Source organism: Ochotona curzoniae, unplaced genomic scaffold, assembly GCF_017591425.1.
Source record: "Ochotona curzoniae isolate NIBS_2020 unplaced genomic scaffold, NIBS_Ocur_1.0 contig_3432, whole genome shotgun sequence".
Lineage (NCBI taxonomy): Eukaryota > Metazoa > Chordata > Mammalia > Lagomorpha > Ochotonidae > Ochotona > Ochotona curzoniae.
In genome coordinates, this window is record NW_024465859.1 from 20160456 (window position 1) to 20230704 (window position 70249).

General features: G+C 52.8%; 1 protein-coding gene across 3 annotated transcripts; it reads left to right on the forward strand.

The window, feature by feature from the left end:
• The first annotated feature begins 656 nt into the window (after positions 1–656).
• Positions 657–47289, forward strand: CD82 (CD82 molecule). Of its 3 annotated transcripts, none has more exons than XM_040980145.1 (10): positions 657–755; positions 20596–20657; positions 26599–26681; positions 35283–35355; positions 39056–39180; positions 39275–39349; positions 44883–44984; positions 45600–45800; positions 45961–46044; positions 46411–47289. In XM_040980145.1, the coding sequence occupies exons 3-10, from the start codon at positions 26619–26621 to the stop codon at positions 46486–46488; spliced, it is 801 nt and encodes a 266-aa protein (XP_040836079.1). In that variant the 5' UTR covers positions 657–755; positions 20596–20657; positions 26599–26618; the 3' UTR covers positions 46489–47289. The 3 variants fall into 3 exon arrangements, with proteins under 3 accessions (XP_040836079.1, XP_040836080.1, XP_040836081.1); XM_040980146.1 differs by lacking the exon at positions 657–755 and adding an exon at positions 780–948; XM_040980147.1 differs by lacking the exon at positions 657–755 and adding an exon at positions 15107–15270.
• The last annotated feature ends 22960 nt before the right edge of the window (positions 47290–70249 follow it).

Below are 70249 nucleotides of genomic sequence, written 5' to 3' on the forward strand. Positions count from 1 at the left end.
GTGGGGACGGACCCAGGCCCGGCCGCCTGAGCTGGGGCCGAAGCACTAGGAAGGAGCAGGGACCAGGGCCAGGACTCCAGGGAGGCCCGCGGCGGGGACGCCACGGCGGCTGGCACGGTGGGCGGGGCCGAGGGTGGGCGGGGCCTGGCGAGGGCGGGCAGGAACGAGGGGGCGGGGCCGAGGAGGAGGGGCGGGACCTGGCGAGGATGAGAGGGGCCGAGGAGGGGCGGGGTCTGGAGAGGATTAACTGAACCGGACGGGGAGGGGCGGGGCCGAGGGGGTGGGCGGGGCCTGTAGAAGAGGAGCTGGGCTGGGGAGGGGCGGGGCCGTTGAGGAAGCAGGGCGCTGATAGGCAGAGATAGGGGCGGGGCCCGGGGAGATTGCAGGAGGCGGGCGACGGCTTCTGAGCGACTAGGAGGCGTGGCCGGACGGAAGGGATGTGAGGGCCAAGCGGGACAGAAGGGGGTGTGGCCTCAGGGAAGTGGGTGTGGCCGCAGGAAGGGGTGTAGCCTCTCCACCCTCCGGGCTGGTCCGGTCAGAGTCCACGGGGGGCGAAGCCTGTCCTCGCCGGGGCGGGGCTAGAGGCGGGGCCTCTGGGGGCGGGGCCTGGCCCAGGCAGTTGAGTTTCCCGACCGCTGCCGGGGGGCAGGGGAGTCGCGGCGTCGCCGAGCCGAGGGCTGAGCTGTCTGCAGCTGGCTGGGGCGCGAGCAGGGTCGCCCGGCTTGCATCGGGGAGGAAGAACACAGAGCCGGCAGGTGAGCCTGGGCTGGTGGGAGGAGGTCGGCCGGACGAGCTCAAGCCAAGTTTGCTTTCGGTTGCACTTTGCCAAGCCGGTTCGAGCCACCTTTCCGGGAACAAGTGACAGGTCCCTGCAGCTCAGTCTCCGACCTCTCCGGGCCCCGCCCGGCTCTGCCCCTCTAGGGTTCCAGAAGGGGGAAGTTGGACCAGGTGAGCTACCGGAGTGTTATCATTAAAACCCGGAGAGACGGGAACCGGCCGGGGGGCGGAGGGGAGAGCAGCTCAGCCACAGGTGTGCGATCCTGCTGCCTGACTGCAGTTTCCTCCTTGTGAGACAGGACTCCGGGAGCGGGTGGTTTTAAAGGTCAAAGGGGGTTCTTGAGGAAGGGTTCGAGCCCGGGACGCGCAGTCCAAACAAAGCAGGCGAGAAGTTTCGGTTCTTCCAACTCTTGTGGTCTCCCTTCACTGAGAGCCCCAACTAGCCAGGCCTCCCGAAGTCCGGCCAGAAACTTTAGCAGGGCTTTGCAGGTGAGCCAGCTGGGTGGAGTGGAAGGGTGAGTGGTGCAGAGTAGGGAAAACTCTGCCAGTCTTTGGGCCCAGCGTCAAACCCAAGGCCCCAGGGCTCTTGCGACACGCCCTGGGTATGGTTTCTTGAGCTGGAAGGTTCTGGCCTCAGGGGTGGTGGGTGACCTGTGCTGGACCACAGGAGCTAGAGAGCCTAGACCAGTGGTCAATGGTTTGGGTTTGGGACCAAACCGCCTTGGCTTCCACTTCCCTTGCGAACTCGCGCCTCTTCCTCTGTAGAATGGGGCCAGGGAGAGTGTCCTACAGTGTGAGAATGAAACAGAACACTGTGTACAGTGCTGAGCAAGGCACCAGCCTCCCAGCCGTCCAGCGAGACAGCTGCTCTGATGTGAGCGGGCAGGTGACGGCTGGCCTCAGGCGGAGGGAGGGAGCAAGCCCCGTTTTGAAGGGGTGGGGGAAGAGGGGCAGATCCAGAGGGTGGCTGTAGTTCCTCCTGACCTGTGGGAGCCAAGAAATTGCCACGAGCCACCAATGTCGTTCTGGCAGTTGGGGAGTGTGTCTCCTGGACGAAAGAATGACTGTGTTTTGTGTAATGTCGCTTGAAGCTGTGGCTGTTGTCATACAAGCAGCAAGTTTACTGAGCACCTACTGTGTGCTGGGTAGAGTTACATGCCCAGAGGGGAGCTAGCAGGCCTGGCTCCACCTTCCTCCACGTTGCTGACGACAGGAGTTCCCCCCTCCATCTCACCCTAGGGCCTGTCCAGTCCCTGCTGGAAGATTCTTCATCACTGGGGCTCGGGGCCAGTTGGGATTTCCTGGACCTACACTGGCCCTGCGGTTGGAAGCCAAATGTTCCCCTGCATACTTGGCTTGGAGGTGGTGCTTGCGGGCAGTGTGGGCACCTGTTGCCTGAGGTGGAGTGGTCCTCAAGGGACACGGAGGGTGTGGTGTGTCAGCTCTTATGTCTTCCGGGGAGATGAGCCATGCATTTTGGAAGCAGCTGGAAAGTCCTCGGGGTCAGACTCTGATAGGAAGCTGTGCTAGGAGGGGAAAATTCCATGTATGTGTATGTGTGCATGTGTGTGTGTGTGTTAGAGCCAGGGGAAGGATTCAGAAGAGGTGAGAAACCAAGACAAGAGGTGAGATGGGAGTGGAAGCTTCTGCTTGGCTTTTCAAGTACTACTTGGGCCTGGCTCCGTGTAGGGCTGCAGACACTGGCTTGGGGCTTGGACGTGGCTCTGTGAGGTTAGCGGCTGGGAGGGCAGGTGTGTGGAAAGTGGTGACTCTGGTAGTGGAGCGGAAGTTCATTTCTGACGGTACCTTGCATGCATCCCCAGGAATATGCCCCCATGACCTCCCACATGGCAAAGGCTGGCCAGGTCCCAGGGTTTGTTCTCCAGCCAGCTCACCAACTGGGTGTTGTCCTAGCTGAGGGCGCAAGACTGGAGATGGGTAGGTTAGTGGCATCTTCAGCACCTTGGAGATTAGAGGGCTTTGGCAGCCAGAGCAGAGATGCCCAGGTAGCGGCAGTGGAGTCAGCTTGTTCAGGGAGTTCTGGCACCTCCGGGGTAACAGAGGACTGTGTGGTGAGATCCATTCTTGCAGGGTCTTGAAGGCCGAGGTGAGAAGTTGGGTCTGATTTTTGCAAAGAGCAGGAGGCCACAAAGGCTTTTCAGTTGGGGCTGCCATGATCAAGCAGTGTTTTGGAAAAAGCCCACGTGAGGTGCGCTGCTGTGTGGGAGCCATCAGTCATGGGACAAAGGCTGGGGCGGAGGGCAAGGGCTCCGGGTTGCTTCAGAGATGTCAGCCATTGGGAGCCGTAGGGCTAGAAGTGCAGCAGAGGCGGTGGAAGGGTGCTTTAGCAAGTGCCCTGTATTTCTTTCTAGTCCCACCCCAAGTCTAGCCCCTGATGTGCAGCAGAGCCTCAGGAAGGTGGTGGAATGGGCAAGTGTAGGGAGGGAGCCCCCTCCTCCAAGAAGTCCTCAATTCTTGCCTGTGAAGGTTAGGCACCTGGGCACTGGGCCTGGGAGCAAGGCGAATGGGAAGCAGTGAGAAGAGTTTCCTGGCCACAGGCCAACAGGGCAGAGGTGGGAGGCTGATCACATGGCAGCCGGGTAGTCAGGCAGGGGGGATTGGGTCCTCTCGGGCTCCTTTCTCCTGGGATCTCAGATCTCAGAGGCACAGCCCTGGTCCCCAAGGGTCAGACAGTCCCTTCCCATACACAGAGCTGGGCATACCCAAGCCCATCTGGCGCTGGCTGCCTTTAGTCACCCTCTGCACCCCACCACATGTGCCCCAGCTTGGGCTCAGCCTTGGCCTCTGCTCCGAACCGTTAGACCCACTTCCTCCACCCCACGGGAAGCTGGGGAGGTGGTTGTGATTTAATCAAGAGCATCAAACGGCCAGAAGCTGGCTCTGTGACAGGTGGGAAGGGCAGGGCTGGTGGGTCATGGGGCTTCTCTGTGGAACAGGACGGAGCTGTGGTAGGGGGCCTGGCTTCATCTCAACAGGAACTTCCCTGCCTACCTGCTTCCCATTCTCTGGGCCTGGGGCTGAGTGCCAGGAGGGGAAGCCCAGAACTAAACAGCGGCTGAGAGGAGTGGGCTGTGCTGTGTTTGCTGGGGAGGAGGGGCAGACCACAGAGTTGGGCCAAATTGGTGACTCCTGATGTGGGGAGGAGGGGTGGTGGTGGCTTGCCCTTGACTCACCCCTGGGGTTCCCCCCCTACAACCCGAGGCGGTGGTTTTTTGCCAGGCCTGATTCATTCTGACATGGAGGAGCAGCCGAGGGAGGAAAGAGCTAGAAGCTGGGGCTTGGAGTTAGTCCCCACTCTGCTGTCTGCACGCTGTGTGACCTCAGAAAAGCATCTTCCCCTCTCTGGGCTCCACTTGCTGATAGCCCGTTCTTTGCTCATCTCTTAGGAGGTGTGGATACCTGGAAGGTATCCTGTACAAAGCCAGGCACGTTGTGGGAATGCATACCTGTGTGTGCGCACGCACATCCAACAGTCTCCACACAGCGTGAAGCTGGCCAGCCTCCTGCCCGATGGGACTTGGTCCCGCCTTCGTCCCCTTCCCTCCACCACCCATACCCTGACCAACCCATGGATTAGGGAGACAAGAGGGAAGAATGGGGGATCCTGGCCTCAATCTCTGTACCTGTACATCGGGGACACACATGAGCATCATCTTCCAGGGTGGCACAGGAATAAAACACAGGGGCACCTGGGAAACACTCAGCATTTGTATCCCTGTTGCACAGGGAGTGCTTAGGATGCCAGAGCTCTTGTTTCTCCACCTGTTCCACCTGTTCTAGGTGTGTGCCAAGAAGCACATCCTCTGTGCCCCACTCTGCCATGTACTTGTCCTCTGAGCCAGCTGTATTGCTCTACCATATGTGAGATGTGTGAGCCCCAGATCATTGCTTGCAGTCCTGCTTGTGCCTGGGTCTCCCCAGGGTGACTAAGCTTCCTGAGAGGAAGTTAACATGAATGTGAACGTGAGGGTGGACTTTCCCAGGGCCCCTACCTTCCGCTCTTCCCCACTCTGAGCTGGTCTGTCGTAAGAACCTTCTTCTGTGGGCTGGCCTTTTTTTTTTTTTTAAGATTCTATTTGTTTTTATTGGAAAGTCAGTTGAACAGAAAGAAGGGGAAACAGAGACAAAGATCTTCCATCCGCTGGTTTATTCCTCAAGGGGCTGCAGTAGCTAGAACTGAGCTGATCTGAAGCCAGGAGCCAGTAGCTTCTTCCAGATCTCCCATGTAGGTGCATGGTCCCAAGACTTGGGCTATACATCCTCTACTGCTTTCCCAGGCCACAAGTAAGCAGCTGCATGGGAAATGAAGTAGCTGGGACGTGAACCGGCACCCATATGGGATCCTGGTGCTTATAAGGAGAGAATTAACTATGAACCATTGCACCGGGCCACTGGCTACTCTATGGTATACAGAGTGAAGCCAGATATCTGAATGTTAGATAATCCCTGGCACGGGTTCTGTTTCAGGGCAGACAGTTGAGAAACACTGATGATGTAAGTGACTTGCCGTGTGTGTGTGTGTGTGTGTGTGTGTGTGTGTGTGTGTGTGTGTGTGTGTCAGGGAGGATTCAGTCAGTCCCTGATACCCGGGGACTCCTGAATGGAGCTACCCTGTGAGGTCTAGGTGCCTCTCTGCCTTGCCCTTCAGCCTTCTCCATACTGGGCATGTCCTGGAAGCTGGCTCCAGCATGGTGGAAGTGGGTCACCTAGCCTAGGCTTACTCCACCTGTGAGTCGTGGCCTGTACCCTCCTGGGAAGGGAACAGCTCAGCTTCCTCCAGCCCCAGCCCATTGTCTGTGTGTGTCTGTGTGTGGTGTGTTGGGGGAGTGCTCTGGCCTTTAGTGAACCCTGACTTGACCAGAAAGGCCACCTCCACATCAGCAGTTGTTCTGGGAGGCTGGGGATGGGGTAGCAGGGAAGGGAGGAATGCAAGGTGCCAAGCCCAGCTCCATGTCTCTGAAGACCACTGAGTGGAAAGTTCTAGGATACAGGCTGATTGTGAAGACTACATCCCCTCCTGGGACCCCTTCCTGACTTTCCCTGCCAGGTCAAAGGGCAATCTGGTGTGGGAGCTGTATGGAGTTCTGGTCCTGGGTTCTTGAGGCCAATATGGAGGAGCAGACAGAGCAATGGGGATTGGTGGGGGTGGGGGGATTAGGAGGACCTGGTGTACAACTCGCACCTGGGGACCATGGACTTGGGTTCTGGTCTCCAATTGTTTCTTACTTGGCTGTGGAAAAACCACTTTCTGGACTGCAAGACCATTGGAATCATCACTCTGCAATTGCTGCATGTGTAAGTGAGATACCAATGGGGCCCCAGTGAATGGTACAGGCAGGAAACTTCTGAGCTCCTGGCCTGCTCTCCTAGGGAGGAAGATGGTGGGTGGGCAGGCCCCAGCCACTGTCCCCAGGGACACTGCAGACTGAATGGTAGAGCTGTAACCCCATGCCCATGACTCTTTCGCAAGGCCAGAGGTAGACAGGTTGTTGTCAATGCACGTATCACAGTGTACAGCTACAGGGGCTGGCAGGGAAGCCTGCCAGCTCAGAGAGCCAGCGTTCTGCCCCCGGCTCTAGCTCCTGACAACCCTGGGAGGTCGTAGTGTTGGCTCTTGGATTCATGCCACCGCTGTGAGAGAGCTGCATTGAGTTCTTAGCTTCTGGTTTTGGCTTCAGGCCAATGCCAGCCATTGGAGGGACATATAGAGAATGAGTCAGCAGATGGGAGCTGGCTCTCTATCTCTCTCACTCTCTTTCTCTCTTTGCCTATTAAATAAATAATGTTAGGGCCTGATGCAATGGCTCAATTGGCTAGTCATCCCCTTGTAAGTGCCAGGATCCTATATGGGTAGTGGTTTGAGTCCTGGCTCTTCCACTTCCCATCCAGCTCTCTGCTTATATGGTCTGGGAAAACAGACGAGGGTGTCCCAAAGCCTTGGGACTCTGCATCCACATGGAAGACCCAGAAGAAGCTCCTGGCTCCTGGCCTTGGATTGGCTCAGCTCTGGCCGTTGTGACCATGTGGAAAGTGAACCAGCAGACAGATCTTTCTCTCTGTCTCTCCTCTCTATAAATCTGCCTTTCTAATAAAAATAAGTAAATCATAAATAAATAAATAAAATAAATATAAATGAAAATGCAGATTCACAGAACTTTTAAATCTTTTCCACTTTTCCCAATTTTGTGGTTCTTTTAACCCATGAGTCTATATTATTTTATGTTTAAAAACAGCCTCATTCACTAAAACTGTAAGAAAAACAAACAATTCCTGCATATATTTAAGCAATGTATTCTATCAACTTTGCCTCATGTTGGTTTTTGTTGTTCAAGAATCATGTTTTCTCACAAGAAGGCTGTGATGATGCTGTTCTGAAGGGGACGGTCCTTGGTGAAGTCTCAGGGAACTCGGAGGGACCGTCTTAGCTGCTGGCCTGGCAACCCGGGAGACCAGAGTTAGATGCAGATGGGAGAAAACGGGGCTTCTTACATGATGCTCATGCCCTGGGCAGTGGCTGGCTTCCGAAGGCTGTTCAGCAGGAGCCAATGTCAGTCACCGCTCAGAGCCTTGCTGAACTTTCCTATCCTCTTGCGAAAAATAAAGATAATAAGACGTAGGTAGGGGCTGCTGTGAGAGGGGAAATGCGCTAAACACAGGGTGAAGATGGAGCTCCAAACTGGGACTTTATTTACTTATTAATTTATCATTTATTTATTTATGTGAAAGGCAGAGTTGCAGAGAGCAGAGGGAGAAGCAGGGAGAGTGAGATCTTGCATTTACTGGCTCATTCTCGAAATGGCTATAATGGGCCAGGCCATTAGCCAGAAGCTTCTTCCAGGTCTCCCATGTGGGTGGCAGGGATCCCAGTACTTGGAGCATTCTCTTCTGCTTTCACAGGTGCATGAGCAGGGAGCTGGATCAGAAGGAAGAAGTCTGGACTCACACCGGCACCCCCTAAGGATGTCGGTGCTTCAGGTGGCAGCTTTACTGGCTATGCTACAGGGCCAGACCAGAGAATGTGGTTGATTCTAAAACCTGGGGGTCTTGCTGGCTGACCTGGGACCAGTCGGGTTACCAATCTGGGCAGATACTGTTCTCCCAGAGTGTCTCCCAGTCAAACCAATCAGAAAAGCCGCTCTTCTGTTGGGGGTGGAGCGTGAAGAAGGGGGAGGAGCAAGGCTATGATGTTTCCCCAGAAGAGGTCCCCCAGGGTGGAAACAAATGGAGAGAGGAAAATGTGTTCCCACTTATCAGAGACATGTAAAGGGCTGTGAGCCATGCCCAGTAGGCAGTAAGTGTCTGATAAACATTGGTTTGTCATTGCTGCTGATGATAACAATAAGTAATGCTGCTACTGCAGATGCAACATCGTCTCTTACAGCATGGCACCTCAGTTCTCTGACTTAGGAGACAGACGCTTCCAGTTCTGTTGCCTTGGGCATTGGAAGCTGTCATGTTTGACAGAGGAAATGGAAACCAGCCACAAGAGGAACTAGTGTGAGGTTTGGGGCGAGTGACTGGGTATCTAGGACTGGGGTCACCTTGAGTCACCTGTGGGTCACAGTTGGCCTGCCTCCTTGTCCCCTGGCCTCTCACTGGGGAGGGGCTGGGGGGAGTGCCTTCATGTGTGTCTGGAGCCCTCCTCCAGTGCGGCCTCCTTTCTGCCCCAGACCCCCTCCTGGCAGGCTCCTTTTTAACCAGAAGTCAGAATAAGCACACTTGAACATGTGCACGGAAAAAAAAAATGGCCTTTAAAGATATGTTTATTTTGTTGCAAGATTGTTGAAGCCCACCCCTGATTTCTTTTGTAGTATGCATTTTCGTGGACTTTGTGCAGAGCCCTCTGCAAGCATGGTACCCCAGTTCTCAAACTTTGTGTAGACAGTGAGGTAGTGAAGTGCTGGGATTGAACCTACAGCCCGGAATGGGTTGTCCTATGTCTCAGACCTTGATGTCGACCTTGAGATTGGGCCAGTTCTCCCTTGAAGTATCCGTTCACCACTAGGTAAGCTTCTCAATCTCTCAGAGCCTTGTTCTCCATGGTGTCTAAATTAGAGGATGTTGGGAAAATGCTGAATGGCAGGCCCAGGGAGTGGGGAATGCAGCCCCTTTGATAACCACGGGGTGGTAAGAGCAATGCTGATGGGCAAAGGCTGCTCTGGAAGGATGCCAATAGGGAACTGCTAAGCCGCTGCTGGAACCCTGGAATTGAGTCCTGGCTCTGCTTCTGTCTACAGCTTCCTGCTGGTGTGCACTTCAAGAGCCATCAGGCAGGGACTTGAGTACTTGGGTTCTTGTGACCCATGGGGGAGACCTGGATGGAACTCCTGGCTCTTGGCTTTAGCCTGGCTCAGCCCTGGCTGCTATGGACATTTGAGGGAATGCCCAGTGGATGGTTTTCTCCTTCCCCTTGCTATACTTTTCAAACAAAAATAAATCTAAAAAAAATTTTTTTAAAGATTTATTTATATTTATTGGAAAAGCAGGTCAGATTTACAGAGAAAAGGAGAGACAGAAAGACCATCAGGTGGTCCACTCCCCAGATGGCCACAACAGCCAGAGCTGAGGTGATCAGGAGCTATGAGCCAGGAACCTCTCCCAGGTGGGTGCAGGGTCCCAAGGCTTTGGGCCGTCCTCTGCTGCTTTCCCAGACCACAGACAGAGCTGGGTGGGAAGTGGAGCAGTCAAGACATGAACCACTGGTGCCCATATGGGATCCTGGCATTTGCAAAGGGAGGACTAGCCAATTGGGCCATTGTACTGGCCCCAAAAAATTCTTTTTTAGAAAGCTGCTGGCCTCTCTTTGGAGGAAATGAGAGGAAGTCTTGACTCAGAGAGAAGGAACTTTCCAGAACCACTTGGAGCTCTAGGAATCAGGAATGGCCTTAAGCCTCTCTGGTCTTCATCCCTAAAGAGATAGCATCCAACTTGGGCCAGGATGTCCTCAGAAGGAGTTGAAGGCCAAGTTGGGCACTTGTGTCTAGACCCCAGCAAGGGTGGAGAACCCTTTCATTCTTCCAAGGGTCATTTGGATTCTTATAACGTCATTCACAGGGCCACGTGGGATTATCAACTTAAAAATTAGACTGCTGTACATTTATTGAATTTGGACTTCTGCCTGCAATGGCCTTGGCAGGGCCAAACCAAGTGATTTAGCTAGGGGCCTTGGACAGCATGTGAGCTGGATGCTTCCCTACTCTTGTGAGTCATGGCATCTGGGGTTCACAAGCAGCTGTGTGCTTCAAGGGCTCAGGCCACCCACCTGGTGTGGCCCTAATGGCTAGTGGTCAGGCGGTGCCATGCACCTCAAGGATTAGAGTGCTCTGATGCTAGGAAATACGGGATGGAATTGGGCCAAATCATCCTTTCTGAGCTCCCACCTGCTGTTCCTGGCCGGCTTAGAGTAACCATATGGAATGTGCACACTTCCGGGCAGGATGAAATCTTACAGCCGAAAGGTCCCAGACTGGTGATGGTCATTTACAGCGGAACCAGTTCTATCAGTTAAGAACAACATCCGCATTTTAATTAAATGCCCCCACCTCTGCACCAACTTTCCAGTTATTGAAGGAAGAGATTATGTAAAACAGTTGGAAGGACAAAGAACAGGTGCATAGAAAGAAATCACAACTCAGATTGCCTCTGTGAACCAAAGTTGAGTGTTTTGACCTTGATTAAAGGGGTGTCAGGGGGAAGTGCGCCACATACAATACGGGGCTCATGCCACTGGAGCCACTTCCTAGGCTGTCGCTTTTGACTGGCATGTGATGCGGGGAGGACTTCCCATGTGATTCAGTGTATTTCTTAGCCCTGTGGCATTGCGCCACGGGGGTCCCCCGTGACCTGGTTATGTGACTGTCTGCTGCTGGGCACTGAGACAGTCTAACTTTTCCCTTTGTGGCCACGTTGCTGTAATGACGGCCTTGTCCCTGTGTGTATTCTGGGTTCCACTCTGCTGAGCTTGCTGGAGGGGCTTCCCGGCAGAAGCAGTGGAGGTGGTGGTGGAATGGAATGTTTAGTCTCCAAGACTGAAGATCAAGTAAAAAGCCTGTTTCCCCAATAGTCCCCAATTCTCCAGGGAGAAGGACAGTGTCTGTCCCACTCCATGCTCCTTGGCAAGCTCTCAGCGGGGACAGGGGCAGTGTCTGTCCCACTCCATGCTCCTTGGCAAGCTCTCAGCGGGGACAGGGGCAGGCTGTTAGGGTGTGGGTGTGTGTCTGAGAAAGACAGATAGAAGCAGGGAGCTCTTTCTCTTCAGTTGTAGTCTGACTTTCGACCTTTTCCCTCCCTGGGAGTCTGCCGCATCACTAACGAGTCATGCGATCGCTTTACTATTTAATGCCCGGTCCCCATAGTGACTCCTGTCTCCCAGCAACCTCTGAGAATCCAGGGCTGGGGAGATGAGAGTCCCGGGAGAGAAAGAGGAGGAGGAGGAAGTTTCTTTGACCTGGACGGGTCAGGGAGGGGACAGGGGTTTTGGAAACGCTAACCCCCCTTGCAGGAGAGGTTGTCGTGGTGCCCATCATGGGCCTCATCCCTGCATCTGGTCTGTGGGCCGGCAGTGCAGCCTGAGAACATGCATCGCAAACTCAACACTCTGCTGCTGCTTCTGCCACAGTGGAATGGGACCAGGGCGGAGCTTGGTGGCATGTGTCCTTCCCTCACGTTGCTGATGGCAGGGACCTGCCTGGCCCTGTCTGGTGAGAGGATTGGACTCGTCAACTGACCCAGCACATTACTGTTTTCATCAAGCACAGGAGGATGAGATGGTTAGCAACATTCCCATTGTGCAGAAAGGAAAAGCAAGACCGGTAGGCGACCTGATTCATCAAAGGCTGTCTGAAAGCTGGAACCTCCCCGTGCCACCTGACTTCTGCCATGCAGCTCTTGCCCCTCTGCCTGCCTGGCTCACCCACCCCGTCTTGGGCCGGATCTTAATGTTTTGTTTTTTTAAATCCCCACAGCTCACTGGTCTGCAAGGTGATTGTCTCCCATCATCTCTGGTTTCCCAGCAGTTTTGTTCCCAGTGAATGCTCTGGCAGGTTTTCAGGGAAGCCGGAAACTTGGTTCTGCCAACCTGGGCTCTGCCCGACAGGCCCAGTCAGGGGTTGGGGAGCAAGTCCTCCTCCGCTGAGCGTCAGACGCGTGCCAGGCCCTGCCCTGAGCCCTTTGAAGACAGCCATGATGTTAGTCCCCCGCCACCCCACCCCCTCCACACACACGCCCCATTCCACAGATGAGAACGCTGAGGTAGTCCTGGAACCGAAACCACTTGCCTAAGGTCAATGCCAAGCTCCCAAGCTGGGCTGGGTCTAGGGTGGCAGTAAGTCTTGGCCTGGAAGAGGCTGGGCAGCCTTTGCACACCCACCACTCATGCACACCCATTCACACACACAGCCTTCTTGGGAGGCAACCGGGTCCGAGAGACTGCCCCTGCTGGTTGCTGCCTGGTTGTGTGATCCTGGGCAGGCCCCACCTGCCCCCTTGTGTACTTCCGGGTCCCCATTTCCTGTAATGATTCCTTGTGTTTTATGGTGCTGGCAGCAATACTTTCCCACGTCCTTATCTGTTTTTCCCCTCCCCTCCTTACCCCAGCCTGCCAGTGCCCTGTGTAGCAAACAGGGAGTGTTTATTGCTAAGCCCATTTGACAGGCAAGGCCAGGGTGCCTGGGCAGTGCCTGGGTCTGCCTGCTGCAGGGGTGTTATGAGCTCAAGCCAGAACTTGAAGCCCGACTGGTCTATCACCCAGGCTGCCTTACCAGCACTGAGCTGAGTCAGTGGGTTCTGGATGTGAGAGACCTGGGACCCCGGGACATGCCACCCTGGGATCCGTGGTCACAGGTCCCTGCCCAGACCCTGCCAGTTGAGGTCCCCAATAGTGCTGGTAGACGGAAAGGCCCAGTCCAGGTCCTTGCCCTTGGTTCAGCTCCTGCCTATCAGTGGGTGGGTGGTGGGGATGGAATTTGCCTGTTTCTGAAACATACTGGGCAGAATTTTCTACCTTGCTACCTGGGCCATGTGGCTCAGTGAATGCGTCCTCTCCATCCGGCTCCTAACTGGGTCTTCCTGGTTTCCGCAGGCCCAGAGCACCAGCCGGAGTGGGAGCTTTGGGCCTCTGGCCAAGCCACCTCCCAGGTTCTGGGCAGCAGGTGAACTAACTGGCTCCACCGACTCCTGGGCTTGGCCCCAGAGCAGGTACAGTGATGTGGATGTGAGTCTAGGCCCCCAGCCAGTGCTCTGCGGGAGCTGAGTGAGATTGCCGGGAACTGTGCTTGCTGGGGATAGCTGAGCCTTGGAAACCGGAGTGAATCTTTGCTCAGCCTTGAGAATACAAACAGCGTGTTGCTCATACAGGGGCACGCGAGATAAAGATCTTATAAGAGCCCTGGCTTTCCAATCTGTAGGAGATGTGGGGAGGACTCACATTCCCTGTGCTATTCTGACCGGATCCCCAACAGCTAGCAGGCAGCTTCGTGGCAGGTGGATAGGTAGAGGGGCCGGCCAGTGGCTGCTCATTTGCATATTCCCTTTATCACAGGGCCAGTTTGCTCCCCCAGGATAGCTGCTGCTTTCCAGCTACTTTCTTTGTGGAGTTGGGGCCGAGGCCCTGCCAGGCTCTGTCTTTGATTGTTTGGCCATCACATGTCCCTTGTCTGACACCTTGGGATTGCTGGGAGCACAGCTCCACCCACATCCCTGCTTCCTAGTCCCCTTAATTCTGTCCCTTATCATTTCTATCTGTCTGTCCCTGGTTCCCAGTGCACCGTGTTCTAGAACCTTCTCACAGTGATAACCATCACCACACTTCCCCTGATTGTGTTGGGATGTTTTCCCCTCCACCCTCACACCTCTCCCCCTCCATCCCCCACTAGTCCTTGGTTCAATTTGGCCTCTTAGAGCTACAGTCTTGGAAGCAGGAGTGGGAAGTGGAAACCCCTAAGTTTACAGGGGGCCATGGAGTGGGAAGGCAGCATGTTAGGGCTCCAAGGACCAGGGTGGAAGGTCCCAGGTTCCCCCTCTGGCTTTAGGAGCTGGTGTGGGGACTGTACCCCACTACACAGAGAGGTTAGCTGAGGTCTAGGGAAGGGATTTGGGGGTGGCTGGTGATGTGAGGGGGGATCTGTTGGGCCATTTCTCCCTCTCTTCCTGTGGGGAGATTCCATGGGGAGCCCACTGGGGACTCTGGGTGCATAGTGACTTGGTCACTTGTCTTTGTTCCTGCTTCGTTTCTGGTCAATCTTCAGGAGTCCCTAAGACCAGAGAGGGCCTGAGCTGTGCAGACAGGAGCCCTGCGTGCAGAGGGGCCCAGCTCTCTGTTCCTTTGCTTTTCACTCTAAGCTCTACAACCTTCCCCTGGGTCTTTCTGCCCTGCCCCCTCCCCATGCCCACCCTCCCCCATATGCACCTCTAACTCCAGAGCATCTCTCAGTCAAGGCCTGGGCAAGTGCCGAAGTCCTGGGGCCACCCCGGAAGAGGCTGCTCAGGCTGCGGATACCCCACAATCCCAGTGGAGCCCACAAGGCCCTGGGGAGGGGATGCCAGGTGGCTGCGCCAGCTTCCTCCGTTACTTCTCCTGCCCTGACTGCCAAGTGCCAGTGCTGATTAAATGGCCACCTCCCTCAGCCTGGAAACTGGGTGTGTGGGGGGACCCTCTGAGCAAGAGGCACAACCCTTCATTTCAGTCTGAGAGGCCCGGATGGCTGCAGCTAGACCATGGCAATGGATTCTCCTGCCCAGCCTGGGCTGGCAAGGCCTGTGACTTCTGTGAGGCTGCTGTGTGTTTTCTGGTTGCTCGTGGAGTTTGTGCACGAGTGTTCTGGGAAGGCTGCCTGAGGGAGGTGGCATTTCAGCTGCCCTGTCTCTTCCCTGCTGAGCACCATGCCTGGGGAGGGTGTGATGGGACTGAAGGGTTTGCCCGCTGCCGGGTGGGGTCCCTGATTAGGCTCCTCTCCCTTTCCCTAATCGCCCTCCTCAACGCCTACACCCAGCCAGGCTCTCGGGAGGAGCTCTGGCCTACAATTTAACCTTTTGTTAGTCACCTTGTGTGCGTGTGGATCAGGCTCTGTGGGATGGTTGAGGCTGGGCTGCAGGACCCCTGCTGACCTCGCTTTGGGCCTCAGTGGGGGTCCGTTCACTCCCTGCCTTTTATAACTGGGTTTCTGCAGGTAGCAGGGCGGTCTAGACCACACTCTCCGGGTTCAACTCTCAAATGCACACAGAATTGGGGCCAGACCTTTGGCTACACCAGGACTCTGTTTCTTGGGCTGGGAAATGGGTCAGGAGCGGTGCTCATCCAGTAGGAGTGCAGCCTGGACGTCCCAAGTGCCCGGGAGTGCCCTGCATCGCCCCTGGCAGGGAGTAGTGAGCTGCTGTGTGCCTAAGTCCACGTGGCACAACCGGGCTTGTCCCTGGAGAAGGAACTCAGGCAGAATGCCCAAGCACCAGAGCGGGCATGTCTCTGCCCCTTTCCAGGTATGTACTGTGCCAGACTGGGGTCTTCCTGCGGGCAGCAACAAGACTGACACAATCATTTCCAGTGTCCAGCTTGGGACCAGTCTACAATGGGCATTCAGTGAATGGCAGTGGGCAGTGACTGGGGATGGGAACCCAGCAGGGAATGGTTACATGAGAGCACCATGGTGGGAAGTGTAACCCCTTATTTATGCCCACCTTGGGCACATGAAATGTTCATTCCTGGGGTGGAGGGGAAAGGCATATTATTCCCTTAGAGGCTTGGGTTCCTGTCCAGTTGTTTTGGCCTGGCCCCATGTGTCTGGCTCATACCTGGGGATATATAGGGACTGAGACCTGAGCTGTCAATGTGTTTTTAAGCTGTGGGTGCCTGTGCCTCGTCCCCTCTCCAATCTCATGATCTGCCCCACCAGCTTGGGAATTGCCTCATTCACACATTTGGCTCCAGTAATGCTCATACCTGGGAGGATGTGGTATAGGCAGGAAGTAATCTCCAAGCAGGTGGAATGGTAACTCTGAAGTGTCAGAGTACAAAGGTCGGCTGCACCACTGTCTCCTGTGTGACGAGGACTAGTGTCATTGCCCTCTGGAGGCTTGGTGACTCTGCTTGGGACCTGAGGGTGAGATAGGGCTTATGTAGCCACACCTACCTGCTAGGTGGCCTCCTACACACGGTTCCTCTGTTTTCCTTCTGCCCTCCCTCCATTCCAAGTTCCTACTGGTGGTAACCTTCTTGGGAAGGCTGTAGAAGCCCGTGTCCCACATCTCAAAGGACATCCTTCCTGTGAAGCCTTCCAGCCACATCATGTTGGGATGGGCTTCTTGTCATCTGGTCCAAGATGATGTGTTCCCACAGTTCCCTTGGCCCATGTCTCACTCACATACCAGGGCTTGGCAGACTGATCCTGCCTTCTTCCTAGGCAAAACTTGATAGTCCATGAACAATTAAAAATGTCATCTACTTGAAAAGTAGAGTGTTAGAGAGAGAGGTCTTCCATCTGCTGGTTTACTCCCCAAATGCTTATAATAGCCGGGTCTCCTGTGTGGGTGGCAGGAGCCCAAGCACTTGAGGATGCATTAGTGGGAAGCTGGCTTGGAAGTGAAAGTGCCAGAACTTGAACTAGCCCACCAATGTGGGGTGTGGGAATCCCAAGCGTCATTGTGCTCCTCCTGTAGGCCGTTTTACAGATGAGGACACTGGAGCTCAGAGTGGGTAAATGAGTTGGTGAAGGTCGCACAGTGCTGTGAAACAGGTTTGGGATTTAGGCCTTGTTCAAGTCAAACTTCATTGAGTGATCTGACATGTCATTCTGTCTCTAGCCTTGGGCCCTGGAATGCAACTGGCTTCTGACAGCCCGCCTGGGAATCTGGGTCCTATCAGGAGGGCCCTGGAATATTCTGGATTGTCATTCAGTGCCCCTCTCACAATGTCACTTCCCAACCAATGTGCTCTGTGAGCTGTGAGCTAACCCCTCAGGGGTTACTTACTCAGTCTCTCCAGTCTGTGTCTGGTCCTAGATGTCTACCTGTCTGTTGAACAAATGCATATGTTTCTCCACGTGCATCGTGATGTGAGACAGATTAGGAAATGCTGACTGCCCTAACCAATGCCCTCTCCACTCCCAGTGTGCACGCTGAATGTACACAACTCCCAGAAGGGTGGACGGTCATTATCTTCTTTGGCCTTCAGTGTTTTCATCTGAGAGATGGGGACTGAACTGGGTGATGTCAAAGGCCTCTTTTCTGGCCTTATGAATCTGAGTTTGTGAACCTTTGAAGCTGGCTCTGCAGGTCCTGAGCAGCCTGCTAAGAAGGTCAGACACCACCAAGAAAGGGAGCCATGGGGAGGGGGAGATCAGAAGCTACAGCTCAGCCTCAACTTGAGTCTTTGGCTGCATGGGGGCCAGATGGGAAGGTGTTGGGTGTTCACTGCTCTTGCCCACTCTGCACTATCCCATCAGAGCAGCTCCTTCCTCCATGGGAAGGCCCTGGTTGTCTCTTTGCTTGGACTTGGAATCTCTCCTGAGGAGGGCTACATCTGTCAATCTCATCAGCAGGAACATGCCGGCCAGGATTGGTGGAGCTGATCTTTTCCTTCATAACAGGAAGCCAAGCGTCATGCTATAGGGGGTTGGGGCAGGATGGGGTGGGGGAAGTCAGGCAGCAGGCAGAGGTGTGGGATACAGAGGTGTGGGTGACATGGGCTGTTCCTTCAGGAGCCTCCAGGACCCACATCTGTAAGGTGCACAGGGTGACCCTTTGGGCTCTGCATGCTGCCATGCTTATGGAGGACCCAGCTGAGTGTGCTTCCTCCAGCCCATGGTCATGGATGTGCTCTCTTGGCCTGTTAGCAGCGGCCATGGCCCCCGAGTCTTGCCAAGTGTCACCCCTTTCTGTGACAATCCTGCGAGATGGGGTGGGGTGGCGTGGGGTAGCATGGGGTTGGCACCACAGCATTCAAGGTGAGGATGCTGAATCCCAGAGTGGTTTAGGGGCTTCCAGGGTTCAGATCCCAGAGTAAGAAGGAAGCAGAGCAGGGGCTCAAAACTCAAGTCTTCTAAGGACGCTCCCAACGGTAGCCTCACAGTTTTCCCCGTGACCCAGTTAAGGCTTTTTTCCTCCCCGTCCCGCCCCTTTCTCTGGTCCCAGCAACAACAACAACAACCAAAAGTTAAGACCAGAGATTAAAACATAAGATAGTCACAGGTCAAAAAGCCAAGCCCAGGAGTCAGCTGGTATATCAGGAAGCGTATCACCTGTCAAATGTGCAAGCAAACACAGCCTCCCAGGACCCGCCTCTTTCCATGGGCAAATAGGACAAAGTCCAGAGCTGGGAGGGCCAGGAGGCTGGCCATCTTGCAGGTGCAGGTGCAGCCCCTGCATGGACGACTGGCTCTTGGAGCAGCAAGGCCAAGCCAGGCTAGGTTTTCTCCTCCACTTTCTGCCTCAGTGGGCGGGCTGGGTTCCCACGGGGATCATCCACTCCAGACTCGCCAGACAGGCTGGAGCAGGGAGCCTTAAGCAGGGCTGTGCCCTGTGGAGGGCAGAGCCCACAACCCCTCCCACGACTTAGGCTGCCCCACCTGACCTACTTCACCCCCACATGCTGCTGCCCTAGAGAGCAGCAGTGGTCATTCCTGAGCACAAAGGCCTCCTGGCTGGGCCGTGTCTCAAGGCTGGATCTAGGCCTTGGGGGCCAGGGGAAGGGCACGGGGTAGGGTGAGGGTGGTGGTGGAATGTGCTTGGTTAGGAAATCAACAGTTTCTGGGTAATCTTCATCACCACCGAAATCATTATCATTATCATCATCATCATCATCATCATCATCATCATTTATTTGGCACTTACTGGATCCAGGCCCTTTCACAGACATGGACTATTTTAAGCCTCTCCGTAACCCATCATTAAGCCCATTTTACAGGTGGGAAAGTCAAGCTGCAGGGCAACATAATTGTCTGAGGCCATGCCACTGGCAAGATGTGACAGACATGGCCTCTTCAGGCGGGGAAGAAGGGAGGAGAGGGCCACCTGCTGGCAGTTAGTTCATACCTGTGTGGCGGGTGGGGTCAGTGTCTTCCCTTCCTTGTGTCCTGGGGTCAAGTTTATAGCAGATCTGGGGGTGGGACCCAAGGGGCCAGCTGGGTAGCTCTGAGTCCAGGGTTGTTTACACCATTCCACCATGTGGAAGACCTGGGGAACAGGGCAGGGCAGCAGGGGGAGAGAGAGAAAGAGAGAGCAAGCTCTGGCCAGGGAATGCTTGAACGCTTTGCTGTGCAGCCTGTAGTCTCTGAGCTCCTCAGAAACAACACAGGAAGCTTCCACCAAGGTCACATGTGCACGCACGCACACACACGTCCATGCCAGGTGCTTTGTCCCTAGCCAGGATGCCCAGGCCTGCGTGCAGCCCGCTCACGAGCAGAATGCCCGAACCTCATTGGAGCTTCTCTTACTCCTGGGGGAGCTGTAAAGACCCTGATTGCCAGTCTGACCCTCCCCACGACAAAAGAGCAACTCACAGGACTTTTGACAGAAGGGATCTGGACCTTTCCAACGAGCAGCCAAAATGAGGGGGAAGGTGCTCAAGGGTGTTTGGGAGCAGGGGGCGACAGGCCCGTGACCCCTGAGCCTGGAGGGAAGTACATGCTTGCCTGTCTGCTTGCATCTTCCCTAGGGAGAGGGCATCCACGGCTCCCACTTGCTTCTCTGACTCCAGGAGGTTCAAGTCCAATCTTGGGGAATACAGCAGCCCCCCTCTGTCATCCATTGATGTCACTTCTCAGGCCAGGAGAAGTTGTAGGATCAAAGTCAGTTTTTCTTGTCTCCTGTCCGGGACCCTTCCTGCTATCTCCGAGGCCTGGTTCTATTCTTTGCTATACATACACACAGAGCATGTGCTGCCGGCTAGGTGCTGAGCTGGGCTCTGGGACACAGGGTCTGTGAGACAGGCAGGGTCCCTGCTCTGGAAGAAATCCGTGTCTGGGAGGGGGCCCAAGCATGGGAGTGAGCAGATCATGTCCCTGCAACAGGACTCAGTGACAACCCCAGAGGTCAAACCTGGCAGCTTGGTAGCATCCCCTGGGAGAAGCCAGGCCTTACCCTTGGAGATTCAGAGGACTTAGGGAGGGCCTGGGGACTCGAGCCCTGGCCTGGTTTGTTTTTAGTGTGCAGCCGAAGTTAAGGGCTGCTGTATAAATCAGGGAGGGCCTCCAGGAAGAGGGATTCCAGTCCTCTGAGCCCGGAGCCTTGAGGACGTGGGGATTGGGAGCACTTCTGGCAGAGAAACCTCACGTGCTAAGGCCCTGTGGTTGGTGATGGCTGAGTGTGCCCAGCAGACAAGCGATTGTGTGAAAGGGGCAATATGGGAAGTGATTGAAGAGGGCACGGCCCTGCAGCCCCATGGAGAATCAGGCTGTTAGCAAGAATGAGGCCTGGGAGGGGCACAGGCAGGTGCCATGAGGAATGATGGATGGATTGGGGCGGTGCTTCTCAAGGTGCCCTCCCTGCCTCATGGAGAAGGAGTGGACCTCAGGCAGGAGAAGCCACGGAGGCAGGAAGAGTTCTGGATTGCACAGAGGACCAGGCATGGCTCTTGGGTGTCTACCCTGAGCCCTGTGATGATGGAGGGGCTGCCACCGACACCCAATCTTCGCCTTGGGGTGTTTCATGTGGTGTGAAGAGCTCCAAAGTTGGAGGCCTTCCTGTGCATCTGCGGCTGACTCCTGGGCAGCGTTGGCAGGAGGCCCCATGCTCAGTGCCTCTCGGGGTGGGGCCAAGGCCAGCCAGGACAGCAGTGCCATTGTTCTGAACAATGTGTCTGTCTTCTAGGACTGTACTCTGAGAAGCTGTTCCAGAGAACACCACTCTGCGCCAAGTGTAACAGTGGACAGGTGAGCAGCTGGGTCCAGGGAGGGCAGGCATCTCTGGGAGATCACGTGTCCCTGCCCAGGAACTGAGTTCTAACCCTGACTCTGGGCCTGGAGGTACCATGGCCCCACCCTAATTAGCACTCACTATCCCCTCAAGGCTATGGGGGAACATCTGGGTTCTCAGGTTAGGGGGCAGGTGCAGGGCAAACTCAGCTTCCCTACCTGCAGGTTAGATTCACAAGGGCCCCACACAGAGAAGGGATCCTTTAGAAGATACGCTCTTTCCCCACTCCTGCCTCCCATGCCCAGTGGCTCCAGTGGAAGTGAGAGGGGTTTGGTGGGAAGTGCTGGCATTGGTGAGCAGGCTCGCATGGGCCCACCTTGTACACCCTCACCATCACCCATGGGTGAGGACAGGAGAGACCTGAAAACACTCAGCTGTCTCCCTTGGGTGACTGAATGTTTAAGGTCCTGGTGTTTCTTGGTGGCCGTCCACCCTCTCCTGTCTTGATCCATCCATCTGTTCATGCTCCCAGCCATCCTTCCGTCTAACCTGTTCCTTATGATCTTTCCATTTATGCACACACCTCACAGCTATCCACTCACACATCCTTCCTTCTACCCAGGTAGCCCTCTCCCCCTCCTTCCTTCCCTACTTTCCTCCCTCTTATCCATCTACCCTCCCTCCATCCAACCCTTCATCCATCCTCCCATCCAGCCAGCCATCATTCCATCCATTCATTCTACCCATCCACCATCCATCAGCCCACTCATCCACCTATGCAGACATCCATCCGCTCATCCAGCCATCCATCTGTCGAGTCTCCCATGTGAGGACCTTTGTTAGAAGCCTTCTTTAAGGTCTTGCAGTCCTCAGGAAGGTGGACAAGGATGTGGAGCATGGCTGGATAACGTGCTGAGTTGTAGCCGCCATTTGTTGACATCCTATCCCTCACTGGGTATTTCCCTCACATTCTCTAATTGAATGTCTGGACCAATCTGCAGAATACATTGTGTCTTCATCATTTCACAGTGCCATACAGGGAAGCTCAGCAAGTTAAATTGCCTGTCCCAGGTTACACAGCCAGGAGGTGATAAAACCCAGGCAATGTTTTGGGGACCAGCTCTAATATCCTGTAGTTTTGAAAGGAAGCAGAGAAAGAGTGCCCCCAACTTGTAGGTGTCTTGTAGACCAAGGGGTAGCAAAGGTGACCGGGCTGGCTGACATCCTTGTAAGAGGGGTTGTTTCAGAACATGAAAGATGAACAGAAACTAAGAAAGTTGTGCAGATGGGTTTGGTATAAAATGATACAGATGATCAGTTTGAATTGTGGTTTCTTGGAAACCTGCTGTACCTGTTGTGGCGCATAACATGTAGTGCATAGCATGTACTTGACTCCTCCATCCCGCACACCCCGACCCCAGAACTCCTCAGGAGGTTCCCGGAGGTCTCACCTGACTCTTACACTCCTGTGTGGTCAACTTCTCTAACTCACCAAGCAGGAAGGCGTGGGCAGCCCCTCCAGTGTTTGCAAAAGGTGTATACAGAGAGTGTAACGCTGGGAACACTGTTTGCTAAGTTTCATCTGTCTGTGCAATGCTCGCCCCTCACTTCCGCCAGTGCTGTTTGAACTGATGATGATAAATGGGCTAGATGCTAACCCTGGGTTGTGTTGCCTGCACCCCATATTGAAGTGCCCAGGTGGAGTCTCAGCTACTTTGCTTCTGATCCAACTCCCTGCTGATGTACACCCCAAGAGATGCTGAAGATTGGCTCAATTATTTAAGTGTTTGTTCTCTGCCACCCGTATGGGAGACTCAGATGGAATTCCAGGCCCCTGGTTTGACCTGACCTAGCTGTTGGTGACAGCTGAGATCTCACTCATTGTCTCATTTCAAATAAGTTGAAAAGAGGTAAATAAAAGTGAAAAAAAAAATATTTTTTAAATGATGCTGTTCCCAGCTCTGGTTTACTAAGCCCAGGCAACAGCAGGTTCTAATCTCACCTTCTTGTTGCCACAGCAGGGAGAAGGAAGCCCAAGAGGCACCTTCCATGTGGCCCACCTGTTGGTGGAGTGAGGATTCGAACCTTTGTCCAGGAATCCTGATGTCAAGCTGCATTGGTTTCTGATACTAAGTTCACTAATTCTCCACAGCCCCCTCCCCAGCTCCTAGGCCAAGGCAGTCATGACCTTCACTGTGTCTTACAGAGGCTTCCCTGTACGCCCTTAAAGGGCCAGGCAGTAGATGCTGTAAGCTGGGTAGCTTGGGTGTGTGCTAGCACAGCTGAATTTACAGACACAAACATTTAAATTCCATGCAATTGTCATGCAATACAAAATCTTTTCTTTTCTTTTTTTCTTTTCAACTATTTCAAATCCGTTCTTAGCTCATGGCTGTATGAGAAGTAGGCAGCCAGCTGAACTTGTGAGAAAGAGCCCAGGCTAGGAGAACCAAGAGGCCAGAATAGTGGGTAAGGCCAGTTTGGCAGCATTGGTGGGGAGCTGGGTAACAAGATCTCCCAGCCTCCTCCTGGCCGGCCCAGCTGAGCCCCCTTCCTGGACAAACAATCCCTGGAGAGTCCTGGCTTCTCCCTGGATGAGGATCTTGGCAGTGGAAAAATCTGCGGCCATGCCACACAGCACTGCCTATGAGCTGTGTGACTTGGGCATGCTACTCAGCATGTCTGAGCCTTGGCTTCTCCAGGGACAGGAATATTCACTCCCAGGCTGGGGTAGGTGTTGGTCTAGCAGTAAAGACCGCAGCCCAGGTTAGTGTGGCTCGGTGTGAGTTTTGGCCCTGCTGCCCACTCCAGCTTCGTGTGAATGAACACCCTGTGAGGCAGCAGGTGGCGGCTCCCATAGTCGGGTCTCTGCCGCTTCCACGGGCGACTCATCCTGAATTCCCACTCCTGGCGCTGGCCCAGCCCCAGCTGTTGTGTGTAAAATCAATGGACATAAACAACTTGAAGAGGCACTGACGTGTGAGAGTGACGGCCTGGGGCTGAGAGCATGCACTGGCACCACTCTGCCCCTAGCACACTCACGGTCAAGTTCAGGCTTTTCTGTGATGGCTGCGAGGCTGCCCCAGGGATGGCCTTGACCCTGAAGACATGAGGACCAGGGCTGGTCATGCTCGGCCTGTTTCCCAAGGCCACTGGGACATGAGATGATGTCCTTATGGAGAGTGTGGCTCATCTGTGGGCTGTCCCTCAGGACACGGCCTATCTCTCATTCCCAGCCCCTGAACCTGGGATCCTGAAAGATCTATTCAATCTCATCTTGTCCTTTGCTTGCATGCCTCTCTTGCTGGGGAGCTCACTACCACCAATATGACTCTGTTTCTCTGGGCAGCTGTGCTTCCAGTTGTCCCTTGGTCTGTGTTTTAGAAAGCCAGCTGTGGAGTGTGATGTCTAGCTGATGGATGGAGCTGAGCTGTGCCCCTTGGGAATCTAGCCCTCCCCATAGCCACACCCCTCTGCAGGTACACAAAGGTGTTGCTGACCTCCCATCTGGCAAAGAGGTGAGAAGAATAACAGTCATTAGCATGACCAGAAGTGGGCAAGGGGGCCCAGCATGGCCTCACAATGTGGTGCAGGCTGGGGAGGAGATGCCTGGGCATTGGGCCCTCTTCCCACTCTGCTCCAGGGACCACAGCTGGGTCTGGTGCCTGCTCCCAGCCCCGCTAGGCCAGCCTGCCCACATGCAGCTGTCCCTAACCAGCTGTCCTGGCCTCAGCTGCCCTGCACTAACTGCCCCTGCCCCACAAAAGCATTTGTCAGTCTGAGATTGTCTGACCTCAGGAGAGGGGTGTGGGCAGACTGCCTTGGGCTTCCCCTTAAAATGTATAAATATATATAATGTATCTGAAAGGCAGGGCGACAGGGATAGGGGACAGACACAGAGAGAGCTTGTCCATCTGCTTAGTTCACTGCCTAGATGCCGGCAGCAGCCAGATCCAGGCCAGGCCAAAGCCGGGAATCCAGAACTTTATCCCATCTCCCACATGGGTGGCAGGTGCCTAAGTACTTGGACCATCCTGCTAGTTAGAAGCAGAGCATCTAGGCCTGAACCAAGACTCCCCTGGAAGGCTCATGTTCCAGGTGGTAGTTTACCCCACTATACCCCACCACCAGCCCTTCTGACTCCTCTCTTCTCCCCTGCGCCCCCCAGGGTCTTCCTATGAGGAGGGGCTCAGTGTACTGGGCAGAGTTGGTCATTTCAGAAGCACAGCATGTGTAATCTGAGGGGATGGTGGTAACTTGGAAATAACCTGTGTGCTATTCTTACAAGATTGTCTGAGCGCTTGGCGACAGGTTTGTACCTGGGACTTTAACCTGGGTTTGTTGGGGGTCAGTGTGGGCTTCCTGGGGTCCACCAATCACTAGGTGTTATTTGTTTCTTTTTTTAAAAAACAGATTTTATTTATTTATTGGAAAGTCAGATATACAGAGAGGAGGAGAGACAGAGAGGAAGATCTTCCATCCGATGATTCACTCCCCAAGTGAGCGCAACGGCCAAAGCTATGCCGATCTGAAGCCAGGATCCAGGAACTTCTTCTGGGTCTCCCACATGGTTGCAGGGTCCCAAGGCTTTGGGGCTGTCCTCGACTGGTGGAGCTGCTGGGATAAGAACCGGTGCCTATATGGGATCCCGGCGTGTTCAAGGCGAGGACTTTAGCCACTAGGCCACGCCGCTGGACCCTATTTGTTTCTTTTTAAAAAGTTATTTATTTTTATTAGGAAGACAGATTTTATAGAAGAAGGAGAGACAGAGAAAGATCTTCTATCTACTGGTTCATTCCCCAAGTACCCACAACAGTTAGAGCTGAGCCAATCTGAAGCCAGGATCCAGGAGCTTCTTTTGGGTCTACCAGGTGGTTGCAGGGTCCTAAGGCTTTGGACCATCCTTGACTGCTTTCCCAGGCCACAAACAATGAGCTGGATGGGAAATAGAGCAGCCAGGATATGAACTTGTGCCCATATGGGATGCTGGCACTTGAAGGTGGAGGGCTAGCCAGTTGAGCCATTGTGGAGACCCCTAGATATTATTTGTTAAGTGCTATGCAGACGTTCATTTTCTGGGGGCACCTTTGGCCTCCGGGGGGCTGGTGTGTACTGTCCAGCAGGATGGAGTCCCATGTGACGTAATGTGATCTGATGTAAAATCCTGTTGTACACAGGGGAGCATTCTATCAGCGTGTGGATTATATATAGAAGAGCGAAGACAGCAGGCAGCAAATCACTCTGCAGCTGAGGCCAATGTTCTCTAAAAGCTTTTGTTATACTCGCTCGTGCTGTGCGCACACACGTATTATATACACACAGTCAAGTTGTGTGCAGCTCTACACCGTTACGTATGCCCCCACATCATGTATGCACAACTCATGCTTTATGTATGCGCATTTGCACATTATAACGAAGACACTCCACATGCACAATTGCACATGTTCTATACATACATGTTACGCGTACATATTTTGTGTACACACACATCTGTACTCTGACCTGAAGGCTGCTAGTATGATGGCACTTTTCATCTCTGGGTGAGATAATGATTTTTGTGTGAGTTGCTTTTCTCAGTACTTCTTAGATGTTCTGTGCTGCGTGATTATTTCCTTATGGGTAAAAAGGAGAGGGTTGCTTCGCCCACTTTTTGAGAAGGTGGAACTTCTCTTCTTGGCTGCCAGCCAGGTGTCAGGTGACCAACACTGCCTGTGGGCCATGCTTCCCGGTTGCATGACTGGGGCCACTCACCCAGCCTCTCTGAGCTTCCGAGTCCCCTACAGTGGAGACAGCATTCATCCCTACCTTGTGGGGTGGCTGTGGGGGCCACCCAAGATGATGGAGGCAGGGATACAGGTGTTGTTAGCTTCAGCTGCCTCCCTGGGCTGCACCTGCGCCTCTCCCCTCATGCCACCCCTGACCCTGCACCGACCTATCTGCCTCCTCTCTCGTCCCCAGGGAGCTCCAGGACCAGCAGCATGGGGGCAGCCTGCATCAAAGTCACCAAGTACTTCCTCTTCCTCTTCAACCTGCTCTTCTTTGTAAGTATGGCTTGGTACCTCCCTTCCTACTTCTCCTCCTGTAGCAAGCCCCTGGCCCCAGACCTCCAGAGAACAGTGGCTGGGGCTGAGGACAGAGGGTGGCCCATGGCATTGAGTGGAGGCAGCCAGGCGATTCCCAGAATTCCTGGCAAAAGACCAGATTGTTGTCCTAGGCCTTTCCCTATCATGGAGCCTGCAGGGCTTGTGCTGACCAAGGCTGGTGGGAATGTAGGCAAAGGCAAGAACCAGGGCTCCCCTGCCTCAGTGGTGAAGTTAGAAGAAGATCCTGGCATCTCTGAACCTGCTCTGGCCACCACCTTCCATGTCAAGAACATCCTGTCGCAGCCTCAGGCCCCTGTGGTCTGTCACACTCCCTGAATGCGACTCCAGGGAGAGCAAGGGACTCTTAGCTCTGGCTCAGACCCAGGACATAGCGCCCATTCCCACACCAAGTCATCAGAGCCTCAGGGCTGCCCAGGTATTAGTTTCATAGTAACATCTGGAGCTGTTTTTCCCGGGACCTGGTTTTCCTCTCTGACCTGGCCTCTCCTGACTGCTGCAGGAGCTGTGGGAGGTGCCAGGGTGGAGGGGAGTGCTGGTCGGGGAGTGCAGGTGGTTTAGAGAGGCCTTGACAGCTGGGGATGGGGCTGGGCTGATCTAAATCCAGGAGCCGGGAGCTTCTTCCCAGTCCCCTGTCTGGGTGTAGAGGCCCAAGGACTTGGGCCATCCTCTGCTGCTTTCCCATGCAATAAGCAGGCAGCTGGTTTGGAAGTGGAGTGGGTGACGTTGAGCTGGGCACAAATGAGGGAATTTGTGAAGAATCATGGTGCCTCCCAGGGGTCCTTCTGCCTTCAGATTTCACAAAGTTGTTGTTTGAACACTAATGAAAAGGCTCACAAAGCTTCTGGAAATTGACTGTGAAAATATTTTTGTTTGCTCTGATTTCTGCAATACCACAAGGTACATGGTTCTATGTCATAGCTTAGAATTATTTGTACTCTTCAGAAACAATGTAGAAAAGAAGAACAAAAATATAAATGTAGCACATCTCCATTTCAACAAGGCATTTTTTAAATCCCCAAATTCCGGTGAAATTACTGTAGAAAATATAGTAGGAACAAAAGGCACAGATCTTTTTGTAATTAGAAAACAAGTGGAAAAATACAGTGCAGATGAGAAGGAAGCTGAAGGAAATGACCGATCACATGATTTACCATAGGTGAAAGACTTAGCTGCCTGTAAACATAAGTGGACATGAGAATCAAGATGGCAGAATAGGGTAAGGACACATTTAAACAGACAGAGAGATGTTAGCCGGTGTGAAGTAGAGAGGGCACATTCTAGGAAATAGGAGAGGACAGAATGACAGCACCTGCAGACTGGCAGACACAGGAGAACAGCAGACTCAACGGTGTGGTGTTGCTGTGACAGGTACCACAGCTACATTCAGCAAGTGACGATTTGAACTGCACTGCTAGCCGGAACTCCACCAGCAACATGGTGAGAAGGGACTCTCACTGGGAGCTCAGCAGGTGAACCCAGACAAAGAATTGCCTGTCTTGCTGGTCTGTTTGATTTGATCAGGAGCAGAGACAGAGCAGCAGGTCCCAGACAGGCAGTGCGGGATAAGGGTGGATTTCACAGCCCACTCTGCCCTCTAGAGCCAAATTGGATGCCATTTTGCGTAGGGAAGCAAAGGCTATGGACAGTACTGTGCATGTACTGGACTGGGAGTGAACTGATTTCGGGCTCAGTGAATTGCAACGGTGTGGCATCCTATAGGTTCCACCCAAGATAGGTCTGAGTAGCCCTCAGAGCTGATGACTAACAGATCAAGAACTCTAGTAGTGGCATATCAGGTGCCATTTTGTACAGTGTGGAAAAACTTTAAGACTGTAGGTGACAACAGTGAGCTGTGCATGCACTAAGCTGGGAGCAAACTCACTGAGCTGAGTGCATTGTATTGGTCCCACAGGGAAATAACACTGACTTTGGCATTGTATGGGCCAAGATAGGTCTGTGCAGCCCTCAGACCTAAGGCTAACAGATTCTGGCAAGATCAGCATCATTAACAATCTAGTTATGTAGGACACATGATGTCTCCCTAATTCTGGGAGCTGCTGTAACAGGAAGTTGGGGAAAGGTTGTACAGACAATGGTGCAGCCTCAGTATGGTATTATAGGAGCTGGAGGCTGGCGAACCAGGAGCTGGGGCTATGAAACCATGGTGGAAATCAAACATAAGAACCTAGACCTGGAACTCGCTAGAGGGAGGGGCACACATTGACTGCAAACAAAGAGCCATGTACCAACCACATGGTAAATAGAACTATAGACCTGTGGGTGACACAGCTTAGAAATCTGCCCCAAGGAGAAGAATCTGCTAACCAGAAGTACAGTGACAAAGAGCCAAGGAAGAGACATAGGCACAGTGAATATTACTGCTGACTCCCCTGCAAAGGAGCAGAAGCCTTTGCCAACCTCAGAGTTCACTGAGGAAGACATGTAAAAAATGGGGGATACAGAATTCAAAGCACATGTTATAAAGCTTCTTATCAATAAGAAGTACATTGAAGAAATGTAAGGAACATGTCACACAGGAAATGAATCAAATGAAAGCTGATATATCAGAAATGAAGAATATAGTGGAGCAAATTAAAAGTATAGTGGAGAGTCTCCAAAATAGAATGAAGGAGGCAGAAGAAAGAATTGGAAGATATTTCCTGTCACCAGGAGGAAACAAACAAAAAGCTAGAAACAGAGCTGGGTCAAGCTAAAAAAAGTATTCAAGAACTGAAAGATATTATTAAAAGGCCAAATATCAGAGCTATGGGAGTCCCGGAAGCTGCAGAAAGAGAAGCTTGGATTAAAGGTGTATTTAATGAAAAATTTCCCTAATCTAGTGAAAGAATTAGGAAACAACATCCAGGAGGGATACAGAACTCCCAACAGGATTGACCAAAAGCGATGTTCAACACGACACATGATAATCAAACTCTCTTCAATCAAACACAAGGAAAAGATCTTTAATGTGCACATAAAAACAAACAAGCAAACAAACAAACAATCGGAATGCCAGTTAAATTCACAGGAGACCTCTCACGGGAAACTCTACAGGCAAGAAGAGAATGGAGCAACATATTCTAGATTCTAAAAGCAAAGAATTGTCAGCCCAGGATAATGTACCCAGCAAAGTTTTCCTGTGTCTTTAACAATGAAATAAAATTCTTCCACAGTAAAGAAAAGTTCAAAGAATATGCCTCTTCCAAACCTGCTCTACAAATGATACTCAAAGATGCTCTCTTGACAGAGAAAAGGAATAGCACCCACCAAAACCAAAGGCAAATGTGAAGAACATCTCAGTAAAATAACAAAAGACTAAATCAATGAACAACTCATTGCTGAAATGACAGAACCAAATTACCACCCATCCATATTAACCCTGAGTATAAATGGCTTAAACTCATCAATCAAATGTCATAGATTAATAGACTGGATTAAAAAAAACCCATCTATTTGTTGCCTACGGAAGACACATCTCACCAACAAAGATCAGCGGAAACTATATCTCATGGATGTGAATTTTTTAAATTTAGTTTCATCTCTTCAAAACACTTTCTCATTAAATTCTTCACTGACTCACAGATCATACAGTAGCATCATTTCCTTCAAGAAGGTTCTTGATTTCCTGTTTCATTTCTTCAGTGACACATCAGTCATTCAGTAGTATGTAATTTAACTTCATGGTGTTTTAACTTTTTTCTTCCTTTGATTCTGTTTTGTGTCTTTTCATTTAAGGAGATTAGAGTAACTGTGTAATGGAGACTATCGTATCCAGCAGCATGTTATTTAACTTCATGGCATTGTAAATTTCTATTTATCTTCCTATTGTTTTTGTATTGTGGCTTTTTCATTTAAGGGGATGTACAGTAACTGTGTCATGGAGACTATCATATCCAGATGTGAGGATACAATGCAGTATGCATCTCCACTTCCAGATCAAAGATGGACTCCCAATGAAACTGTTAACTATAATTTGACAATATAATGCTGGACTCTTTGCCATTGTCCACATCCACAATGATGGACATATGACTATTTATGAAGAACTATACTATAGTAATAATACAGGAGACCTCAGTGGTGGGGGCTAGGGAATTTGGGGAGGGGATATGGGAAATACCAGGGCCTGTGGAACTGTATCATAAAATGATAACAATAAAAAAAAAATTTAAAAAGGAAGTGGAGTGGGTGGGTCTCGAACCGATATCCATATGGGAAACTGACGTTGCAGGTGGTAGCTTTACCTGCTGTGCCACAGTGTCAGTACCATGGAGGGGAGGTTGGTTGTATACATATTACATGGGCTTCTAGAAAGTTTGGAGAACAGAAATCTTGAACTCTCCTTTATCTCAAGGCACAGACACAGGTGGTTCCTGACATATACACACATACACACACGAGTGCGTGCACACACACGCGCACACACACACACACACACACACACACACACACACACACACGAGAGCACATAGGTAGACACTCTGGAGCTGCCTGGTCTGCTGCCCACAGCCCCAGTGCAATCACAGCAGCCATCCTGGAGCCCACCCTAGGCAGGGCCTTGGTACCTGGACTCCCCCCTTTTGGTGGTCTGGACCTCCCTGGGCCTGCCCAAGCCTCTGGGAAGTCAGCTCCCCAGGCAGACAAAAGCAGGTTTTGGGGTCCTGGGCCCAGCTTTCTGGGCTGCCGCGGCAGGGCATGGTTAAGTGCAGGGCTTTATTCCCGGGGCTCTGGGCTCTGTCCTAGAGCATGGCAGGGCTTGGGGTTCAGGGAGTCGGGTTCTTCCTTGCAGAGATGGGGGAGGCGCTGAGACAGGGGAGGGGCCTGGCAGAGAAGGGGACCTGGTTTGGTGGTTTTGGCCAGAATGTTCCTTCCTCGCCTGATCCAGGGCCATCCTATGGAAACAAGAGTGGAAAAGCTCTGGTCTCCAGCCAGAGCTCTGGGAGCCCGTCCATCCAGAGCTTGGCTTTCCCTCACCTCCTCCCTGCCAGGCCTCAGCCTGACGGAATCAGGTGTTAACTCTGTGTGTGCTGCAGCCCAGCAGGACTCCGCCCTTCCACCAAAATGCTGCAGCTGCTTTGATTTGGGGAGGGTGAGAGGAAATGGAAAAGACGACCAGGAACATGTGTGCGTGGCCATGCTCTGCACCTGTCGGCTCCGTGATCACAGCACCCATGGCAGGTTGTAAATGTTACCAAAATGCCTGGGTACCAGACAAGTGCAGACTCTGTTTCCTTCTGAACATTCCTGAAACAAGGGAAGGACCGATCTCATGGCTGTTACATTGCAGTGATCTGCATGTGATCGAAGGCACGGAGGAGGACAAGTGCCACCAGTTATATACCAATCCTGTACCAGCTCGCATACAAGGGGCTCGTACATCCACAGATTAGGGAATCCTCAGGTAGTCCTGGGCCCAGCTGCCTGCAGATTCCATGGTTGACACCTCCAGATGTTCAGGGCCCCAGGCAGAAGAAGAGTTCTGTTGTGGAGGATGGCACAGGCTTCCATCAGCTGGGTTAGACAATGAGAATGATGGTGGGTGCCAGGCGTGGCAGGGAGGTCCCTCGGGGAGCAGGTTCCAAGATGCTCAGCCTCCCTGTTGGCAAGAACTCTCCAGAGATTTCTTGGGAGAGAGAGGTCGCAGCAACGTGAGCAAATGCCCAGGTGGGGAAATGGGGTGTGTGTCGGGGTGTAGGGGCATGGAGAGTGGGCCTCTCCAGGGCACAAACCGCACAAGATTCAGGTCTTTTGTGTGCATCAGGAAGGGGTTACCAGGTGAGATGCACGGTTTGGGCCAACAGCTCTAGCTGCTGTGTGTGGTGGAGCAGCCCACCTTGAGCATGTATCTGTCCTTGCCTGCACCCCCTTCCAATGCCAGTCTCCCCATCTGCTTTTCTAGGGGGAGGGATGCTGGCCTCAAATGTCCCCACCCAGCTGGGGCTGTGGGGTGGTTGATATGGAGTGGGCACTGTGGCCCCATCCTTGCTTCATGAAAAATGGGGGGTTTTCTGGGACAAGTATTGTGATGCTGTAGGTCACTGCCACTCAGGATGCCCATGTCCCATGTCAGAGGGCCTGCTGAGGCATCCTGGGAGGTGGCAGGTAATAGCCCCTGTCATCCATGTGGGGGCCTTGGATGGAGTTCTGGGCTCCTGGCTTCAGCCTGGCTTAGCCATGGCTATTGTGGGGACTTTGTAGGCCAACCAGGGGACAGAAATCATCCCTGTCTTTCCTTCTTGCTCCTTCTCCCTTTCTTTAGACAGGGGTTCCTGGGTGGGCTTTTAGCCTAATGGTTAAGACTAGTTGAGATATTCACATCCAAGTAGCTGGATTTAACTCAGCTCCAGCTCCTGACTCCAGCTTCCTGCCAATGGCATCCCTGAGGGCTCAAGTGGTCATGTCCCTGCCACTCACATGGGAAACTTCAGATGAGTTCCCAGCCTTAGCTCTGGCCCAGCCCAGGCTATGGTAATTATTTGGGGAGTAAACCAGTGGTTGGAAGTCTCTTTCTCAAAGCATTGCCATGATGTGCAGACCCAGTTTGGGCAGCCACCTGGCTGTCCTAGTCCCAAAAGAATCATGAGATTGTGTTCGTCAGCCACAGCAGGCAGCTCTGGTTGTGTGTGTGTGTGTGTGTGTGTGTGTGTGTGTGTGTGTGTGTGTGTGGTGGGGGTGGGGTGCCCTGTCTGGCTTCCCCTTGGAGCGCTGGGTTGCTAGGAGGGCCATCTGGGGTTTGACTGTCCCAAGGGAACACAGGCTGATCTGCCTTGCACCCATTTCAGGGAGAGCTGTGCTTCCCATCCAGCACTGGGAGCGCAGGTGGTTAGCTGGTTAAAGGGCTCTGTCCACATGGGCCCAAGATTTGGCCTTTGCCCAGCCAGGCTTTGGAGGTGGGCTGGGACAGCCAGGAGGTCAGAGATTTCTGGGAACCAAACTCCCCAGATTTTGGAAAACTCCACTTCTTTCCAGTTCACAGAGTGTGGTCCCACTCTGCAGCGTCAGTGTCCCCAAGACTGGCTTTGTGGGATAAGGTACAGGAGGGTTCCCAGATGTCTATATGGCTCACCTGCCTCCCTCTGGCCTCCAATTCCTGATGGGTGACCCTGGGGCCTCAATGTCCCCAGGTGCAACATGGGGACAAGGAGAGAGGATGTGTAAGACTCCATGGTGATCCCAACGCAAAAGCTCAGCGGCTAAATCTTTGCCTTGCAAGCACTGGGATCTCATATTGACACTGGTTTGTGTCCTGGGTATTCTACCTCCCATCCTGCTACCTGCTGGTAGCCTAGAAACGCGATAAAGGATGGCCCAAAGCACTTGGGACCCATGTGAGAGACATGGAAGAAGCTCCTGGCTTCAGATTGGCTCAGCTCCAGCCATTGCTGCCATTAGGGAATGAACCAACAGATGGAAGATCTTTCTGTGTCTTTCTTCATCAATCTGATATGCCCTTCCAATTTTAAAAAAATCTTTAAAAAATAAAATTGACTTTAAAATATGTTTTTAAAACAAAGACTCCATGGTGATGCTCTGGGGCTATTGGGTGGGACCCACGCCTTCACCTTCATAGCCTTCACCTGCAGTGGACTGCAAGGGGTTTGAGGGCCCTCCCCCGCTGGGTCCTACTGGAGCCTGAGGAGAGACCACGGACACAGGGCCTTTCCAACCATCATTGTCAAGTCGGATGGACTGTTATGGGGTGTTGACAGGCTTTTTCTGCTGGGCAGCGCTGGTTCTCCTGACTGCCCAGGTGTTTATGCCTGTATACATTTTGCACCAATGCCTCCTGCCTTCTGCTGGTGGCAGCTATAGTCTCCATCACAACAGAGCAGGTTGAACGAGGAGCCACTGGAATACCAGCCCCTGCCACTTTGTAACAACCTAGGGCATTGGGATCCCAGCTAAGACCCTCCACATGGCTTGTCCAGCAGGGGTCTCCAGTCCAGGTCCCTGGAGATGGCCAGCCTTGTGGGTGACATGGGGACATCCCTTCCCTGTGCTTTGCCGGGACCTCAGGTGCTGTCCCCAGCCTTTGTCAGCTTGGCAGGCTCATGGATCTAGACCAGGACTCCTTCTGAGGGAGATGAAGGTGGAAGCACTGCCTTCGTGGAGAGCCAGAGTGAGCTCCAGGGCCCAGCAGGGGTTGACCATGGAACAGGGGTGCCTGTCTGCCTGGGGGAGCCAAGGAAAGGCTGCTGGGGAATGTGGCCTTGTGGCTGAGAGCTGAAAGACAAGTTGGATGTTGATGTTCAAGTTCAGGGAGGACCTGAGCTGGGCTGGAGGAGTGGGCCCAAGACTGGAAGGTCACCCAGTCCGGAGGCAGCCCTGGCGGCCTCTGTGTGAGTACTCCTGGAAGTGGTGGTGGTAGATGGGGTGCAGGCAGGTTCCCCACATGTGGGCCTGTGGCTGCATGGCAAGGCTTCCAGCTTGAGCAGGAGAAAGGCTGGGGCAGGCCTGGGCCGCATGGCACAGACAGCCATCGTAGCTTTGTCTCCCAGCTGCCCTCGGGTCCTCCTTCACGCTCCCCTCTCCTTGCAGATCCTGGGTGCCGTGATCCTGGGTTTCGGGGTGTGGATCCTCGCCGACAGGAGCAGCTTCATCTCTGTCCTGCGTAAGGAGCCCCGTGCTTTCCTCCGGAGTGGAGGGCGGGCAGCTGGAGACCTCCCTCGGGGGCTTAGCCCGGTCCTGCTCCTGCCACAGACCACTCCACCGTGGGTCCCTGGGCTGGGGATTCCAGCAGGAATTTTCTCTCCCTCCCCAAACAGAGCTGCTATTGTCGCCCAGGCACTGGCTGGGGCGGGGGGTGGGACAGTGCTGAAGGAGGCTGGTTTTCCCTTCCTGGTCCCTTGGCCTTGACCTTGGGAAACCCTCTTAGATTTCTCTGTCCTTCCCCGGCTATTTGTCACTTCAGCAAAATGTGGGTGTGGGTCCCTCGCCTTCCTGGCTTCAGGGCAGTGCAGAGATGGGGGGTAGTTAGAGGGTGCAGCAGCACACTTAGCCATGTGGCATCCTGGGAACAGGTGCAGTCCTTGCCCTGCCTCCGACAGGAAGAGCTAGAGGCCCTGGGAGGTCAGGCCTTGGGAGGTCACATTTTGAAGGGTGGGTGCGGACCCCAAACCCTGCACCCCAAGAGCCCTGCTTCCATCGGAAAGGCCCGTGGCAGGGTGGGCCACACCCCAGAAGCCTGTCTTGGGAGCCCTGTAAGACAAGAGCCCTTCCTTCCCAGTCTCCTCCAGGAAGCCCTCAGGGCTTGCTGCGCCCTTTCTCTCCATGGTGAGAGAGGGGACACAGCGGTGCCAGTCCCTCTGAGTATGTGCTGGCTCACTTCCCCTCCCAGCAGCTGCCCAAGACAGCTGGTACGGACTCAGACCAATGACAGCTGCTTGTTTTGAATGCAACAGGAGGCAAAGAGGTCATGATGGAGGACCACACCTGTCACTCTGGTCCCAGGGGAGGGAGGCTGGGCCGCCCCCTTCTCAGACCTGAACCAAGGATGCCCTGCCCTCTTCCCTCTCTGTCCCTGCATCCTGCTCTGTCCAGCCCCTGGCTCCCAGAGCTCGCTCTCCTCAGCCCTGACTGGCCCAAGCCCAGTGGGCACCGTGCCATAGGGCAAAGTCCGGAGGCCTAGTCTGTCAGCCTGCCCACTTCTATAACTGCCCTCTGCACCCTGGCTAGGGCTCCAGGGACGGGGGAGGTCCTACTGCAGCCAAGGGCCTGCCCCCTGTGCCAGCCAGAGGCACCCTGCTACTGTTTTCACAAATGCAGCACCTGCATCCCCCCCGGAACCTGAACTGAGCCCCTCTGTGTGGGAGGTGCCAGAGCACTGGGTCTGGAAGAATTGTCGGTCACAGCTTGGTTACTGTTCAATGGGGCAAACTGAGGCCGGTGGATTGCCTTTCAGAGTCACACTTGCAAGGGAAGGCTGGGGCCCGGAGCCCGAGTGTGGGGCCCACGTGACCCAGCTCTCACTTTGCATGGTTAAGTCTCCACAGATTCCACAGGTTTACTAGCCCCATTCTACAGAGCAGGCAATCGAGGTACAAGGAGGCGATGCAGCTCAGTGTCTGACGGCTCAGTGTCAGCTAGAGGGGAACTGGGCTGAGACCCTCAACTGTGTCCCGCACTCTGCTGTGGCCCCCTATGGGCGCCCTCATGAGAGAGAAAACATGATAGATGATGGGGAGCTGGTTGAGCTAGACTGCCGCATTCCAGTCGGAGGCTCTGCCACCCGCCAGGTGCGTGACCGGGACAAAAAGGGAGTTGCTTGGAGCCGGCACGGGGCTGCTTCCCAGGCAATGCCAGCTTCTCTTTCCCAGGGAGTCCAGCTCAAGAAATGAAGGCAAAAAAGCTATAGTCTCTCCCTGCCCATGCGGACTAACGGAGGCTGCAGCTCCGTGCCAGCTTCCCCTCTCCATTCATCCCAGTAGGGACTCCACCCTGGCTTCCTGTGGCAGGGGGTGCCCTGCCCTGGCACCCGAGGAGTGCAGTGGATCAGCCAAGATTCCTTCTGAGCTCCAGAACATTCTGTGAGCAGGAGGTAGAACTAGATTAGCATGGCTGCCTACTCCCCTACTCCCCCCACCCTGTCAGCTCGATGCCCTTTCCTAAAGCTCCCATGCAATTTCAGTGACCAGGGTGTTTGTGGGGGGTGGGCGGAGAGGGGTTCACAGCCTTCTCCCTCAACCCCAGCCAGCCCAGGCCTGAGCTCGTCCACCTCCGTATGGTCAGCGGTGAAGGAACACGGGTCCATGGCCTTCTCTCTGCAGCGGCTCTGTCCGGAATCATATCCCTAAGACCCTCTGATGCATTCCTTCTGGAAGCATTGAACTCCAGCCACCCTGCTCCCCCACCCGGAGTGCCTGCCAGAGCTCCTGGGACTGGAGTTCGAGTCTGTCCCCCATATCGCACCTAGGTCAGCATAGCTGGAGACAGACCTGGGCTGTGCCTACGCCACCTGCTGGGCTTCTTGAGAAATGCCTGCCAATCTCAGGGCTTCTGACCCCGCCCACCAGCAGCCTGAAGGGGGTCTCTGCTCTCAGGCCCACTGCCCCACACTCAGTGTTCCATTGCCTGCCTGACCCCTCTCTCACATCGGCTTGCCCTTACTCTCCTCGCCCTCCTGCCAACACACCAAGCCTGTGCCTTCCCCCAGCCTTTGCACCTTGCCATGCCCACCACCAGGGACGCATTTCCCTGCAGTCTGCACTTGGCTGCCTTCTCTGTTCTCGTCTCAGCTGAGAAGTCACCTGCTCAGACCACCTTCCTCCACTGTCCCAGCTCAGGCCACATCCCATGGCTATCTCCAGCCTACGCCTGTCTCGGGTCCTCACGGCCTTTCTCTGACCTGGAAATCTGAACAACAGTGGGCCCCGAGTGCCGCTGGGCAGGCCCGGCTTGGGGCCATCACATCCGACATCACACTGCCTGTGCTCAAGGCCTGGCTCAGCTGCTCATGCCAGCTTCGATTCAGGCCCACTCTGGGAGGCAGCAGGTGACGGCTCAACTACTGGGGTCCCCACCACCCCAGCAGGAGACTCAGAATGAATTGTAGACTTGGCCAGCTCTGTCTACTGCAGGCATTTGGTGAATGAACCAGAGGATGAACCCCATTTCTCTCTTTCCCACTCAAACCTACCAATCAGTCAACCAACTAACAAAGCATGCTTCCAGAGGTTTGTGGAAAATGCATATTATGGAAAAAAAAATGCCTGCATGGGTTTTTTAAAAAACAAAGTAGCAAGAAAATGTGTCTCTGAGTTCCATTTCTTGTGAGCTTTTGAAAGTCTCTCGTGTTCTTTCCTTATTGTCCCCACACCTGCCTGGGCTGCCAGATGGACTGCCAGATGTCAGGCCTGGTCTGCCTTCCTCCTACTTCCGCCTGCCTGCATGAGGCGCATGTGCCCGGTGGCCCACTTGTTTGCTTGTCTGTGCAGTGGCCTGCCTGTAGACCGTGTGGGTCACGCCCAGGACCCCTGGTGGGTTCCTTCAGTGCACATTCTTGCAGAAGTCACTGGGCCTGTTTGTCCAGCAGGAAGCTCTGCAGAGCCCAAGCACAGCCCCTGCCTCCCCGTCCTTCCCTCTCCTGGGGGCTGGCGAATGCCACAGTCCACGCCGACCTGGGAAGTGCAGAGGAGGAGAAGCCAAGCCGGGGCACTGCCAGGACGGGCAGGGGAAGGAGCAGGTTCCCTGCAGAGCGGTGGTGCCTTGGCGCCAAGGGCGGGGAGCGGTGGAGGGGACTTGGGGTCTCTGCACCTGCTGGGCCCAGGGCCCCTCGGCCTTGCCCTGAGTGACGCTCTTCTCCTCCCCCCCAGAGACGTCCTCCAGCTCCCTCAAGATGGGCGCCTACATCTTCATCGGTGTGGGGGCGGTCACCATGCTCATGGGCTTCCTGGGCTGCCTGGGCGCCATCAATGAAGTCCGCTGCCTGCTCGGGCTGGTGAGTCCCGCTCCACCGCCCCCCCCATCCTGCTTCCGGCGGTGGTGGGGCGGCTCTTCTCGGGGCTGACCCCGCACCTGCTCTGTGTCCCCAGTACTTCGCCTTCCTCCTCCTGATCCTCATTGCCCAGGTGACCGCGGGCGTCCTGTTCTACTTCAACGTGGGCAAGGTAAGCCCCCTCAGGGATGGCCGTGGTTGTTGGGGTGCGCAGGGGGTAGATCCAGCAGGTGCCGGGGACTTGGAGGGTGGGACACCTTGGGTGGAGCCATCGCTGGGCCCGGAGTTACCACTCTCACTCCCCTAGCCCCCCTCCTCACTGCACAGCCTCGGGCAAGCTGCTGCCTGCCTCTCTCTGCTTACATCATTCTCATAAGAGCCTGGGCAGTTGATCTCAGTGAGACCCACAGCACGGGCGTGCGTTCATGGGTGCGCGTGGCCACTATTCCTGAATAGCCTGCCCTTCTCCTTGTTACTAGTGGACCTTAGCAACAGGACACTCAGTAAAGTCCTGAGTCCTGTGTCCTAGGGGGAGGCGCTCAGCTCCCAGGAGTGGAAAGCAGACTTGGTACTCTAGGACCTTTGTCGTCCATCGGAAGTCTGCTTTGGAAACCTGGAGCTCCTGCTTCCTGTTCAGCGCCCTCACGGCGACACTCTTCTGTATCACTCGCCTCATGGTTATAACATGGCTGCCACAGCGCCGGGCACAACATCTGCCCTGCTGTGGTGACCAGGAAGGGGTTGACAAAAGCACCTGTGGCTTCAAAGGAGGCTGAGGAAGAGAGTATTTGAACTTTGAAAGACAAGAGGAAAAGATGCTGGAGGATGGCTGGACGGGGGTGTGGGGTTCACACTCGACTGTGACTGTCGTGGTGGTCACGTATGGAATAGCTGTGTGCCCATGGAATCGTCTAGTCGCTCTATCAACATTAACATCAGCACAGGTCAGGTGGAGATGCTGACAGGTGGAGAAGCAGGTGCTCAAAGAGTTCAGGGACAGTAGCATCATCAATAGTGCTAACCGGAACCCATACCACCTGCACCACAGGGACACTCGGTCCAGTGTGTACCATCTGCCAAGTTCAGGGTGGGCCTCTCACCTTTGTTCTTTCGCCAGCCCAGCCCAGGCCAAGGCTAGGTCTTGAGAGCAGCTCCACCCACCTGCGGGCTGGAGTGAGGGCCACAGAGGCACCCTGAATCCAAGGCCAGAGTCCACGCTTCTCTGGACTCCACTGCACTTGGGTCTATGGCTCAGCCAAGCCCTGGGCCACCTCCTTCCCTCCAGGGCTGACTAATCACGGCCTGCCCACCTGAGGGGTGGCACAGGGGACAGCCCTATGGGCTCCTAGGTTCAGTCACCGAACCGTGTCAGATCCTGCTTGTGAGGCAGCTGGGTGAACACGGTGGCAACAGCGACACCTGGCGGTCGGTAAGACAGAGCCCTCTGCGCTGTGTGTGATGCTTCCAGCTGACCCTGGGTAAGAACATACCCATTCCCAGATGTGCACACTGAGGCACAAAGAAGTGAATGGGCCTGTGTGAGTCCTCTCCGCTGGCTGGTGGCAGAGCCAGCAGACGTGCACTGCGGTGGCAATCTATCAGAATCTGCTTTGTGTATTTAGCATCGATACCAGGACAGACATGGCCCCCCCACACATGGTTAAACACGGCACCGAGCTTCCTGGTAGCCAAGACAAAAAAGAGGAAATTGTGGATTTGGCAGATGAAATGAAAGTCACCTGGCTGTGTGACAGGAAGCCAGTGGTTAGGGGAGGGAAACGTCTCTTCCAGCAAGAGGGTCCCAGGGACTTCATTTTAGCACCAGTGCCTCTCTGGGGCCCAGTGGGCCCCTGCAGTAGGATCAGGGCTAGTGAGCTGGTCCCTGTGACTCACAAGGAGTTGCCTGCCCTGACTCCCCTGGGACCTGCTGGGCTGTGTTGGCGTGACTGTGTTGCCAGGCCCTGGGCTGGTCAACATTTCTTTCTTTTTTTCTTTTTTAAGAACTATTTCTTTTTATTGGAAAGGCAGAGCTACTCAAGAAGGAGAGACAAAGATCTTCCGTCTGCTGGTTTATTCCCCAAGTGGCTGCAATGGCCAGAGCTGAACTGATCTGAAGCCAGGAGCTAGGAGCTTCTTCCGGGTCTCCCATGTGGGTACAGGGTCCCAAGCACTAGGGCCCTCCTTTGCTGCTTTTCCAGATCACAAGCAGGGAGCTGGATCAGAAGTGGAGCGGCCAGATCTGAACTGGCACCCATATGGGCTGCTGGCCCTTCAAGGGGGAGAATTAGCCAGCTGAGTCATCGCACTGATCTGGGGGCTGATAAAGCAGCCACACGTTTCAGCTTTTACAACATAAATCCGAGGCCTGGAAATACGCAATGCCTCTTCACCAGGGCCACACACATGGCTCAGCCACGTCAGAGTGGAGATTCCCAGCGCACTCACCCGCCTACCTGAGGCCGTACCTCCCTCCAACCCCACACTAACCTCCGTACCCATCACGGGCCCCTGAGGTTTCCGTGTGTGTGTGTGGCAAATATGCTCCCTGAGTCTGGGCTGAACTCTGTGCCCTGTCCGGGGCTGCACATCTCTTGGGGGTGCAGCCCATGGCCGCGCCCACTCCCTTTCCAGGGCAGCGGGGAAAGTCCTGCCGAGCTGGGCTGGGTGATGTGTTGTGTCTTCCTCCTCCCACTGCCGACCAGGGGAAGACTCAGCATCCTCAGGCTGGTGTCTATTCCTGTAGATGAGGCCCAGCTGGGAGACCTGCAAACCAGCTACTCAGGGCCAACGGGGATGCTGGAATGCCGGCAGCCTCAGGTGACTCCGTGGTGTTATATTAGCATTGACATCAGTGTTAGTGTTCGCCCCTAGGTCAGCAAGGTTGGTGGGAGCCGGGGTATGGCTGTGAAACAGATGCCCTTTTAGGCTGTTCTTTCACCTGATTATTGATCTGGTTTCTGGACAGCAGACGAACAGTGCGGGTATGCGATCCATGGGCCCTGTGTCCTAGGGCCGGCTCTGGGACTGGTCGCTCCGTGACCTTGGACCAGTTACCTGGCCTCTCTGAGCCGCAGGTGACCTCAGGCCATCCCCAGCTCTGACACGCTGAGATTCCTACTTGCTGCCTCCAGTGGGTGAGAGGAAGAAGGACTGAGAGAGCCCTGGGATGTAATGGGTGGCTGAGTGCCCCAGGGCAGGACCCACCACTCGCCCTGCACACACACACACACACACACACACACACACACACACACACACACACACGGTGTCCTGGACTGTGAGGCTCCAGGAGGCCTTCGCCTGGAATGTGAGCAGAAGGCCCCAGGGCTGGGGGCTCGTATGGCTGGGGAGGTGCCAGCTGCCCTGCCACCCTGCTCCCATGTCCCACCCAGGAAGCACAGCACAACTGGTGCACGCATGCCCCTGTGTCACAGCACGGGGTGAGATGGGCTCCCACGAACACAGTAGCACCCTGTGCTCTGTCTGCTGGCTGCCCGGAGCTCTTTCACCCACTGGCTCGCTTCCCTAGGCCTTGGCATCCCAGGGCATCAGCTTCATCTGGGTGGAAACAGCCTCCACCGCGGCCTGGGTCTCAGCAACCTGGAGGAGGATGTGAGGTTACCGTGGAAACTACCGGTGGAAACCACCTCGCCTGCATCACTTCACTTGGGAGGGGGTGCAGGGTGAGGGACAGCGGAAGTCTGGGTTGTGGTGACAGCTACACTGGGTCAGAAATAGAGCCTGGGGCAGGGGGACAGCGAGGGAGCTGGGTGAGTGGGGAAGGTTGTGCACACTGCCACGCCTGGGGGGACCCCTCCTGGGCATACCCCAGGGACTGGCCACTCGCTGGGGACCAGGGCCACAGCTGAGGTGGATAGGAAGGAGGAAAAACCCAAGATCTCCAGGGTGGCAGCCGCAGCCGCAGCGGGCAAGCTGCTCAGCTCCCCTGGGGCCTCCACTGTGGAGGCGGGCCTGGGGACCCTAAGGCTGGTGGCGTGTACTGGGTGGGTGGAAGCCAGAAGCCAGAGCCCAAGTCAGCCTCAGCTCATATACTTTGTTGGCTGTGTGGCCTTTAGCCAATGATCCAATCCCTCTGGGCCTTGTCTTTGCATCTCTGGAATGAGAAAATCAGGCTCTGTCCCTGGACCAGGGGATCAACTTGAGGCCCAGCCGCACGCTGTGTCTCCGCCATCACTTGGTCGGTATACAGCAGGTGCTCAATCAAAGAGCTGAGGGTGGGCAGGCAAGCTGTGTAGACAGTAGGACTCTATGCAGGTGCTGTAGTTGCAGGCTGGGGCTTTGCTCAGAGGGAGAAACATGCAGAGTGGTCCTTGGGGTGCTGGTTCCATGGTGGGGGGTAGATGCTAACCAGAGTTATGTGGGGCCAAGGCTACAGCCCTCCAGGAGGGGAGCCCCCCAGGGGGACCCCTGGCTGGAAGCCCCTGGGCCATCTTTCCCAGTTCCTGTTCTGGGAAACGAGGCAGGGGTGAGTGTATGGTTTTGCATGAGGTGCCCCTGTCCTCTGGGGTCCCTTGGCCCTGCAGCCCAACCCGTGACTGTGGTGAGCCCTGGAGGCGCCTGGGCAAGGTCCACGGGCCAGGCCTGAAGAGCCAGGCCAGGGTGGGCTCTCGGCATCTTCCCAGCCACGGCTTCTTTGTTCCTCCACCACTGCCCAGGGCCCCACCTCGTGTCTCCCTGGAGACTGACGCAGGTGCTCCTCCCTGTACTGTGCACCCCAGCCCGGGACCCTGACTTCCTGAGCCGTGCACAGACCTGGCACCCTCATCAATGTGGATTCTGGAGCAGGTTAGCCACATCATGGAGACTTCTCGACTTCCTCCAGCATCTGCCCTGGGGGGCCCTCTCTGCCTGGGCTGTGCCAGGCTGGGCAGTGGGCGGCCATGGCGTGTACCTGTGTCCCAGGCCTGTAGGTCTCCCAGTCTTGGGGCCCTGAGCTGAGAGAATGCATCCCTGCCTCTCTCCTCCCAGAAGAAGGAAACAGGACCTGGCTCCCCCTGTCTGACCCTCTTTGTCAGCTGAGGCCACAGCAACCCTGGCCTGTGCAAGGACTAACTCCGGGAACCCTGGTGGCTGCCTGTGCCCCACCCCCCGCCTCTCACACCTGGTTCAGTCAGTTTCCTGCCAGCCCTTGGGAGCTTGGTAGTGAACACACCACACCTATTGCCTGTCCCCACGGCGCTGACGTTGTGGAGGGGAGAGACCACTGGTCTTGGCACCATAGGAAAAGTGCCATGCCCCCCCCCACCTCTGGCAGGATAAGGAAGGCTGGGGAAGAACTGGTGCACTGTGGCAGAGGGTGGAGGAGGGAGAGGGAGGGACAGCAGGTGCAAAGGCCCTGGGGCAGAAGTGTGGCCAAGCACTCAGGCTGCAAGGAGCAAGGACTGGAAGAGCGGGGGCAGTGGGCATGCGCAAGAATAACAGGCAATGCTGAAGCTTCGTCAGCAGTGCCAGGGGCAGATTTTTGGTGCAGGGTCGCCCAGCTGCTGGGCGCACAGCTTGGAGAGCAGAGTGGACAGGGTGCCCAGGAAGTACCCGAGAAGAGTCAAGATTGCACAGTAGAATGCACCAGCACCGGGAGTGTGTTCCCACCCAGGGTTGTTTGTAGGGGTGGGGAGGGACATGCCGGAGGACAGGTGTGACCACAGGTGTGATCCGACCCCTGGGCCTTGCCCTCCCCACTGCAGCTGAAACAAGACATGGGTAACATTGTGACCAAGATCATCCAGAACTACAACGCCAGCAGTGAGGACAGCCTGCAGGAGGCCTGGGACTACGTGCAGGCTCAGGTAAGGTGGCTGTGGTGTGGCAGGGGGCACAAGACCCTCTCCCCTGCGTGTCCTTGCATCAGATGCAGGCTGGTATCAGTCACAGCTCCGGGACCCGTGGCAGCTGGGTGCTGCACGCATGCCTGAGGAGCCCCGGAGAGCTGTCTCATCTTGTCCAGGTGCAGAGAGAGCCTGTGGGTGTCTCCTCGGCCCTGCACCCTGGTGAGCTTTTGCCCATGTCAGGCTCTGAAGCCAGGAGCCTAGCATCCCTGCGCATGCCTGGCGCGCCACCTGCTGGCCAGTCGGCCGGGCACTTAGCTTCTGTGGACTCTCCGTGTGTTCAGCAGTCCCAAGCTGAGCGCCCTGCCTGCTTCAGCCCATTTAGCCCTGCAGGCGCTTTCTAAGGATTATGCATGGGGCCATTTCATAGATGAATGCACTGAAGTTAGAGGCTTGAGCGAGGCTGCAAAGCTGGCAGGTGGCAGAGCTGGGATCGGAATCCAGCGCTGGATTCTTGACATGCTCAAGCCTTCCAGTCCTGCTGGGCTGCCCGGGAGTGGCAAGGCCCTGTGCTAGGGGAGGCATGTGGTGGAGAGTGGGCTGTGGACCCAGCAGCCTGTCCCTTGCTGCGCCCAGGTGAAGTGCTGTGGCTGGGTCAGCTTCTACAATTGGACTGAGAACGCCGAGCTCATGAATCGCACCGAGGTCACCTACCCCTGTTCCTGCGAGGACAAGGGCGACGAGGACGACGGGTTGGCCGTGGCGCAAGGCTTCTGCGAGGGTGTCAACGCGACCCAGAGCGGCAACAACCTGGAGCACTGGCCTGTGTACAAGGAGGTGTGTCCGCTGCTGAGGGTGGGGCGGAAGGGGCAGGGACCTTCATCGGGCACAGGACTGTCAGCCCCTCCCTCTGTTGTGGTTCATTGTGAGGGGGCTGGGGTGACCCCTGGGTCCGGGGGGCCGAGCATGGCAGGTGCAACTGTGTTCTCCCCGGCAGGGCTGCATGGAGAAGGTGCAGGCGTGGCTGCAGGAGAATTTAGGCATCATTTTGGGCGTGTGCGTGGGCGTCGCTGTCATTGAGGTGAGCCCCTCCCCATACCCGACCCACCCCCCATACCACCCCCACGCCCTTCCTATTTCTCCCCATCCCCCCACACCCTTCTGACCTCCCACATCACTCCTGGATGCCCCTCTTATCTCTCCCTACCTTGCCCACCCTTTCCCATGCACCCTCCCCCCCCTCCATGGTTCTCCCAGCTCTGTAGCCTGCAGGACAAGTGACTCCCAGAGGCCTCTAGAGGGTGCTCTCTGGCTGTGTGACCTCAGACAAGATGCTGTCCCTCTCTGGGCCTCCCTCTATCCAGACAGCAAACCCGGTTGGGAGGCTGAGGGGATTCTGGGGCACGGAGCGGGCAGACCAGCCTGACTTTCTGTCTCTCGCTGACAGCTACTGGGGATGCTACTGTCCGTGTGTTTGTGCCGGCACATCCATTCAGAGGACTACAGCAAGGTCCCCAAATACTGAGACTGCTGTGTCCCCACCTCCCTGCTTGGCCCCCAACTTCAAGACTCCTGAGGAGGGGGTTCTCCCTGGCCCCCTTCTTCCTCCAAGCCCACCTTCCACTTCACCACTAAGGCCTTCTCCTGTCCTGGCTGGAAGCTGGGGGCTTCCCAGGACCTGGCCCCTCCTCTCCTTGCCTCTCTGGCTCTGGTTCCCTCTTCTCACTGCCCGCCAGGGTGCTTCTAATGGCTCCGAGGAAAGGCCCCCTGCAGCGTCCTGTGCAGGTGTGCTGGCTGGCTGTGCCCAGGCGGCGGGTGGCTGTCTGCTGGGAAGGGGGCAGGGGGAGGGGAAGGAGCCCTCCAGGGCTGTCAGGGGACCGGCTACTGGCTGGCCCAACTTTGGTCCCACTGTGACACTCATGTCTTTGGTTTTTCAAATTGTGATTCCAGGGTGGGGGTGGGAAGAGGGGAGCAGGTTTAGTCTGAGATTTAGGGGCAATTTCTGTTGCCCAGGCCTCATGCAGGGGGCAACGTGGTCCAGCCCAGCCCAGGCCCGCACTGTGGGGGCAGGACCTCAAGGGAGTGGGGCTTGGGACCTGGCCTCCCCTGGGTGTGTTCTTGGGATAAGGACCCCACACTCTCCTCAGCTACCCGGGGCAGGAGGGAGGAATCTGCCCCCTCCCTGCCCCCGTCACCCACCGGGAGTGGGGGTGGTGTGGAAAGAACCCCTACCTTGTAAGAGCAGTGGGGAGGGGGCAGTGTGTACCCAGTTCTGTAAGATACACTCAAGATATGCAGATTGACTATTAAAACGGATTTGTAACAATCTGGTCTGGGAGGCTGGGCACCCTACTGCTGCTGGGAGCAGAGGTGACCAGCAGAGGGCGGGAGTGAGCACGGCAGCTGGGTGCCCTGGACCACCAGCACCTCACAGGCCCTGGTTCTGCCCTTCTGGTGCAAAGCAGGTGCAGACTGGCGCTGTCAGCCAGCAGCTTCCAGCCCAGAAGAGCCCAGAAGGAGTGCAGATGAGGGCAGGGCCACAACCGCGGTGGAAGGCGGGTAGGCAGTGAAGCCGCAAGGTGAACTCGGCCTGCTACTGGGGTGCTTTCGGCTTTGGGCACAGACATGGGGAGGCTGGTATGTCTGTCCCAGAGGCATAGGGCGCTATGAGATGTATGGAATTATTGCTTATAAAGATGAAGTGTGTGACTCATAGATGCTCTGTGCACTGCGGGTATGGCCAGAGCAGAGGCATGGGGTGGGGGGCTTGCTCCACTCTCTGCTCTCTTCTCTCTGCCATCCCTGGAGGAAGAAGAGGGTGAGAGGAAAGGGTGCCGTGGAGCCCTTGTCTCCTCCATGCGCTTCCAAAAGTCTGGATGGACAGCCGACCGGGGAGGTGCCAGAAGTGATCACCAGGGGGCACTGCTGCCTTGGTCTAGGAGCCAGGAAGAGCCAGGAAGGGCTACTGCAGGCACTGTGGGAACCCTGTGAAAATGCAAATTCCAACGCCTGGGATGCTGACCCAGTGGATCTGGAGTGTGGAGAGGAACTTCTCCACCCCAGGTGTGTTTTGCAGGCCCAGCTCAGTTTTGCAGGCCCACAGACCTGCTGGGGTGACACTGGGGCTCAGCCCAGCACCTCCTGCTCACCAAGGTGGAGGGCTAGCTCTCAACCTGAACCTGCAGGGCGCTGGAGATGGTGGAGGGTACTGAGGTTGGGGCTGTTGTCAGGTGCACCAGGGACCCCGTGTTCAGGGGGATTCCCAGGGAAACCATTCAAGTCATTTATAACCCGCCTTGGCCCAGGGAAAGGCGAATGGGTGAGGAGGTGTAGATTGGCCTTGCTCACGGCCCAGTGCTCCAAGCTGAGTCGGCTAGTTCCGTCTCTGCCTGAGACCACGACCATGGAGTGGGTGGGGTTGCACAGAGGTGAGGCTCAGCAACTGACACGGCCATGGATAGGCAGGTACCCCACCCCAGGCCCCTGCTCTCCCAACCCCAGCACAGGGGGCACTCTGCTGTCTTTGGACTGAGCTGCAGAGGGCAGGGAGGGTCATGGAGGGCACGGGAAGTTCCAGGCCTCCCAGGGAGTGAGACACCCAGCCGAGGGTGTGTGGAGACTCTGACAACACTGGGCTGTTCCCTGCCACTGCCCCAGCGCCCCTCCTCTAGGACAGAACCCTCACCTTGGGCCAAATATTTGGCTGCTTCCTGGGTCTTCTGGAGGAAGGGATATCTTGTTGTTCACTCATTCTTACATTCATTCATTCATTCAGTTAGTTACTCATGCATCCTGTGCAAATTTAATGGGCACCAACTATGGGCCACACACTCTAGCCTCTTAAGAACCCAGCGGGGGAGGGGGGGAGGCTGTTATCATGCTGCAACAAGTTAGGCACCACCTGAGATGCCAGCATCCTACATGGGCACTGGTTCAAGTCCTGGCTGTTCTACTTCTGATCCAACTCCCTGTGAAAGTACCTGGGAGAGCAGCAGAGGATGAATCAAAGTACCTGGGGCTCCTGCCACACGCATGGGAGACCCAGAGGAAGCTCCTGGCTCTCAGCTTCTGCCTGGTCCAGCCCTGGCTGTGGCAGCCATTTGGGGAGTGAACCAGTGAATGACAGATCTCGCTCTCCATCTCTCTCTCTGTATCCCTGCTTTCTGAATAAACAAATCATTTTTTTTTTTAAAGTGTTGGTCTTACATACTTAAAGAGCATGGCACCAAACACCGCCAAGCCTCCTGCCCTGGAGGCCTCGTTGGTTTGTGGATGAACGCCTGGGATCTCCTGTCCACGCCGAGCCCCCACAGCCCACGCATGCGCACCCCCTGCACCCCCAGCCTCTGACACAGATCCACAGCAGCTCCGCAGCTCCAAGCCGACTGCTGCCAGCACCGCCCACACCAAATGGTGCCGGGAGACCCCTGGGGCCCATCAGAGGTCCATCCTGTGGAAGGAAGTAGAAGAATGAGCAGCGAGTGAACAAACAGGAAAGGGGGCGGAGCAGCCGTCACTCAGCAGCCCCCTCCCCTTGCTGCCAGCCCTGGCGGGGGAGTCCTGGGTTGCCCAGGAGGTCTGGGATTCCAGAAGCCTCATAGAGAAGCAAGTAAGGTCATGAACAACCCGAGCCACCAGCCAGTGATGCCTCATCCCTTGCCTGGGCCCTGGGGACTCCCCTCCCTGCCTAGGAAGGAGAACGTTGCCTTGGGGCCCCCAGCCTGCTGCTGCGTGGGGAGGGTGTAGCTGGGTAAGGAGGGACCCTGGGAGGGTGTGTGAGTGGCCATTCCCACCCCCCATGCCTGGTGACCCCTCTGACGTCATTTCCCCAGCACCTGCTCCCCAGAGGTTACCTCCAGCAACAGCCTCCAGGAGAGGACTGGGCTTCCTACAGGATGTGAGGGCTGGGCAGGTGTGGGGGAAGCTGACAGCAGTGTTGGGGGCTCCCCTGGGGACAGGGCCACTGTGACCCGAACAGCCAGTCCTTGCCATCTTGACTGGGAGGATGTAGGCTCCTGGGTGAGGATGGGGCCTGACTTTCTTCCAGAAAGAGGCTGTCCAGGAGCCCCCCGGGGGTCAGTGAGGTCCAGTAGGGTGGGAGGAGAGAGGCCGCTCCTGAGAGAGGCAGAACCCCAAACCCCTGGGGGCCCAGGGAGGAGGGACAGAGAGGGGAGGCCAGGAGCCAAGCAGGCCTGGGATGTGTAGTACGCAGCCTCCTGCTCAGGCAGCCCTGTTGTTGACCTCGTGTGACTCCTGGCCGTGACACCTGCAGCCAGGCACACATGACTGCCCCCCCCCAACCTATGTGGACGTGGCATCCACAGTGTGGGAAAGCACAGACCCAGGGTGAGTCATTCACACTAGTCTAAATGAATGGCTCCACTCCTCTGGAGTTGAAGCTAACAACCAATGCAGCTGTACGTGGCCGCTTCATGTCCACAGCCACAAGCGTGCGGCTGGCCCCTAAGGACCGAGGGCTCTACCTCCAGTGTCCTTTCCTACCAGGCCTCCAGGCCAACGGGAACCAAGACCCTGGGTCAGGAGTAGAGGCACAACTGAGCGGAACCTGCCTCCTCGTCTGAGAAGGACGAACCCTGTCTACACCTGCCAGGAGTGCACAGGACAGGACAGCAGGAGCAGGTCCTTTCGGGGTACACTGTGGTGCCTGCTCCTGCACCAGGACAGCTGGTGTGGCCTGGAGTGCAAGAGGATCAATGCAGCCCATCAGAATGTGAATGCAAATGAGACCTGGCCACACCCACCTGGGTGGGGTGGGGAGGAACCACTTGGCCACTCCCACTTCTTCCACGTGTCTGGGAGAACTTGTGGAGGAGGCCCTGAAGATCCGTGTGGCTTGTGATGGTCTAAAGTGCCTCATCAAGGGTTTTTTTTTTTCCCCGGAGATTCATTTATTTTTATTGGAAGGGCAGATTTAGAAAGAAGGAGAGATAAACGGCCACCAATGACTGGAGTTGAGCCAATCCAAAGTCAGAAGCCTCTTCTGGGTCTCCCATGTGGGTGCAGAGTCCCAAGGACCACCCTCCGTTGGCCTCCCAGGCCAGAAGCAAGGAGATGGATTGGCAGTGGAGCAGCCGGGACACGAACCAGCAGCCATATGGGATCCTGGCACTGGCAGGGGGAGGATTATTCAATTGAGCCATCGCACCAGATCCAGCAGGAGTGTTTTGCTGGGCTTATTTATGGATGGCTGAGATGTGCTATGTAGAATTCCTGACTCTGGGACCTCAGGGGGCAAGGACTACCCCACGGGGCACTGGTCCTATGACACGCACATGGGGTGCATGTGGCTGGCCCTGAGTGCTGCTTGGCTTCCAGGCTGGCTGCCTCTGACCAATGAATGGTGAATGGAGCAGTGGTGCCATCCAGGTGAGGGATGGGTGCCTGCTGGTGCCACAGGACAGAGTGGGCAGCTGAGGCAGGAGCCACCTGCAGTGGTTCTTATCCCAAGTGTCCCCTCTTCGGTGTTGTCAGTCGCTTGTAGAAATGCTCGTACTTACCCTCTTGGTGTCTTGATGCCTTCTGCAGGATGCCCTGACCTAGCTTCTCCTTGGCTGCTCAGCTGGCTTGCTTCGGCACTAGGATGGGGTTGGGTTTGGGGTGGGAGAGGAACAGTGCACCAATTCTGAAGATCCAAAAAATTCTTTGAAAGAATTATTTATTTGTATTGGAAAGGCAGATTTGCAAGAGAAGGAGAGACACAGAGAGAAAGATCTCCATCCGCCAAGTGGTCGTAGTGGTTGGAGCTGAGCTGATGTGAAACTGGGGGCCAGGGCCTTCTTCTAGGTCTCCCACATGAGTACAGGCACCCAACGCCTTCGGTTATCTACTGCTGCTTTCCCAGGCTTCGAGCAGAGAGCGAGCAGAAGTGGAGCAGCCGGGACACAAATGGGTGTCCATGTGGGATCCTGGCACCACAGGCAGAGGATTAGCCTGTTGAACCATCCTGGTGACAGTGATTCTTTAAAAGTTTTAAAAGTTTTATTTGAGAAGGAGAGAGAGAGATAGAGAGATTAGAATTAGACCAATAGATTGACAGATATGGATGACTTTTCCATCTACTGAATCACTTCCCAAATGCTCATAAAAACCTGGTGTGAGCCAGACCAAAGCCGGGAGCTTAGAACTAAATCCGCGTCTCCCACAAGGCAGGGACCCAAGTACTTGGGCCGTTACTCATGGCTTTCTAGGACGCACATTAGTACAAAGTCAGAATTGGAAGGAGAGTCAGGCATGCAGATCTAGGACTGAAGGTCTTAACTGCTGCCCCAAGCACCCCCGTCTCTCTCCTGCTGCATGGAGAAGCTCAGCTTTGCCTGCTGGAGGCGGAGTCATGAGTGGGCCAGTTACCTGCGGGTTGCAAGGAGCAGCTAACCCATTTTCACACATAGAAGCACCTGACTCAGTGCAACCAAAGGCAAACTCGAGGGAGGGTCAGTTGAATGACCCAGCTGAGCCCAGCCTTAGCTGCCGATACATAGCCATCACCTCTATAACCAGGTGTTTTGGATCTCGCTTTTTTGGGGAGGTAGTTTTGGTTATCACACAGCAAAAACTAACAGGTTCAATGATGGGCTCTATTTACCACTTGCCAACAGCCAAGGGTAAGCCAGGCTGTGTTCTCAGCAGGTGGCACTTCCCACTACAGCAGCTCGGAGAATTTATATTTGGAGCTCCACTTCACAGGCAAGAACACAGAGGCTCAGGGAAGGCGTGGCTGTGGCGGTGCCAAGGTTGCCCTCATCGTCAATGGCAAAGAGTGCAGACAAGCTGGGACCCTTAGCTGCTCTCACCGTCTGAGCTGCTTCCCAGGCCAGCCTCAGTCAGAAAGCAAAGTGGCCCTGCTCGCTCGGAAGGGCGTAATGTATTCTGCACACGGGAGCTGACATCACCCGCCTGCTCAATGCTGTTGGCCTTTCGCTCCCCAAGAATCATGCTTTATCTCCCCTGCCCTCTCCCACCTCCAGCCTGTGCGCCTCCAATCCCTTTGGGCTTTGCAGAGAAAGACAATAGGCACTCTGTTGGGATAATTTATTTCTTTTCATTTCCCCTCTCGCATCTGTTCAACCAACACGTGTTTCCTGGAGCACCTCTTGTGTGCCTGTGGCCATAGCATCCTGTCTCCTAGAACACCTGCTCTGGGTCCTATGGGTGTGCCAGCCTCCCAACCTCTCCCTCCCTCCCAGTCCCTGGAGTTCTGACAGGAGCATTCCCACTTTACAGGTGGGAAAGTTGAGGCTCCAAACAGGTGAAGTGACCTCTTTGTACACGGTCCTAGGCAAGGCTCAGTTGAGGCAGGTTCTTCTTCCACCATCACCATACCTGTGATTTCAAAAAATAATTTTTTTTGATTGACAGCCACATATTTGCCCATCATAACTGCTACTGTGATTCTCTTACATTTTTTGGTTATTTTCTGCAAGTGCATTAAGCTATCCTTCATGAATAAAAATTGTACTCGCAGGTATTTGCACTAGATATATGTATAAACTTTTTAAAGGGGGTTCGCAGTTTTTCCTGGGCTCTGAACCTGGCAGGGAGGGGCTGGGAGGAGACAGATGTTGGCTGTTGTGAGAGGATGCCCTGGCATAAGGCTGAGCAATGTGGCAAGCGGCAGTTAGCCCTGGAGGAGATGGCCAGTTCTGGAGAGAGCCCTGGGCTCCAGCCTGCTTGGCTGTGTTGCTCGCTGTTAGCCACAGTCATCCTTCAGCCCCAGGGACTCCTCTGCTTAGCTGCCAGACAGCTGCCATCTTCCAGTAGCACCGGGTACCAGGTACCTAGCACCTAGCACCAAGCACTGAGCACCAAGCAATGCACCCTCCCCCTCACTGGCCAAGTCTGGGAGAGTCAAGCTATCGTCTCCTCGCAGGGTCACGGCCACCCTGGGGAATGGGCTTAGCCACAGGCTCCTAAGGGCCCCAGAGGCCGATTCCCACCAAGAATGGAAGCAGAGCCTGCCTGGGTCCCTGGGTCCCCACGGAAATGCAGCTGCACGGGCCCTTCGGGTGACCTGGGGTGACCTCCAGCAGTGTGTGGGAGCAGGAGGGACACAGACTGGGGACCCCACACTCAGGAACCACACGGCAGCCTGACTTCGCGTTGGGAGATCTGCAGCCAAGTCACGGGCTGCCGTTCTGGACTTTCTACTCTCCAGCTGCACCCTGGGTGGGAAATCTCAAGCCACACGCTTTGCAGACCGGAAGTTCTCTTCAATGCTCAGCCTGCCACACATTGAGCGATTCCTCATCACAACCCTGAGAGGGTAGAATTCTTAGCATCACACCCATTTCACAGGAGAGAAAACTGAGGCAGCTTCCTGAGCCTTAGTAGCTTCTTGAGGTCATACAGAAGTGAGGGAGGGGCTACAGAAGGTTGGACTCAGTCTTACAGAAGGGTGAATGTTATCAATCTCACAGCGGATAGATAGCACTTGCAATGCCTGAACACCCTGCATTGTCATTGGCCACTGGGAAGAGGGGGTGTCTACACTGACTGGGCAGGCTGTGTGTCTACACTGACTAGTGCATGAGCTGGATTAAGTTCCCAGTCTTCAAACTCCGCTGGCATTGTGACTCAGCCACTGCATAGGGCTCCCCTCGTCTCCCGGGGCTGCCTCCCCTCGCTGGTCCTCTCCCAGCCAGCTCCTGTGTCCCATTAGCCTTCAGTGAGCTTTCCGACCACCCACTCCAAGCACACAGCAAGCCCACCCCTGGCGCCAGGACCTGTCACTTTCAAGAGTCACCTGGAAATAAAGGTGCACTTGGAAATAAAGGGAGGCTTTTCTGTGTGCTCACAGGGCTCAGGATGCCTGTGGGAGTGTCCCAGCCTTCCATCCAGTTGGTGGCAACTCTTCTTTCCACACATCAATCAGAAAGCAGCAGGTCATTTGGTGCAGGGCTAAGCCAGCCCCTGGGACGCCCACATTCCATGCTACATTGTGTGAGTGCAATACCCGACTCTAGTTCCCGAGCCCAACTTCCTGCTGCTGCATACCCCGGGAGGTAGCAGGTGGTGGCTCAAGTAAGCTGGTCTTTTCCAGCTGTGTAGGAGACCCCGATTGCATTCCTGGCTCCTGGCTTGAGCCTGGCTTCGGCCTTGGAGAGTGAAACCATTGGATGCAAGATCTCTTTCTCCATGCCTTTCGAATCAGTTTAGAACAAAACTGAAGAGGCCCTCAAAGACAAGAATGAAGCTGCTCTGCATATTCATCCGCAGTGCCAGCTCATTCCGTGGGCTTTGGGTGTCATTGGACTCTTAGTTCTAGCTGGGAACCGCCCCAGGCAAGCTCTCCCCGGTAAGCTCCACACCTCCAGCACCTGGCCCTTGAGCCACCGCTGATGTTGATTCCAGAGGGGGTGCCCTTAGGCCCAGCTCCGTGTTTCTCCCAACCTTGACGTGGCTGAGTGTCAGTCACAGAACTCAGTCTATCTGTCAGGCAGTGACATCATGGAGTGGGGTGAGACAGACCGGCATGGATAGGGGAGCCATTGGCTGTCCACTTGCTGGTCAAATTGACAGATTGACAGCAAAAGAACCACTCCTCACCCATATGATGATACTTGCTTCCCTCCCAGGACTCGGTCTCTCCTGTCCCAGAGGTGCCCTGCCCAGGAGGCCCAAGCTGGGTGCTCCTGGCAGAGCGCCTGTCCCTGATGGCAGACTTGGCAGCTTCCCTGGCCGCTGGCTCCGACGCTGGTCCCCTTCCCCCGCTCCTCGCTCCCAAGGTGGGGGCTCCGGGCTCTGCCAAAGCATTACTAAGAGTGTGGTGACGTCATCCTTGGTCCCACCCCGCCACTACCGCGGGGGCTGCTTACCCTTCACCCTTGGCTGCCCCCGTGAAGATGACAGAGCCTGGGTGGGGGAGGGGCTTCCTGTCCCCGGGGACAGAGGCAGGGGTCCAGCTCGGAACTGGCTGCTTGCTGCTGACACTTTCAGACTGCGCTGGCCTGACGCCCTGCCCCACCTCCAGCCCTAGGCTTGAGCAACTGCGATCCCAGGATAACCGGGTCAGGCAAAGGCACCCACGCAGCCAGGCACGGAAGCATCCCCTGGTGCCAAGCCATCTGTCTTAGTCGCCTGGGCGATGCTGGCGCTCTCTTCCCGGGGTCCACTCCTCATGGAATGGCTGGTCCTTTGGCTGCAGTTGTAAGCTGTTTTGGGGACCATCTCCCCAGTGGGGAGCCACAGGTGGGACAAGGACTCTCCTTCCTTGGTTAAAGTTGCATCGTCAACTCCCAGCCCTGCTTTCCTCCCTTCCCAAATACCTAGCTCAAGGTTTTAGTCAGGAACAACCCTGAAACCCAAGCAGAGTCTTCCTCCCTGCCCCCCAGCTGGGGATCTGGAAGTGGCTTGGCACGCAGTTGGGGAAGGGCTCCTGCTGTTTCCACGACGATGATGGAAACACCCCAAGCACCTGCACAGGTGTCTCACCTGGGATGCCCAGAGCACTAGCCTGCGAGGCTTTTCATGAGACACACAGAACACTTCCCTACATTAAATGAGGGCTCTTGAAAGGGGGCGGAGAAAACACGTCCTACGGAAAAACTGCATGGCTTTCAGTATTTAGGGAGGTGGGAGAGCCCAAAATAAAGTTTTAATTTTCCATGAAATTTTCGAAGTCACCTCTGACTATTGTAGCGAAGACCATGTGTGTAGGAGACCCCTTAGGAAAAGAACTCCACACCCCATAGCATAGAGGAGGGGTGTGAGGAAGCATGTTCATTGAAAGACAGCATCACGTGGAAGAGCTGAAATTTTACTGCAAAACACCATGAACGAGTGGCAAAAAGAGCAGCAGATACAGGCCAGGCCTGGCATGGGACATTGAGATTAAACGCAATGTAAGAATGTTTAAAAAAAAAATTGAAAATAGGAACAAGCAAGCAGAACATAGGAAAACTAAACAGACTTGGAAATGAATGGAAGAAAACTTCCAGAAAGGAAAAATAGAATCTTGACATGCAGAATTTGAGGCAGAGGGGAAATGAGATTCCAGAAAGCTGGAGACAGCACTGCCAGGAGGGGAAAGGGAGCTGCTGAGAGGCCGCTGGGGGCACTTTGAAGACGAAACGGGAATGTGTGGTGAGTGAGGTGGCGTGAAACTCCACACGTGTCCTCAGGACCAAGACACGACAGCTGCTGGGAACTGCCACGTGCTTAGGGGGGAGAGGCCGCTTAGAACTGTTGATGGAAAGACACGAGACCTTGGGCCCTGAAAACCTGCCAGTTCCTAAGCATGGAGAAGGAAAAGCAAACCCAGAGTGTACACACTGGAGTGAGCTGCAGACTGAGGGGCAATGGTGAGGGCAGCCAGAGACGAAAGCGGAATAGCAACAACCAAACCACAAGGAAGCAACCTTCAGGCAGTTGGCGAACCACGGGGAGCAGAGTGGAGGGCGTTCCTGACATAAAGTAGCTATCACGTTGGAATTCTCTTTCTCTCTAGTGAAGCGGCACTCCAAGAACAAAGATGTGATAAAACTGAGAGTGTGTATCACAATGGGCCGCATTGAACGTCATTCTCTCTCGGAAGGATGTTCTTCATTTTTGCTGACATCAAGAGCGAGATAAGCATGTCTGCTGTCACTGGTTCTGTTGGCACTGCCTTGGCAGTTCTGCCAAGACAATTATGGAAGAAAAGAAAATGAAAGCATCCAGATTGGAAAGCAAGAGCCAACATGACTTACAAGTGTCTGCAGATGGCAAGTTCATGTCCACAGAAAACCCATGTCAACTAAAAACGTGTTATTACTGATGAGTAAGTTCGACATGGTTGGAGGGTACAGTCAGGGTGCATACAGCAGCATCGTATACCTATATGCCAGAAGAAATAATCAGAAAAGTGGATTTGAGGAACGATTCCATTTACAGTAGCATCAGCCAGGATAAAATACTTGGAAATACATCCTTAAAAAGAAAGGCAAAATTTGCACTTCAAAACCGTCTCGTTGGTTCACGGGTTGGAGGAGTTCATTTTAAGATGGAAACGCACTCCAAATTGATTTTTTATGAAATCAGTGTAATTCCTGTCACAATCCTAGCTGACTGGTTTTTCAAAAATTGACGAGCGGATCCCAAAATTCGTATGGAAATTTAAGGGACTGAGAATAGCAAAAACAATCTTGGAAAAGAGCAAAGTTGGAGGACCCACGCCTGCCGATTTTCAAACACACCACAAAGCTGAAGTAATCATGATAGCATATGTTGACCTAGAGGTCAATGAAACATACTTAAGGACCCCAAAATAAACTCATACATTTGTGGGAAAGGGAGCCAAGACCATTCAATGGGGAGAGAATATTCTCTTCAACAAATGGCGCTAGAACAGCTTGAACATCCACATGCAAGAGAGAGAAGTTGGATAGTTTCCTTGCATCACATGCTAAAATTAACTTACAATGGATCAGAAAGCAAAACCAAAGAGCTGAAAACTTTCACAAAGAGCTTCCAAGAAAACTTGGGGACACAGGTGTAAGTCTTAGCGATCTTGCATTGGGCACAACCCACCTACTGGATTTGACACCAAAATACGAGCAGCAAGAGAACAACTACTACAAAAAAAAAATGAACTTCAAATAAAAACGCTTGTTTTTCTTTTTTTTTTTTTAAGATTTATTTATTTTTTATTACAAAGTCAGATATACAGAGAGGAGGAGAGACAGAGGGGAAGATCTTCTATCCAATGATTCACTCCCTAAGTGAGTGCAATGGCCGATGCTATGCCAATCCGAAGCCAGGATCCAGGAACTTCTTCCGGGCATCCCACTCGGGTGCAGGGTCTCAAAGCTTTGGGCCGTCCTCGGCTGCTTTCCCAGGCCACAAGCAGGGCCACTGGGATTAGAACCGGAGCCCATATGGGATCCTGGCACATTCAAGATGAGGACTTTAGCTGCTAGGCCACGCCGCCAGGCCTGAAAAATGCTTGTTTTTCAAAAAATTCCATTAAGAAAGTGGAAAACGCAAGCATAGAATGAGAGGATGTATTTGTGAATCGTATATCTGTTAAAACATTCATTCTCAGAATGCGTAAAATCAAGCCAGTATTGCCAAGACAATCCAGTTGGAAAACAAAGGACTTGACAAGATGGTTTTTCAAAGAAGACACACAAATGACAAATGAGTGTGTGAAAAGCTGTTCAATATTATTAGACGCCTAGGAAATGCAAATCAAAATTGTCAAGGGGCGTCTACTTCATGCCCCGCAGGATAGCTAAACAAAAAAAATTTTTTTTTTGGTTAAAGGAAAAGATCAGATTTTATTAAGGATACAGAGAAACTGGAATCCTCACACATTGCTGGCAGGAATGTAAACTGGAGAAGCCACTTTGGCAAACAGTTGACAATTCCTCAAAATACTCAACATGGAATCAGCCTATGATCCAGCAGTTCCACTCCAAGAGAAATAAAATTTCCAGCCCCGTCCACATTTGTACATGGATATCCCCAATCGCCAATAAGTGGAAACAACCCAAATGTCCCCTGGCTGGCAAACATATCAGTACAACATAGCACATTCATACAATGGAATATTATTTGGCAATAAAAAGGAATGAGGTACCAAATGCAATCCTGATGGGCAGAATCGTGGATATACAATGCTAAGTGAAGGAAACCAGGACCACAAAACTACACGTTGTGTAAGTCTATTTATGAGTTTCTGAAATAACACAGCAGTGGTTGCCAAAGGTTGGGGGATTTGGGAAGAAAGAGAGCTTGATAACAGAGTGTGTTTTGGTGGGGTTCTGAAGTTACGTGTCCTCATGGCTGCATAAATCTGTGAATCTACTAACACTGTCAAATTATACAATGTGGCTGGGTGGATTGTATGGTATGCAAATCATCTCTCAACAAAGCTGCTTGGTGTTTTCTAAGGTACTCCAGGCAGAAAGGAAAATATCTCCAAGTTGGAAGACCTGAGATGCAAGAGAGGTGGGGTGAGCAAAGCGGATGGAATATGTGTCATTATGGGGTGGCGGCGCTTATCCGACAGGGCAGAATTAGAACACTCCATGCTTACAGCAAGTACATTGGAGTGAGTGAAATGGAACAGGAGGAACTCCTTGGACTATTTAGGAGAAGAGCTAAGTGATCTTGACCTCCTCTTTGTTATGTTAAATAAGATTGTGAAAATAGTAAGGGTAACCACTTAAGGGATGTGTAGAAAGGATAAAACTGCTCCATGAGTAAGGAAAGCAACGGGACTCCATACGGTCACACACGGGACCTTGTCTTTCCCGGGGCCCTGAACACCCGTCACAGAGGAGCTGTCCTGACCTGCAGAGAAGGGAAAGTTCACTTCAAAAATAGGGGCCAGAGTTGTAGCACGGTGGGTTAAGCAACCACCTGGGATGTCAGCAATCCATATGAGGGCTGGTTCCAGTCTCAGCTCCTCAGCTTCTGGTCCAGCCCCCTGCCAATGCACCCGAGGGAATAGCAGAGGATGGTCAAGTTCTAGGGCCCCTTCACCCACGTAGGAGACTCTGGTGGAGTTCCTGACCATTTGGGGAGTGAGCTGTTGGATGAAAATCTTTCTTTCTCCTTCTCTCTGCCACTCTGCATTTCAAATAAACAAATTTGAAAAAATGGTAAAAATCAGGCATTTGTGAGTGCTGGATATGGGAACATCGTTGGACCACATTATTTTTTTTTGTTTCTCCTATTTGTTTTCTCTGATATGTTTTCAAGTGAGTCCATTTAATTCAAAGTGAGGCAATAAAGAGGGGGGAAAAAACCAGGAAAATTTGTACAGCTAGCACAGTGTGAATAAACTCAAGCAGACCACTACTCATGAGCCACATAAATGGACCCAGTGTTCTGGCTAATAGACACATTTTTAAGACTAAATTAAAAACTAAATTCCAGCCCTTAAGCTAGTTGATTAAAAAAAAACAAAAGAAAGAAAAAGTCTTGCAGCTTTTCTTAAGTAGTGCTTTTCTTAAGTAATAGCATTATTGGGATATAATTCACACACCACACAATCCACCAATTTCAAGTGTGCAAGTCAATGGCTTTTAGTGTCATCGCAGATTTGTGCAACCATCAGTTTTAGGGCATTTTCATCACTCCAAACTGACATCGCATGTCCATTAACAGTCACTGTCCATCGCCTGCCAGCTCCTCCAGCCCTAGGCAACCAAGGATCTGCTTTCTGTCTCTGCTGCTGTCCCCACTCAGGGAGTTTCACAGAAATAGAGCCATGCCACCTGGGGGCCCTTCGTGATGTGTGCCCCGTTTTCGGCATCTTTTCTTTCAGGCTTATCCGCACTGCAGCCTTCCTTCTTAGCACAACGCAATATCCTGGTTATGGAGAGCCCACTCTGTACCACCACCAAGCAAACAAAAGATATTGACTCGTTCCTGATCCTGGGATTCCTTAAACAAGACTGCCAAGAATGTTCAGGCATACCTTTTACGTGCATGTCCATTTTCATTTCTCTTGGGTGTAAAGTTAGGAGTTGAACTATTTGGTCATGTGGTACTTCCATCTTTAGTGGATTGAGGATCTGACCAATTTTTTTTTTTTTTAAACAAAGTAATTTTGCATTCCCAATCACAAAGAACAGGGTGTTCAGTTTTGCACCTGCCTACCTGGCTCCATCAGAGTAGGCATGAGTTAATAAGTCATGGTGTTTTTTTAACTGCATTTACTTGTATCCAGTAAGGCTGAGTGTCTTGACTATTTGTTTATCTTTCAGAGAAATGTATATTCTGATTGAGTTCTCTGACCTTTTATGAGTGGGTAAGGTGTTTTTGAGGCAAAATATACAGAAATGTTGACAACAACAGTAAAGATCTAGCTAGACAGATGCAACCCAAATCAAGCCTGGAACAGACAAAATCGGTTTTATGCCCCAAGCATTACTAGAGATAAAGTGAGTCATTAATGGGTAAGTGGTTCAATTAACCAGGAAGATTTAACAATGTTAAACATCAATTCAAAATACAAAGTAGAAATTGTAACACTACAGGGAGAAATGGCCAGATATATCATTCCAGGGGGCAGATTTTCAAGTGTTTCCATGATCTTCTCAGTAATTGGCTAAATGAGCAGCCAGAAGGGATCGATAAATCATACCGTGTAGGGCTGGCCCTGTGGTGTAGCAAGTGAAGCCACTGCCTATGATGTCAGCATCCCCTGTGGGCACTGGTTTGAGTCCCAGGTGCTCCACTTTCAATCCAGCTCCCTGCTAATGGCCTGTCTCTCTGCCTGCCTCTATATTTCCAATAAGTAAATAAATCTTTAAAACACACACTATGGCTGCTGGATAGTAACAGCCCTTGAAATCAGAAAGACATGGACTTCTCTTTCGCATCCAATCCTAAGAAGGCAGTCCAGAACCTTGTGGATGACGTCACATGCGTCAGGATGCCCTGCTCCCTATCCTTGGCAATTGTGTTGCTGTAACTCCCGTTGGTGCGTTCCAGCAGTGAGAAGCAGGACATGGGGGTGACAGAAGATGGGTGTTTTTTTCCAAGGGCATGGCCGGGGAGGTAGCACCCATCAAAAGCCCTTGCTCTCTGTTGGCGAGAGCCAGTCTTGTGTGCTCATGTCAAATCTTAACTGTAAGGGAAGATGGGGGACTCACTTGAACCAGGAAGCTACATACACAGAGAACTAACAATGTGTCCCCTAGTGGGTCTTCGTTTTTATTAACCCTTGAGGCTCTGTAACCATTTTTTATTTCAATCAGTTTAGTTTGGTCTGGGTTTATTCTGAATGTGTTTTTCTGACTTCTTAGGTTAGAAACTAACTTTATTCGTTTTCAGCAATTTTTTTTCTTTTCAAATATAATAGTCAAAGCTAGATACTTCTTTCTGAGCACAACCTCACCTATACTACACACATTTAAATCTGCAACTTTAAATTTACTTTGGTTTTTAGAGACTTTATTTGAAATACAGATGGAGAGGGAGAGAGGAGAGAGAGAAAGAGAGAGAGAGAGAGAGAGCGCTTTTCCAACCAGGGTTCATTCTCCAATGGCTGCAACACCCGGAGTTGGCCCAGGCTGAAGCCAATAGCCAGCACAGAGTTCCATCCTGGTCTCCGATGTGATGTGAAGGGCCCAGGCACTTGGGTTGTGATGCACTGCTTTAGCAGGTGCATCAGAGGCTCAGAAGGGGAGCCACTGAGGCTTGAATCAGCATTCAGATGCAGGATGTGAGTATTGTAAGAGACAGCTTGGCCAACTGTGCCACAATCCCCACCCCTAAATGTTTCTACTTGTAAAGATTCTCTAGTTTTCCTTCTGCTTGTGAAATGCTTAGATATTGTTTGCAAATTTCCATATCAATGGAGCTTCCTAATTATGTCCTCATCATTGGTTTCTATATAATTTCAATTCCCTGAAAACTGATGAGCTTTGCTTCTTGGTTAACATGAGATAAACTTTAAAATGTTCCAGTCTGGTCTCTGGGTGCAACATTCTTTGAATATCCATTGGGCAAGAATGAATAGCTACAGTATTAACATTTTTATGCTTTTTCTCTCTCAATTGCATGTATGATGGGGTATGGTATGAAAACACATGTATTCAATGGGTGGTGATGGAATCGGTGAGCATCTCCATATTCTGTTTTTTAATTAACACTTCATGGCTGTATTTTCTGTGGAATCGAGTGTGATATTTCAACAAATGCAGTATTGGCATTGCCCTCTCCTTGTGTTGTTGTGCTATATTTGCAGCCTCTGTGCCCACAAAACAGAGACCAGGCAAGTAAGGACCCCCCACTGTGCTGCCAGCCACTGACACCTCTTCCTTTCACTCAGTGCGCCTTGGTGCCTGTTACCCCCCTCCTGCTTCTCCCGTCTCCTAACCACCATTCCCAGCCTCTAGTGACCATTGTCATGCATCCACATGAGAACATGCACGCTTTGTCTTTTTGCATCTTTCACTTAATGTCCTCCACTTCCATCATTCTACTGAAAATGATGATATTGCTCTTTTTTTTTTAACAGCTGATGAGTATTCCATAGTGCGAATATACTACATTTTCTTCATCTGGTCATCTACTGATGGGCATCTGCGTTGGTATTATAATTGAACTGTTGTAAATAGTGTAATACCACAGGTGGGAATACAGACATGTCTTTGATATTTTATTTCCTTCAGATAGATACTTAAGAAGTTGCGCTGCTGAATCTCGGGATAGCTCTATTTTCAATTTCTGAGTAACCTTCATACTGTTCTCCATAATGGCTTGTACCAATTTTCACTCCTGCCAACAGGGCAATGGAGTCCACTAGTCTCCTCATATCAGCTATTGTTTGAAAGATTGATGTATTTATCCTTGGGAAAGGCATGGCTTCAGATTAGAGGCCAGAGTGGGGAGTTGGGGTGGGCTGGGAGATGGAGACTTTCCATCTACTGATTCTCTCCCCAGGTGGTTGTAATATCCCCAGCTGAACTCGACTGTTCTCAGGAGCCAAGAACCCCATCCAGGTCTCCCCCTTGGATGGTAGGAGCCCAGATACTTGCTGCCTTCAGGTGCAACTGAAGAAAGCTGGGTCAAAAGTCAGCAGCCAGTACTCAAAGCAGCACTCCAATATGGGATGCCAGCATCACAAGCAATGGTTGATCCTGATGTGCCACAGCCCTTGACCATGTTTTTTTTTTTTTAATTACTTTGGCAGTAGCAATTCTCAATAGAATAAGATAATATTTTGTTGTGAATTTTACTTTTAAAAATGCATACTTATTTTAAAGGCCAAGAGACACAGAAAGACAAGGAGATCTCCCACCAGCTGGAGCAGTGTCCAGGTGTCTACAATAACAAGGCTGGGTGAGGTCAAAGCTAGAAGCCTGAAGCTCAATCCAGGTCTCTCAAAGGATGGCAGAAACTCAATCCCTTGGAGCCATCACCTGCTGCCTCCCAAGGTATTCTTTAGCAGGGAGCTGGAATCAGGAGTGGAGCCAGAACTTGAACCCAGGCACTGATGGCTAGTGGTGGTGAACTTTTTTGACCATAAATTGTGCCAGACACTTGAATTTCCTTTTTTTTTTTTTTAAGTCATGTTGGGAATGTCTATTTAAAAATTTACTGGCTTTCTTATCTTTGGAGTTCTTTATAGAATCTGGATATTGATCCCTTGCCAGATGAATAGTGATCTGAGCAAGGAGATAACTCGCAAGGCGGAACTGAGGTCACCGGTCTCTGCCTGCAGCTCCACCTGTTCTGCCCAAACCTCCGCTTACCGCTGCCCTTTGCATAGCTCCCATAAGATTGCTGCTCTGTTGGGCCCAGCATGGTAGCCTAGCGGCTAAAGTCCTCATCTTGCACATGCTAGGATCCTATATGGGCGCCGGTTTGTGTCCCAGCCACCTCGCTTCCCATCCAGCTTCCTGCTTGTGGCCTGGGAACACAGCCAAGGATGGCCCAAAGCCTTGGGATCCTCTACCGGCATGGGAGACCCGGAAGAGCTCCTGGCTCCTGGCTTTGGATTGGCTCAGCTCCGGCTGTTGCAGCCACTTGGGGAGTGAATCAGTGGACAAAAGATATTCTCTGTCTCTCCTCTCTGTGTATCTGACTTTCCTCGCCCTCCCCCAATGCTGTTCCACAGCAGCATCAAGCAAAATAGCCAATGTCGTTGCCAGCCCCAGCCCCATGATGAACTCACATGAGAGAACTCACATGAGAGACCCAGATGCAGTTCTTGGCTCTTGGGTTCAGCTGGCCCAACTCTGGCAGCCATAGCCACTTAGGGAGTGAGCCAATGGTTGGAAGGCTTCTCAGGTGAGTGTCAGTAGCACAAATACTTCCCTGTTACATCAGCAGGAAGCTAGATCAGAAACAGAGTAGTTAGGACTCCAGCTGATGCTCTGCTTACCCGATGCTGGAGTTGCAAACATCAGCTTCACTCACTGCAGTACAACACAGGTGGCTCTGCCAGAAGCCTCACCTTTCATATTTGAAAATATGAGTAATGAATTCTTGCAAGCTGAATTGAGGATAAAGAAAAGACAGAGAGAGTCAAAAGTTAGGGTGAGGATGGCCAAGGGTTGTAATGACAGTTCCTGGAGAGGCTGGGGTGTGGATTGGAGATGTCTATTTCTGGTTGAGATGGAATCACAGGAACTGACTTGACGCCTACCCCAAGACAAAGTACACCGATGTGCTGGACACCAGGCAATGAAGAACAGTGATCCCTAGAGTGTGTGGAGCAAACGAGGAGGCCCTGCAACCACCGGCCCCACCCCTGCCCTGCCTACGCTGCGTGGGATTTCCAGAATGCTGCACAGGTAAGATTTCCAACGGAGTTCAACGGCTTCTGGAGTTGTGGTGACAGAACTGGGAACAGCAGGAGGCAAAAAGCCTGGAGAGCCTGGGGAGGCATCCAGCAGAGGGAGAGCCACAAGCCAGAGGGGCTTCTGCAAGGAAAACGTGCCCCCTAGGTTTTCAGAGTGCTGATTGCTGCATTCACTGGTCTACAAGAGCTCTCACCTGAGTGGGAATGATTCCTGTCAACACTGGTTACCCAGAAAATGTTATAATTCACAGGTCGGTCAAGGGTCATAAAATCAAAAAGGTTGCCTTAGGGCCGGTGCCATGGCATAGCATCCTAAGCCTCCCCCTGTAGTGCCAGGAACCCAATTTGAGCAGTGGTTTGAGTCCCAGCAGCTCTGCTTCCTGTCCAGTTTCTTGATTATGACCTGGGAAAGCAGCAGAGGATGGTCCAAGTCCTTGGGCCCCTGAACTCACATGCAAGACTTTGAGAAAGCTCCTGGCTCCTGGATTTGGATCAGCTCAGCTTTGGCTGTTGCAGCCATTTGTTAAGAGAGCCAGTGGGTGAGTCTCTTTCTTCTTCTCTGTAAAACTCTGCCTTTCAAACAGAAATAAAATAAACCTTTAACATATTTTAAAAAATAAAGCCTTGGTGCTAGGGATAATTAGCCCTAAAGTTGGTATTGCTTTGGCCTCATTTTATAAAGGCATGAAATAATTGATTTGTCATTGTGTGTTTTCACTGCATTGAACACAGAGTAGGGGTGGGTTCAATAGCTTAACTGACTAATCCTTCCCCTTCAAGCACCAGGATCCCATATGGACACCAATTCATGTCCTGGTGACTTCACTTCTCATCCAGCTTCCTGGGAAAGCAGTGAAGGATGGCACAAAGCCTTGGGACCCTGCACCCATGTGGGAGACTTGGAATAACTTCTGACTCCTGGCTTCGGATCAGCTCAGCTCCAGCTGTTGTGGCTACTTGGAGAGTGAATCAGTAGATTGAAAAATCTTTCTCTCCTCTCAGCAAATCTGTGTTTTTCAATGAAAATAAATAAGTCTAAAAAAAAACAGTGCAGCACTCGAAGAACCAGCATCCGACAGGGCAAAATCCATTGTGCCTGGAATTCAATTGGAAAGAGCCTCAGGGTAGGCGTTGGGGACGCCAGTGTCCCATATCAGCCAGTCCAGGACTGGAGTCTTGGCCCTGCTAGTTCTTAACAGCTTCCTGGTCATGCACACCCCAGGAGGCAGCAAATAATGGCTCCAGTAGTTGGGAGTTCTGAACTGAGTTCCCAACTCCTGGCTTCGGGTGGCCTGCCTCTAGTTTTTGCAGATGTTTGAGCAGTAAACCAGCAGATATGAGCTCTCTTTATCCCTCTCTTTAAAGAGTTATGTATTTGTATTCGAATGGTAGATTTACAAAGAATAGGGGAGACAGATGGAAAGAACTTTCATAAGCTGGTTCACTCCCCAAATGACTACAAAGTCTGGAGTTGAATTGGTCCAAAGCCAGTAGCCAGAAGCTACTTTCAGGTCTCCCACACAGTTACAGGGGCCCAAGGCTTTGGGCTATATTCTGCTGCTTTCCTAGGTCATAAACCCAGAGCTGGATAAGAAGAAGGGAAACTGGGACATGAACCGGTGTCCATATGGGATGCTGGCACTTGCAGGCAGAGGATTAGTCAACTGAGCGAGAGCTCTTGTCTCTCCACCCCCATAACTCTATCTTTAATTTTCTCCTCTCCCTCCTTCCAAATAAGTAATTAGTTTTTTTAAAATCTTGAAGATGCATGTAAAGCAAAATTCAGAAGGATGTTTGTATAATTAATTATATATGTTAGAAATGAATACCCTCAGTTCCTCAGATTAGAAACATAAAAGGAAATTAAATCCAAAATGAGATGAAAAAGAAATAGCAAGCTGATGATCAGAGTGAAAGATAATGAAACAGAAAGCAGGAACCACGTGATCATTCCTTGAGACTGACAAAATGGATGCATTTCTAGCCGAACTGCTAGGATGAAGAGAGAGGAGATGACAAATGATCAACGTCGAGAATAAGAGAAACAGTATTACTACAAGCTCTCCAGCTACTGCCGAGAAAATATGGAGATATTATGAACTTTGTGCTAGTAATTTTGCAAAACTTCGATGAAATGGAAAAAAAAATCCCCTGAAAAACACAAATTAGCAAATATCACTCAAGAAAAAAAATGAATTGAATTACTTTATTTCTCGCAAAGAAATGGAATATGAAGTTAAACACCTTTCATAGGGAATGCCCAATAGCTCTACTGGGGAATCCATCAAATTTTCAAGGAAAAGACTCGTGTCAATTCTCTGTAAATTCCTTCAAAGCGTGGAAAAAATGAATGCTTCACAGTGCAGTCCGTTAAATTGGCATTACTCAGATATCAGAACTGGATAAAAAATTCTTTAGAAAAAGAAGCTGCATCTCTGATTCAGAGCAATATCCCTCATGAACCTACATGCAAAATTCTTAACCAAAGTTCTATTTAAACATAACCATATATTAGCATCGATGATGCAATCATGACCGAGTGAGTTTTAGCATCAACATTTGAGGTTGAACTAGCATGCAAAAGTCAATCAACCCACCATTCTGAAAGGTTAACAATGGACAGACATTTGATCATCTGAGTTAATATAGTAAATGTGCTTCTCAAACCCAGCCTTCATTCATTGTTTTTTAAAAAACAGTCAGCAATCAAATAGAGCAGGACAGAACAGAATAGAAGGAAATTTCTTCGCTTGGCAGAGGGAAGCTGTGAGTCCCGCAGCCAGCATCACGTGTAGTGATGAGACACTGAGCACACTTTCCCTCAGAGGAGGAACAAGACAAGGATGTCCGTTGCCACCACTCGATTCAACATTACGCTGGGATCCTGACCGCTGTTTTTAGGTAAGAAAAACAAATCAAAGTCATCCTGATTATAAAGGAAGAAGCAAAACTTTATTTTGCAGGTCACATGATGATCTGTGCGGCAAAACCCATGGATATTACAAAATTACTGTTGTAACTATTACGTGAGCTAAGCAAGGTAGCATGATATAGAATCAATAGCGATTGTATTTCTATGTACTATCTACAATGACAAATTGAACCAAAAAATATTATATAGTTAGGAAAATGTGAAACAGGAATAAACCTGACAAAAAATCATGTAAAACTGATAAGCCAAAAGTTAGCAAACATTACTGAGGGAAGCTAAAGACCCACATTAATAAAGGAGATACAGCATGTGAATGGGTTGGAAGATGCTAGTCCTTGTCTAGACTGATGTACAAATCAACTCTATCCCAATCACAGTTTTGGTAAGCTGCTTTCTTGTTGTTGTTATTGTTGTTGTCGATGTTAAAAGTGACAAACATTTACACATTTCCAAAACTTATTTGGGTGTGCAAAGGGTCTGGGGCAGCTGAGACAACTTTGGAAAAGAAGAAAAAGATTGGAAGACTTCTACTGCTTACTCCAAGTGTTGATACAGAGCTATGGAAATCAAAACTGGTTGGCACTAGCATCAAAATAAACCAGTGGAACTAGACCCGCTCATGTGGTTACTTGGTCTTTTAAAAAGGTACAAAGGCAGTTCAGTGCAGAAAAGGTGACTTTGGCAAATCACAGTGCTGGAGTGACTGAAAGTCCATGTGAAAAAAAAAAAAAAAACCACTTCTTATATCGTGCCAAAGAAAGAAAGAAAAAAAGACAAACTCACAGAAGGCAATAGATTTAAAGATAAATTCTAAATTTATAAATCTTTTTGAATAAAAATGTGTTCAGCTTTTTGAATTTGTGGATTTGGGTTATGAAGGAAAAAATTTAAAAATAATATTTTAACTTCTGCTCTTCAAAAGACATTGAGAAGACAAGTCTCAAGCAGGGGAAAAAGTGTTTGAATCACATGTCTGGTAAAAGAATTGTACCCAGAATACCCAAATAAGTGAAAACTCAAACAAATAAAAATTGGAAATGAACAATAGCTTTGAACAAATCTTTCACCAAGAAATATATGAAGTGGAAATAT

Bases quoted from the DNA above. Each gene is read 5' to 3' on its own strand.
- CD82 (XM_040980145.1), top strand. From the start codon at position 26,619: ATGGGGGCAGCCTGCATCAAAGTCACCAAGTACTTCCTCTTCCTCTTC. The intron at 35,356-39,055 runs GTAAGGAGCCCC...CCTCCCCCCCAG, and splicing joins CAGCTTCATCTCTGTCCTGC to AGACGTCCTCCAGCTCCCTC. The intron at 45,801-45,960 runs GTGTGTCCGCTG...TCTCCCCGGCAG, and splicing joins ACTGGCCTGTGTACAAGGAG to GGCTGCATGGAGAAGGTGCA.